General features: G+C 42.0%; 2 protein-coding genes across 3 annotated transcripts; both read right to left on the bottom strand.

The window, feature by feature from the left end:
* Positions 1-16,893: 16,893 nt before the first annotated feature.
* ERP27 (endoplasmic reticulum protein 27) lies at positions 16,894-41,708 on the bottom strand. Its single transcript, XM_019961508.2, has 7 exons — positions 40,506-41,708; positions 39,840-39,937; positions 37,477-37,614; positions 24,221-24,337; positions 19,667-19,792; positions 17,905-18,102; positions 16,894-17,013 (listed from the first exon to the last, which is right to left on the bottom strand). The coding sequence occupies exons 1-7, from the start codon at positions 40,684-40,686 to the stop codon at positions 16,966-16,968; spliced, it is 906 nt and encodes a 301-aa protein (XP_019817067.2). The 5' UTR covers positions 40,687-41,708; the 3' UTR covers positions 16,894-16,965.
* An 827-nt stretch (positions 41,709-42,535) lies between these two features.
* On the bottom strand, positions 42,536-61,549 carry ARHGDIB (Rho GDP dissociation inhibitor beta). 2 transcript variants are annotated; one of them, XM_019961505.2, is made up of 6 exons: positions 61,397-61,549; positions 50,502-50,685; positions 49,589-49,672; positions 47,579-47,655; positions 45,943-46,006; positions 42,536-43,205 (listed from the first exon to the last, which is right to left on the bottom strand). In XM_019961505.2, the coding sequence occupies exons 2-6, from the start codon at positions 50,677-50,679 to the stop codon at positions 43,006-43,008; spliced, it is 603 nt and encodes a 200-aa protein (XP_019817064.1). In that variant the 5' UTR covers positions 50,680-50,685; positions 61,397-61,549; the 3' UTR covers positions 42,536-43,005. The 2 variants fall into 2 exon arrangements, with proteins under 2 accessions (XP_019817064.1, XP_019817066.2); XM_019961507.2 differs by lacking the exon at positions 61,397-61,549 and adding an exon at positions 61,003-61,193.
* Positions 61,550-71,916: the final 10,367 nt, after the last annotated feature.

The following is a 71,916-nucleotide window of genomic DNA, read 5'->3' as shown; positions in this document are numbered from 1 at the left end:
AAACTTATTTCTTTATTTGGCTGCACTGGGTCTTAGTTGCAACATGCATGTCTTTAGTTGCAGCATGTGAGATCTAGTTCTCTGACCAGGGAATGAACCCAGGTTCCCTTCATTGGGAACACAGACTCTTCGCCACTGAACCACCAGGGAAGTCCCATAACTTCTTTGAACCTTAAAGGTATTTGAAAGCCATTGAAAAACTTTAAGAAAGAAAAGTGATATAATTAAATTGTGTTTTTAAAATGAGTCTGGCTGCAGTGAAGATAATAGATTAGAAAGAGGTAAGAGTTTATGCATGGAGATCAGTTTAGGAGGTCAGTGTAGTAGCTCATGTACAGAGTGATGGGAGCTTAAACCAAGAAAATGTTGAAATGGAACAAAGGAAGAGGGATATGAAAGTTATTTAGAAGGTAACATTGAACAAATCAATGTAGAGATAAAGGTATGTTGTCAAAGATGGAGGTCCTTGTTTTTGGTATGCACAAATTGGTGCTAATTGAGATTAGTTCATAGCTTGTGGGAGAAATGAAAATTGATATATATAGTGAGTTGAAATGCTTTCATGATATCTAGTTAGAAATATAGCGTAGGTGGTTGGGGTTCAGTGTCTCATCTGAAGTGGAAATACAAATTTGAGTGTCATCAGCTCATGCAAATAAAGTGGCTACATTTATTTTTTAAAATAAATGGAAATACACCTTTTCCTAAATGGTTTCCCATCTGTCTTCCTCCACAGAATAGATGGCTTTGTATTCAGGGATGAGGAAGGGGATGAATGAGTCCTTAGGAGTAAGTGACTGTCATTTCCTTTTGCTTACTATTTTTCAACTCTTTCACCAATAACTATAATAAACCAAATTATAATAGTAGTAATAATAAAATCAAACAATATATTGCACAATCTCAACAAAATTAAGCTATATATAGTGAATTTAAACCACTTAAGTCCACTGGAATGATTTGTTCAGAGTAGGCGATCAATACATATTTGCTGCTTGACCAAGTCACACGAAAAGTATTACTAAATCACTTTATAATGATGGCTTATAATTGAGTTTGTTGTAAGAACCATAACGATGGCCATAAATACTTTTATGTATTTGAGAAGACAAGAGAAAGCCCTTCCAAACATGAAGAAGCTGACATTGGCTACCATAGTTCAGCAACCTGGCTTAACCTCAGACCCAAAGTTTCAGGCTGTCACTTAGCCTTTGGTGGGCTGTGGGCCTTCACACCTAATATAATTTGGCAAACACAAAGTGTTTTATAAGACAGGTGATGTGGAAAATACTCGGTAATTTTGCCAGTGTTTTTAACCACTCACCGTCCCAAATGCTGCCTAAGTCAAATTAATTTACAAAGGTCTTGTATTTTCCATGTCCTTTTCCATTCCCTCTCTAGGGACCAAGGACTTGGCATGAACCCTAGCTCTAGTAGCCCCATGGGATCAGGCTGAATAGTTAGTTGTCTGGAAAGACCATAAAAAGACATGATTTAAGAGGCAAGTTCAAGGAAAGTAAGTCAAGGGTAAAGCCAGAGGGACAATATATTATACACTGGTGCCTAGGGTAGAGTTTGGGGCAATAGACAGGAAATGTGGTAAGAAATCAAGAGATCAGTGATAGGTGTCCTACCCAAATGCTAGGATACAAGAATATGGAAGAAGATCTGAATGTAGTTGTGAAGACCTTTGCAAATTAATAAATAATTAATAAAATAAAAATAAAACAAAGGTGTCAGGAGTTTCTTTTATTGGGGTTGGGCAATGGGGGCATTTAAAAGTTCAGGATCGTCTCAGACACCTGAGTTCTTTTGCAGTACAATCCTCCTTTCTTTTGGAATGTTTCCCTTTCCCTTTGCTAACTTAAATCCTTTCTGTTTTCTGCACACCAATTCAAGTCCTATATCTTGTGTAAATGTTGATATAATATTTAATAGGCCTGAGACTAGTGTGGGAAAATCCATTTCCTAATGAAAATGCCAAGTCATTATAGCGTGTTTGTTTTAGGAAGTAAATTTTGCCATCTTTGGTGTGTCTTATTGTGTCCTCTTTTCTCCAGAACTTTCAGCAAATTTTTCTCTTTTCTTTTTTTACCATTAAAATTTTATTTATTTATATATTTATTTCTTTATTTTTGACTGTGCTGGGTCTTTGTTGCTGTGTGCAGGCTTTCTCTCATTGAGGTGAATGGAGGCTACTCTCTAGGTGTGGTATGTGGGCTTCTCCTTGGGGTGGCTTCTCTGTTGCAAAGCAGAGAACTCAAGTGGCATGGGCTCAATAGTTGTGATGCACTGGCTTAATTGCCCTGTGGCACGTGGGGTCTTCCCTGGGCGAACAATCAAACTTGTGTTCCCTGCATTGGCAGGTGAATTCTTACCACTGGATCACCAGGGAAACCCCTCTCTTCTTTTGCTTTGGAAAAGTTGTCTATTTTCAGGGAATAATTACTGAGGATGTCTTAGCACATTAAATTTAATGTGTCATATACTTCATGAGGGTTTCCTAGGTGGCGCTCAGTTCAGTTCAGTCACTCAGTCATGTCCGACTCTTTGCAACCCCATGAACCACAGCACACCAGGCCTCCCTGTCCATCACCCACTCCTGGAGTCTACCCAAACTCGTGTCGATTGAGTCGGTGATGCCATCCAACCAGCTCATCCTCTGTTGTCCCCTTCTCCTCACTCCTTCAATCTTTCCCAGCATCAGGGTCTTTTCAAATGAGTCAGCTCTTCGCATCAGGTGGCCAAAGTATTGGACTTTCAGCTTCAACGTCAGTCCTTCCAATGAACATTCAGGACTTATATCCTTTAGGATGGACTGGTTGGATCTCCTTGCAGTCCAAGGGACTCTCAACAGTCTTCTCCAACAAAAGCATCAATTCTTTAGTGCTCACCTTTCTTTATAGTCCAACTGCCACATCCATGCATGACTACTGGAAAAACCATAGCCTTGACTAGATGGGCCTTTGTTGGCAAAGTAATGTCTCTGCTTTTTAATATGCTGTCTAGGTTGGTCATAACTTTCCTTCCAAGGAGTAAGTGTCTTTTAATTTCATGGCTGCAGTCACCATCTGCAGTGATTTTGAAGTCCAAAAAAAATAGTCAGCCACTGTTTCCACTGTTTCTACATCTATTTGCCATGAAGTGATGGGACTGGATGCCATTATCTTTGTTTTCTGAATGTTGAGCTTTAGCCCAACTTTTTCACTCTCTTTCACTTTCATCAAGAGGCTCTTTAGTTCTTCTTCACTTTCTGCCATAAGCGTGGTGTCATCTGCATATCTGAGGTTATTGATATTTCTTCCAGCAATCTTGATTCCAGCTTGTGCTTTCTCCAGCCCAGCATTTCTTTTATGTACTCTGCATATAAGTTAAATAAGCAGGGTGACAATATACAGCCTTGACGTACTCCTTTTCCTATTTGGAACCAGTCTGTTGTTCCATGTCCAGTTCTAACTGTTGCTTCCTGACCTGCATACAGGTTTCTCAAGAGGCATGTCAGGTGGTCTGGTATTCCCATCTCTTTCAGAATTTTCCATAGTTTATTGTGATCCACAGAGTCAAAGGCTTTGGCATAGTCAATAAAGCAGAAATAGATGTTTTTCTGGAACTCTCTTGCTTTTTCGATGATCCAGCGGATGTTGGCAATTTGACCTCTGGTTCCTCTGCCTTTTCTAAAACCAGCTTGAACATCTGGAAGTTCACAGTTCATGTATTGCTGAAGCCTGGCTTGGAGAATTTTGAGCATTACTTTACTAGCATGTGAGACGCTAGTGGTAAAGAAATTGCTGCCAATGTAGGAAATATGGTTTTGATTCCTGGGTTGGGAAGATCCCCTGGAGGAGGGTGTGGCAACCCACCCCAGTATACTTGCCTGGAGAATTCCATGGACAGAAGAGCTGGCGGGCTACAGTTTATGGGGTCACATGGAGTCTGACATGAGTGAAGCAACTTAGCCCACAGCACATAATACTTCTTGCAGGTTATGAATCATGTTTTACTTATATTGCTTTATATACTTTTGAATAATAAGGATATCTATCATTCATGAAGTCCCACATATATTCCAGATATTTCACCTTTATTATTTTTATTTTCATAAAAACTGTTCCAGATATGGATATTATTCCCATTTTGGGTTTAGCAAGGTTGTGCTTAGTCACTCAATCATGTCCAACTCTTTGCTACCCTATGGACTGTATGTAGCCCATCAGACTACTCTGTCCTTGGAATTCTCCAGGAAAGAGCACTGGAGTGGGTTGCCATACCCTCCCCCAGGGGATCTTCCCAACCCAGGGATCGAATCCAGGTCTCCTGCATTGCAGGTGGATTCTTTACCACCTGAGCCACCAGTGAAGCCCTTAGAAAGTTTAACTTGCTCAAAGATTGAACCAGTAGATGCTGGGGTTGAGATCAGAACTCAGGTTTGATCTCTCTTCTCTACACTAGGCTGTCCTGGAACATTTGTTGACTTGATTGATTTGAATTGATTTAAATTGTTGATAATTTATGTTCCCCATCTCCTAGAGTTTCTGTGATATCTCCAGAGCCAGTCTAAACAGGAGCTGATGAGAGAGAGAGAAGGAGAAAAAGAGAGAGATCTGCATTTTGTGCCTTCTGTTTCAAGTGAGAAAAGCTTCCATTTCTTCTCTTTTGGTTTTTGTCTTTCTTCTTTTATGTCTTTTCTACTTTTTGTACTTTTACTTGCTCATAAACACACTCATTTATTTTAAGAAAATTAATTTTCTTGCATATCGATCCTTCTTACCACCTCCCTGATACAATTTTCCATCAGTAAATGGCTGGTCTAATCTAAAAATTTTGCAAAAGCTCTTTAGATAATGAGTTAAATTTTAAAAAGTTAATTTATTTAACAGGGGTTGCTAATTTCTATGGCCTTCCAAAGGGGAGGGAAATATACATACAGTTTCTTAGAGGAGAAAACCAATAGATTCCAGCAAAGACATTCTTGGAGGCAGCGAAGCTAATTTTCTAAACCAAATAGATAAACTCTGTAGAGTCTCTTGATTTGTTCAGATCTGGTCCTGAGGTTTGCGGCTCTACTTACTCTGCTCCAGCCTTGTGTTCAAGAGCCTTCTATAGGCTCAGATAGCTCTGAGTCTTTTGATGGTCATGGTCATGGGCTCATACATTATCAGAGCATCATAGATGTGATGGTTGAAAGAAACTATTTAAAACAGGTTTGGAGATGTTTCCCAGAGATCAAAGCTATGTATTGTGCTCTCAGTGTGTGCTATATGCTTTGTAAAGATAGATATATATATCATGATATATAATATATCATTTAAATATATAATATATAATAAATTAATAATGGGAATAAGAGGAATGAGACCCAAGGAAAGTTCCAGAGAGACCCATTTGAGTGGGGCCCTTGATGATTGATGAGGGGCCGCCAACAAGGAAAGGTGGGGGTGGGCATTTCTAGGTAAAATGAACAGTTAATACCTTAGTACAAACCAGGCAAAGGAAAAACAAAGAAAGCTTGTGAAGTGTGTGACAACTGCCCATTTTTAAATATTTCTCAAGTAGGATAACAGATACGTGCTCTGTGCTAAGTTGTTTACTTGTGCTATTTCACTTAATCTTCACTTAGGAAGTTAGTATCAAAGAACTGATGCTTTTGAACTGTGATGTTGGAGAAGACTCTTGAGAGTCCCTTGGACTTCAAGGAGATCCAGCCAGTCCATCCTAAAGGAAGTCAGTCCTGAATATTCATTAGAAGGACTGATCCTGAAGCTGATGCTCCAATGCTTTGGCCACCTGATGCGAAGAACTGACTCATTAGAAAAGACCCTGATGCTGGGAATGATTGAAGGCAGGAAGAGAAGGGGATGACAGAGGATGAGATGGCTGGATGGCATCACTGACTCAATGGACATGAGTTTGAGTAATCTCCAGGAGTTGGTGATAGACAGGGAAGCCTGGTATGCCGCAGTTCATGAGGTTGCAAAGAATCGAACATGACTGAACGACTGAGCTGAATTGAACTGAACTGAGGAAATTAGTTCTGTTATGATTCCCATTTTACATGGTAGAAACTGAGGCACAGAGAAACCAGTAATGTTTTGAGAGTCCGTACTTTTATTACACTATTGGTAAGTAGTAGAATCAGACTGTCTGCCCCCAGAGTCTGTGTGCTAAATGCTATGTTATATCTCCTTCCACATGTTTTTTGAACTAGAAATAAATAGTAGTGTTAGTTCCTTCTGTGGGGCACTTGTGTCTTTCACTAATTGTAAACCCCTATGTATTTTTAATTAATTTTTATTGTAGTATAGTTGCTTCCCTAGTGACTCAGTGGTTAAGAATCCTCCAGCGATGTGGGAAGATCTTCCCTAGGCTGGGAAGATCCCCTGGAGAAGGGCATGGCAGCCCACTCCAATATTCTTGCCTGGGGAATCCCCATGGACAGAGGAACCTGGTGGGCTACAGTCCATGGGGTCACAAAGAGTTGGACATGACTGAGTGACTAGGTACATAGTTGTTTTACAATGTTGTATTAGTTTCTGCTGCACAGCAAAGTGAATCAGTTACATGCATATTTCCTCCTTTTTAGATTTCCTTCCCATTCAGGTCACCATAGAGCACTGAATAGAAGTCCCTGTGCTGAACAGTAGGTTCTCATTAGTTGTCTGCTTTATACATAGTGTCAATAGTGTGTATATATATCAATACCAATCTCCTAAGTTATCTCACTCCTGCTTCCCTTGGTAACCTTAAATTTGTTTTCTACATCTGTGACTCTATTTCTGCTTTGCAAATAAGTTCATCTGTATCATTTTTCTAGATTTCACATATAAGTGATATTTTAAGATATTTGTCTTTTTCTTTCTGACTTACTTCATTCTGTATGACAATCTCTAGGCTCACCACCTATGTCATTGTAAATGGCACTATTTTGTTCCTTTTTTATCACTGAGTAATATTCCATTGTATAATATACTGCATCTTTTTTTATCCATTCCTCTGTTGATGGACATCCATGTCCTGGCTGTTGTAAATAGGGCTGCAATAGCCTATAAATCCTTAAATTTTAATAGCCCTTCATAACATCTCCTGAGGAGAGAGGGAAAAAAAAGCAGACCTAAAAGGAAAAGAAAACCCTTAAAAGTAGAAGGGAGAGGGCCAAAAATAAACTCAATCCTGGGTTTAGTTATAGGTCTGAATATCATGTTGAGACAGGAAGTGATAAAGACCACCATCCTTGGTTAACACTAGAAGGGCAGTGAGAGCCCCCAAAACATGGAAGGCAAGATTCAGACAAAAATGTGTCTCATTCACTGGGATGAATGTGCCAACTTTCATCAAAGGAAGATAAAGGCTCCTGCTAGGGTTTAGGTAATCCACGTTACTGCCAGTTGCCTTTAGGAATTTCTTGTATTCTGGGCTCTATTTTTCACTGAGGTGCTTTACACAGATCTGAGGGAATAAGCACATGTTGGAGCCCTGGATTCTGAAGGCTTTGGGGGAGCAGATTTGTGAGAAAAGAGTGGGAAGGAAGCAAGGAGGAGGATGTTTATTTTTAATAAAGAGACCCTGCCCTCCCTTCCTGAACTCAAATCTGTCTAGACTTGTTTTTTCCATTTTGCACAATGTTCACAACAACAGAATAAATGTATTAAAGTCAAACAAGCTGGGGGCTGAGTTTTGGCATGGAGAGTCGGACAGGAATAGAATCAGCTGCTTTTGAGTTGAGTCGAATAATTGATTTACAAACCAGTGGTAGATTAAGGCTGTGCTGGCCTGAACTGAACCAAAGTTATTTTCATTCTGAGGAGACAATAAGGAAGCGATGTGTCTGGCCTGGCGCCCAGGACAGGAACTATCAGTCCGTTCTGCACTCTTTGTCCTTCAGTTTTCCAAAACTGACAATGTTAGTTCAAGGAGTCTTTGCAGTCACGTTTCGCATCACCTATTTTGTGTGGTGGGAACTAGGTTGCAGAGAAGTAAGATGTCTCCCTTGTTAGTGCTGGATCAAACCTTGTCTCAAACAGTACCTACAAAGGGGCAGGGGATGGCGGGGGGGTGTGGCTTCTCTGGTGGCTCAGACAGTAAAGAATCCACCTGCAATGCAGGAGACCTGGGTTTGATCCCTGGGTTGGGATGATCCCCTGGAGGTGGGCATGGCAACCCACTCCAGTATTCTTTCTGGGAGAATCTCCATGGACAGAGGAGCCTGGTGGGCTATAGTCCATGGGGTCTCAAAAAAGTCGGACATGACTAAGCACAGCATAGCGCCTACAAAGGGGGAGTTTCAGTTTTGGCTCTTCTGGGTTGAGAAATTAATGTGGAAACAATTTGGCTTGAAATACAGCTGATCATACATTCTGAGTTAACTCTTTATGAATTGATAGACTCCATGTTTGAGGATTCTCCTGTTTTGTCCCTTCTCCTTCTTAGCCATTCAAGACTGCCTTTTATAGTACATCTGGGCAAGGGTGTGTGTGTGTGTGTGTGAGTCCAGGCCAAAGTCAATGTGTATTTTTACATCTCAGAATGTTTTACATTCCTCAACTCATTTAATCTTGACTATATAAATGTGAGGAGTTAAGAAAGTTATGACAACCCTATTTTATATGCTGGGAAAATGAGACCTACAATATTCCCAAGATGACATGCTGAATTTAATGGGCAAGTCCAGATTCAAACCCAAATGTCCCCTCTCTTCATGATGAAGAGGGACTTCATCATGTCCCCCTTCTACTGTTCCCTCCTATTAATGTGAATTAGAGAAGTTGTCTACCAAAGGAAGACTGGAAGGTATGTGTGCTCCTAGGTTTAGTTTCACAAGAGATACTTCTGTTTCTTCAATATGTTGGGCTAATTTTGAAAAGCATTTGGATTCTTAAGAGTTACTTCTTTTTTGGACTCTATTATTTTAAATTTTAATTCTCCATGTCTAGTCTAAAGAGACAGATCCTTTCATATACCTCTTTGTGGACTATCCACACCCAACACTTCTAGTGGCCAATCATATTATTATGACAAATTATTAGCGGTAAGATGTCTTAATCAAACAAAACCTGTGACAGTCTCTTAAAAAGTGTTTGTTTATTTGTTCATTTGGCTGCATTGGGTCTTAGTTGCAGCATGCGAAATCTTCATTGTGTTATGCAGGATCTTTCGTTGTGTCTCACAGAGTCTCTAGTTGTGGCACGTGGGCTCAGTAGATGCACTACATGGGCTTAGTTGCTCCAGGGCAAAGATCCCTGATGAGGGACTGAGCCCATGTACTCTGCATTGCAAGGTGGAGTTTTAACCACTAGACTACTGGGGAAGTCCCCATGACCATCTTTTAAGTGCTGAACAGAGGAGTAACTCTGATGGAAGGGACAGTTGCCAGGAGAGGTGATTTTTTCCTTAAGAGATTTCCTACTCCCTTGACTCTTCTTCCTTTTCATACAACTGTGACCACTTTGCTCAGATTCTAAGGGGTCAATCCCTCATAGGAAAAAATTAAAATCTTTTATCTCGATGGATTATTGAGTATCTGTTTTTTTAAGGATAAACTGAAACATGGTCAAGAATTTGTAGAGGTGCGTGAGAAATCACCGTTGGCTTCCCAAATGAAAAAGCCTTTGCTGTGGTTTGGATTCTATTCTGTTTTTGGTGACTAAGAGTTGTATCTATTATGTGGTTTGTTCCAAATACATCCCTTTTAAGATCCCGCTTGATGGTTATCACAGTCTTTCTCATTCATTCCTTCCTTATATCGCAATAAAGTCCTTTTAAAATTTATTCTTAAAATTTCTATCTCTTCTTGGAAGTTGAGAACATTGTGGTTAAAACCAGATATTTTGAAAACTATGCGAAAAATGTGTTTTGTGACTTTTCAGACATGGCTTGTGCTAATAAGATGCTAAAATGTAATTAAAATCATGCAATTAGAAAATGGTGACTTTCTCCCTGAAGAAGTCCTGATGAACTTGAATATGCTGTAATTTAGCAAATTGGAAAATGAGACGGTGGAAGGAGAAAGAGAGGGTCATAAGTTGATGGCAATTCTAAAACTGTCACCTTTGGTAAATTGCCATTTTAACACTTGGTCTAGCTTCCATAATTATACCCAGGCTTAACCTCACTGACTACCATTCTTTTCCAAACACCGGTTGGCCCCAGCCTTGCAATAGTTCTCTGACCCGTTAGCCTGTTGCCTTACAAATCAACATCCCATCATTGGCTGCTACCATTCTTGCATTGCACCATCGTGTAAATATCTTACCACAAAACCACCTGCCTGCCCACAAACACCTCACATTTCCACTTGTTGACTGACTTAGCCTCTTCCCCTCTCCAGCCCTGGCATATTATTAGTGGTGTGAAGGGAAACGAGCAGGTGGAGTGAGCAGAATGAGTCAATGCAAGTAATTATTCCCCATTTTCATTCAGTGGCACGTCTGCCCAAGTGCAGTGGAGTGCCCATTGAGACCAGTAAGAGTCTCATGGTCACGGTGATAAAAGTGGATGGTGTGGGACAGGGCCAGGACTTTCAATATACTGTTCAACATGTACCTGCTTCCTTCCGGATACTTCTTTCCCTGAATATGACCCTTTGTGCTCAGCGCTCATATTATAACTCAACTTGTCTCAACCTCTCCCCCACGTAGTCACCTGGAGCAATATCCTAGGATAGGTAAAGATGGAGGAAGAAGTGGAGACAGAGACCATGCATTAGTGGGAAAGTAATAAAGGATGGAACTCAGGGTTGGCAATTATTAGCAAGAAAGTGAACATACAAGAAGGAATGAGGAACAGGAAGTGGAGACAGGAAGGTAAGGCACTGTTGATATTGTTAAATATCTTTTCCCACGTAAAGGGAAAAGATATTTAACAAGCAATGTGCATGCGTGCGTGCTCAGTCATGTCCAACTCTTTGAGACTCCATGGATTATAGCCCACCAGGCTCCTATGTTCATGGGATTTTCCAAGCAAGAATATTGGAGTGGGTTGCCATTTTCTCCTCCAGGGGATCTTCCTGACCCAGGGATCTCACTCTTGTCTCCAGGGGCTCCTGCTTTGGCAGGCAGATTCTTTACCACTGAGCCACCTGGGAAACATGATTTGCATCAAATGATCAGCGTCCGGGTATAAAGGCGCCTTCTCCATTCTCCAATTTGGTATGACCCTGCAAAGACATTTCAGCACTTAATAGCCCCATGGGATAATCTGAGACGTTATGTGACAATATCACATACCAGCTTTTCCTTCTGCCCAATCCAATCTTCTTCATTTCCTCATAGGTCCTAAGAACACTGCCCACCACCCTCTGCCCCGCTGCAATAAACTTCCTGTAAGGAAATTCAGTCTCAGAGTCTTCTTTCTGGGAAATAGGACCTGAAACACTACATATTTGTTAATTTTTAAATTCTTACTTCACTACAGCTGGAATTACATCAAATCTCATCTATTTTTTTCTTCCTCGAGCCTAGGCTAAAACCATGTTACCATATTAAGAATAGTGGGTCTAATGTAGACATCGAATCCTGCTATTAAGACCGAGTGCAACTGTTTGGACAATGACACATTAAAGTCTGGATTCCACACAACTTTTCAAAACCCATACATGCAGCTTAACCTCCTCATCCTTCACTCTCCCTAACCTTCTGCTCTAGTGTAACTCAGAGATTTTGCTGTGAAACTCACAGAAACAATGACCTCTGGTTGTGAAATAGAAAAGAAAGAATGACACCCTGACCTACATTAGATATGATTTGAATGCAGGTGAATCTCACACCTGTTTACAGAGGTATGATTTTAAAATTCATTTGTTTCTTTGATTTCTCAAGTATATTTTCTCCAAAGGTTTGGAATGTAAAAGAGGTTTTAAATGTTCTTCTTTTTCTGTTCTTATGTCTCTGGATGTAAAAGTGCTATAATTAGGGGCATGCGTCAGGTACCATCCCACTTCCTGTTTATTTTCCTTGCTTAGGAAACCAGATCCTTTCAGGAAGGTGAAATACATGGCGAATGTTGTTAGTCGCTCAGTTGTGTCTAGTGTCTGACTCTTTGTGAGCCCGTGGGCTGTAGCCCTCCAGGCTCCTCTGTCCGTGGGATTTTCCAGGCATGAATACTAGAATGGGTTGCCATTTCCTTCTCCAAGGATCTTCCTGACCCAGGGATGGAACCCAGGTCTCTTGCATTGCAGGCAGATTCCTTACCATCTGAACCACATAGGGCTGGTTCCAAACTCGACTGTGAAATAAAATTTGTCTGTGGTGAGCCTCTTCCCTTTTGTGGGGTACCCCTGTCACTTTGCCTTTTCTCTTCCCCTGACTCTGGGGTCTCCCCAGCCCACCGCCAGCCTCTTACCCATCTCTCCCCATAGCTCTCCCTTCCTTTTTATCCAGCTTTCCCTGCTCTACTTTTCTCTATCCATGACCCAGAATCAGTCTGATGGACTCTGTGCTGCCTGTTGTCACTACAGCTGAAACTTCCCCGTTCTGTCGTTCATCAGTCAAGGCCAACTTTCTCTCTTAGGAGGCATTTCTGCCTGACTTACTTGTAGTTGATTAGTATTTAAATAAAGGAGTGGACATATGAATAAGCGAAGTGCTCTCTCATAATGGGCCGCTTAGCACCCATCTTATCCCCACACACCCAAGGTATATGTGTATTCATAAGGGCCTGATAAAGACAGTATGCCTTCCTTTGTAGCCTGACCAAACCAGGTGAGTTGACAGAGAAACCTCATGACAGGTGAGTGGTAGAAGATTGTAGATAAACAATGAATGTTTCTGATGACTTGACATCTGGGAATTTGCTGCCCCTGGAGAGACTGCTCCTCCCAGAGCTAGCCAATCCTAGCGATAATAAACAATTCACCTGATGGAGTTTCTTTCATACGCAAACCAACAAATCCATACTTTATACCCCAACCACTTCCTTTACTGAGCTCTCACAAGACTCTCATCACGTTCTGGGACACAGTCCATTTGCTCTAATAGCACCAGGGCCAGGTTCAAGGCAACTAAGGACAGTTTCTATAGCCCAGAGTCTCTGAAATTATTTATATCAGTCCATCCAGCGTACCCTGCCTTGACTGTTCCTTCCCACAAAAGCCACAATGAAGGCCCTTGCCCACATTTCCCCCTTGGTCCTTCTGTCTCTTCACCAACCCTGGTGCTTCCCCATGTGGTTCTTTGTGACAGAGCTGTTCCTTCCTCTTGGGAACTGTGAGTAACAAGCTCTCTTTTCAGTGGCGATCATCTCCTGATCTGTTGGCTTCACCATATCTGGGTAATAATAAAGCTTACATTTTACAAGTTATAGTTATTTCAAGGGAGGACAGGCTGGAGCTCAGTGGTAGAGCACATGCATAGCAAGAATGAGGCCCTGGATTCAACTCTCAGTACCTCCATGTTTGATAAAACCAAAACTTTTAAAGTTTCAACTATTTCTCCAATCTCAGGTGTGAGGCCCCTCCCCCCATGCTAATTCTTTTAAGACCCTGAAGGAAGCCTCTCCTTTGCTATAAGTACAGATGATTAGAGAAATGATTATTACCCAGAAAAGGGAGGGTAGCATTAAATTAAAAAAATAGAAGTAATGATTGAGACCTTTCTGGCAGTCCAGTGGCTAAGACTTCACCTTCTCGTGCAGGGGGTACAGGTTTGAGCCCTGGTTGGGGGGATCCTACATGCGTTGGTGCCAAAACACCAGAACATAAAACAAAAACATTATTGTAACAAATTCAATAAAGACTTTACACAAATGGTCCACATCAGAAAAAGTCTTCAAAAAAAGTAATGACAAACCTTATTTAATATATGATATCACCTTGAGATCTCAAAAAAAAAATCCTATGAATTATTATTGTATTATCCTTGATGAGTGGAAGTTCTAAGTGGTTTTTCCAAGGTCACAGAGAGGTAAGTCTCAAATACAAACTTTCCTGGCATTCCTCTGACTCATGCTGCTCCCACTCCTTCCTTCTGTCATAGTCTTCCAAACCATCCAATAGCTTTTACAAAGTATTGTATAACATCACCACTTCCTTCATAATTTAAGGACAAAAATATGGCAGTCTTGCCAACTAGGACTAATGAATGGTTGGTTCCACGGTGAAAAATAGCTGTGACATATTAATATTTAGATATTTCAACAATAATACAGCCTTGGGGAAAGGAATATAGAGTCTTAGGAAGATAATTACACAAAGAGAGGATCTAGAGATGACAGAAGTTTCTAGTACTAAGTCTGATCTTTAGTGAATGAATGAGAACCTTTAGAAATTTCTTCTTTCTAGAGAAGTTCCATTCTTTGCTCATAAGTCCCTGGTGGCTCAGATGGTAAAGAATCTACCTGCAAAGCAGGAGACCCAGGTTCAGTCCCTGGGTTGGGAAGATCCCCTGGAGAAGGGAATGGCTACCCATTCCAGTATTCTTGCCTAGAGAGTTCCATGGACAGAGGAGTCTGGCAGGCTACAGTCTATGTGGTTGCAAAGAGTCAGACACAACTGAGCAACTAACACTTTCCCATACAAAGAACAAGATTGGCCGTGAAGGAGACAGACAAGAATATCTTTCAGTTTTGGAGAAACATAAACCTAAAAGGAATAATTAAACACTATAAGATAAAAAGAAACATACAAAGTACAAAGTATAATGAAATTGCTGTTGAAGGTCATCAACAGAAAAATACCCTGTAAAGATGTTAAGATCTGTGTAGTCAATGCTGACCATAGTTATTGGCAGGAAGACTTCAAGTAAAATAATTGAAAAATGAACCCAATATTGAACAGAATATAGCTCATGGGAATTTATGTGTTCAGTTCAGTTCAGCTCAGCTCAGTCGCTCAGTCATGTCCGACTCTTTGCGACTCCATGAATTGCAGCACACCTGGCCTTCCTGTCCATCACCAACTCACAGAGTTCACTCAAATTCATGTCGGTGATGCCATCCAGCCACCTCATCCTCTGTCGTCCCCTTCTCTTCCTGCCCCCAATCCCTCCCAGCATCAGAGTCTTTTCCAATGAGTCAACTCTTCGCATGAGGTGGCCGAAGTGCTGGAGTTTCAGCTTTAGCATCATTCCTTCCAAAGAACACCCAGGACTGATTTCCTTTAGAATGGACTGGTTGGATCTCCTATTTATGTGTTGCTGCTGCTGCTGCTAAGTCACGACCGTCGTGTCCGAGTCTGTGCGACCCCATAGACGGCAGCCCACCAGGCTCCTCTGTCTCTGGGATTCTCCAAATACCAACAAGGGTTTGGAATCCCATTCTTTTAAGCAAAAGAGAGGGAATGTTGACATAAGAGGAAAAGAGGAAATAATAAAGAAAATCAAATGACTTGGAAATTTTTTTAATTTGGATTACGACGAATATGGAGGAAAGAAGACAGGTTAGGAAGGTTTAAGAGCAATCAGCAAGGAGTTAAAAGTACTGTTTAGAGATGGTGATTGGCAGCCATTAGGAATTTCCATGCAGTATAAGTTAGAAGAAACGAGCTTGTGTGGTTAGTGGACCTCAGCAGGATATCAGGAAGAATTTCCTGATGGTAAATATCAAAAGTTCTGGTTCGCAGGATCAAAGGGCAGCTTCTGGGATGTGCCTATCCCAGGAATATTTTTCAGCCTCAAGCAGGAGACTGTTTGGGTGGTTTTCAGCAGCCCTGTGGATGGATGGGTCTGCCTCCTTGGAATCCGCTGGTCTCATGTTGCCGAGGGGCGTGCCCTCCACCGCTGCTTTCATGGACTCCCAGCCAGCAGCCAACTCCCAGCTCACAGGCCATGGAGTTTTCCCCCCAGAAAGGAACAACTAAGTCTTTCAGTGTCTGTTCCCCACTTGGACCAGCCCTTAGGTATACACTGTGGTTTTTCAGCTCTTCAGCACTTAGGCACTTTCCTTCAGAGCCAAAGGCCTCCTGGGAACAATGCAGCATTTGTGTGTTGACAGTAACAGCCTGTGGGCCAGAGACACTCAGCCAAACTCTCCCTCTGTCCCACATGGGCTGGATCACACCCCTCATCTGCAATAACCCACACTCGGTCAGCCCCAGCTTGCCCCCAGCGCCCAAGCACCCCACTTCTCTTCCCCCCTTCCCCAACTTCTTACCTAGTTCAATCCCCAGCTCCACTACCATGTTTATCCCAGTGGTCATGCAGGATGATCTCCACCAGCTCCCATCCCACCCACAGGGAACAATGACACAGAGGTGGCTCATGGCCTGACTCTGAACAGTAGGCACTGAAGAGGGAGGTCCACTCTGCTGAGCTGGGCAGGGGGTATTTACAAGAGGTTAGGTCTGCAAAGAGATGCCAGCCTTTTCCTATAAGATAGGGCTTTTAATTTATCATGTGGTTGTTGATTCACATGGGGAGTTAGGAACGCGAAACAAGCACAGAGTTGTACACGGTCTGTTTCTGCCGAGTTCAGAGACTTGGAAATACCGTTAGACTTCTGGCATGAAGACAATTCCAGACAGGTGTTTAAAACCATGTTTGTGTCCTTGGCTCTGAGTCAGAGAGGGACAAGGGCTTATGAAGAGTAGGGTTTCAACCCTTAGGCAGCTCTACAAGAGGTTGTATGTAAGTCTCGTGCAGTATGAATTCAATATTAAATGACCCATCAGAACAGTCTCCCTCTAAGAATGCTCCCCATTCCCCAACTTCCCCTGCCCTCCACTTTACAGCAAGAGCACAGTGTTTCTCTTAAAACTCCATCCAGTGTATGGGTCCCCTCAGTATGAATGTAGAAGAGAAAAATCAGATGGGTAGTAGAGAATATAGAAAATTTTAAAGAAAGGGCAAGTAGAGTAATTGAGATTTTAAGGAACAAACTGGAGTTTTGTGTGTGTGTGTGTGTGTGTGTGTGTGTGTGTGTGTGTGTGAAGCTTGGTGAGTCTGTTATTTAATGTCTCTGAGATTTGAGTCTTTTTATTGACTCCTTTTTATTCAGCATAAAGTAGTTACTTGATTGTATGCAGAAGAAACAGGGAAGCAATCAGAGTTCCACCTTTGACGTCTTCTCTTTTGCTTCATGATTTTGTCTCTGAAAAACATCATGACATGGATATTCAGCTCTGGAGCCCAATCTTGTTTTTGAACTCTGAGACTAACAAATTGAGCTATTTAATCCCTCTTGAAAACCCTAAATCCATCTTCCACTGTTATCTCATGAACTCCTCATATGAATTTGACTCGTTTCCCATCGATATTGTACACAGAATGGTAAAATCCAAAATTCAGCTCCTTTGAATATGCAAGACCTTCCCCAAAGTGCTTTTGGAGTTCTATTTTGGTTTGCTTCCCATGACTATGGGCTTCCCTGATAGCTCAGTTGGTAAAGAATCCACCTGCAGTGCAGGAGACCCCGGTTCAATTCCTGGGTCAGGAAGATCCCTGGGAGAAGCGATAGGCTACCTACTTCAGTATTCTTGGGCTTCCCTTGTAGCTTAGCTGGTAGAGAATCCACCTGCAATGCGGGAGATGTGGGTTCGATCCTTGGGTTTGGAAGATCCGCTGGAGAAGGGATAGGCTACCCACTCCAATATTGTGGCCTGGAGAATCCCATGGACTGTAGTGCATAGGGTCACAAAGAGTCTGACATGACTGAGCGACATTCACTCACTCCCATGATTACATCCTAAAAAGAGTCTCGACCCTGACCACTATATCTTCCCACTCCTTTACTTTTAATCAATTCCAGTGGAGGTCAAAGAATTTTTATTCAACAGAAAATTAAAGGGACTGAGAGGTAAAATGGATCTGATTCGATGGACATGAGTTTGAGCAAGCTCTGGGAGTTGGTGATGGACAGGGAAGCCTGGCATTCTGCAGTCCATGGAGTTTCACAGAGTCGGACATGACTGAGCAACAGAACTGAACTGAACTGAGAGGGAAAAAAAACCTCAACTTGCTTTACCTGCAGTTTCATACTTACCAATCCCTTCCCTTTCAGGAATCCATCACAAAAATTTTGCACTTGCTCTACTAAGACTTCTGTTATAGGCAATGTATCCCACTTATCATCCAGAGTCTGGTAAATTGCTAAAGCAGGCAGTTCAGCCATCTTTAGTTTGAAAAATGATATCGCCTTTTCATTTTGCTTCACTCCACTGTCCACTAGAATAAAAAGAATCTGCAGTTGGGGAAATTTGAAAGAGAAAGATCTGTCTGAGGTCCTTGGAAGAAAGAGACACTTGGTGATTGTTGCAGTTTACACTGATTGAATTCAGGGTCTGTGCCACACAATTTAAATCTTCATTGAATTAAAATGAATTTCTTCTTTTACTTTGCATTGTTTTAGGTCTATTTAATTTAATTTTAAGAACAAAGCATTGGAAGACAGTTTAATGATTAGCTAAGGGAGAAAGTATGATTTAAATGGCTAAACATGGGGAATTCTTTTTAAATGTTGCCTCTAGTACTTTCTAGCTGTCTGACTTTGGGTGCATTACTTGGCCTCTCTGAGATTCAGTGTTCTCATTGGATTTTGTTGGGGGGAGACTGAATGAGAGAATAGATAATATTTCTAATACAGTTTTTAGCATATATAGTAAGATGATGGGACGGATTGGGGGCAAAAGGAGAAGGGGACGACAGAGGATGAAATGGCTGGATGGCATCACCAACTCGATGGACATGAGTCTGAGTGCTGGGAGTTGGTAATGGACAGGGAGGCCTGGTGTGCTGCGATTCATGGGGTCGCAAAGAGTCAGACACCACTGAGCAACTGAACTGAACTGATAGTAAGTGCTTGATAGGGCTTCCCTGGTGGCTCAGATGGTAAATAATTGTTAACTATTTTATATTATTAAATCAAACCTTTTGCCCAATGAGGAAATCTCCTTGATAACAGTCTAGTTAGAGAGTTATCTATATTTAGTAACACTGAAAACTTCCAGTGTTAGGAAAACAACCACCAGAAAGATTTTTTTTTTTTACCAAACAGCCCTCATCACTGGGGTCTCTAGTTCAATGCAGTAGACTTGAAGTAGTTGAAGTTTTACTATTTCAGTGACATAAGCAGAACTGCACAAAGTGGGGAAGGGAAAGAAAAATATTTATTGCCTATCCAGTGGGTAATAGGTACAAGATATGTGTTTTATGTGAGAAATAAGCCCTGAGGTCTAAAACTTCAGAGTTTATAGTGAGGAGTAAATAAATCATGGGGCTTCCCTGGTGGCTCAGTTGTAAAGAATCTTCCAGCAATTCAGGAGACATGGGTTTGATCCCTGGGTCAGGAAGATCCCCTGGAAGAGGGCATGGCAACCCACTCCAGGATTCTTGGCTGGAAAATCCCATGGACGAGGAGCCTGGCAGGCTACCAGGCCATAGAGTCACCAGGAGTCGGACATAACTGAAGCTACTTGACACAGCATAGATATATGAAGCTATCATGACTAACAGGTGATTTTTATGTTCAGTCTCTTTGGATCTCTATTTTTTGTCCAACCATCAATGAATAAAAAAGAAATAGACTTACTGCTAATGGAAGATATGATTAAATACATCTTTAACAGTTTAAAATACATCTTACGTTTTAAGGCAGAGTAATGGGATTTATTATATTCCAGTTCTCACTTCGTTATCTCTTAACCATAATTATTTTCCACATTTCTCTCACTTCCCTAGCCCCATCTCTCTTTTTCTGGTGTCCTACAGCTGAGTATTCAAAAGAGAATCTCCCCGTCCAGACTTACCCTCCCCTGGAAGAGCTTAGCTGCCTCCTGAAATCTGTGCAAGTTTTCTTCAAACTCCGAGGAGGCCTTGTTCATAATCAGTAGAAGATGAATCGGAATCATACTATTGAATAGGCCAATTGCAGTCTGGCAAATTGAAATGTATTAAAGCAGAATGAAAGAGAAAAGGAGGGGAAAAATATTAGTGTTAACTCAGTGACTAGGCACACTGGACCATAAATGATAGCTGTCCACCCATCATACCAATGGCAATTCCTACAAGATGGCTTTGGATCAGTTTCACTCTCCTAGTTTTCATGTAATTTAGTAGACCCCTCATCCCCACACTGAACAGGGTGGAGCTGAGTAACCAAAAGGATACTGCAGTAGTGATGGAGTGTGACCTCCAAGGGTTAGGTCATAGAAGACATAGTAGCATCTGCTTTGCTCTCTCCTGTATCACTTACTCTCTTATACTGTCCGCTCAACCAGCCCTGGGAAGAGATTCACGTAGTTCCTATGAAGGAACTAAGTTCTCCTGCTAACAACCACCACTGACTTGCCAATCAGGTGACTGAATCATCTGGGAAGAAATCTTCCAGCCCCCATCAAACCTTCAGATGATTACCTCCCTGACCAATGGCTGCAACCTCACATGAGCCCCTGGGATCAGAGGCCCCCATCCCTAGCCACTCCCAAACTTGACCCACAGAAACTGTATCAGATAATCAATTATTTTTCTGTTCTAAGTTGTTACATTTTGGAGTAAACTGTTATGCATCATTAGACAACAAATATACCATGGAATATTTTAGTCACTTTTTTCAACTCCTTTTGAAATGTGGCAAGGGTACTCAGATTTTGGGAATTCCCTGGTGGTCCGGTGGTTAGGACTCCAAGCTTTCACTGTTGGAAGTGTGGGTTCATTCCCTGATTAGGGAACAAAGATCCTGCTGGCCACACAGCACAGCAAAAAACAAAGCAAAACAAATAAAAAACCAAGAGGAGCCAGATACACTTAAAATGGAATTTTGAATCCTTCTTAGTAGTGTACACTTTTGAGTGCTGATGATGTGCTGGGTAGTGTTTTCAGGTCTTTATGTATAATAACTAATTTAATCCTCAAAGTCCCAGTTTTATAAATAAAGACATTAAGGTGCAAGATCTCCTAAAGTCACATAAGTGATGAGCTGGAATTCTCAGCAGGCAGAGTGACTTAAGAGTCTGTACTTAAAGAGTACAGACTCTATACATGAGACTCTATACATGAGACTATCCATGAGACTCCTATTCAACTGATGGCAAAACCTCAACAAAATCAACTCAGCCCTAAGCACGGTTGAGTTAGTTCATTTCAGGTCAGCCATAAGATAACTGCTTCAGGAGATGGGAAGTTTGGTCCTTCTTTGCTGATTAGAGATGGTGATTTCCCCTGAGGCTGTGGATGGTCGAGACAGCTGTGAGGCAGAGGGAGGAGAGAAGGGAGACTGTAAAACTATGACTCTAGCCCCCTTCATTTCCCTTTTCAGAAAAAGCGCTACAACTGTCTCTATTTTAAACAAAATCCCATTTCTTCTTACCTCTCCCTTCTAAATACAGAGAGTATTGCTGTAAAACTAGCATGTGCACAGAGAGAGCTGTAGGTTAATGAACAAAGTCCCAGAATGATGGGAACGGGAATCACTAAATAATCCCATGGAAGGAGGAGCCTGGTAGGCTGCAGTCCATGGGGTTGCTAAGAGTTGGACATGACTGAGCGACTTCACTTTCACTTTTCACTTTCATGCATTGGAGAAGGAAATGGCAACACACTCCAGTGTTTTTGCCTTGCGAATCCCAGCGACAGGGGAGCCTGATGGGCTTCCATCTATGGGGTCACACAGAGTCGGACATGACTGAGGTGACTTAGCAGTAGCAGCAGAAGCTACATACTACCCTGTAGAGAATTTTCAGCTCTACTGGCCGACGTGTAGGCAAGGAGGATCCAATAAGTTCTTTCCAGAAACTTTCTCCCTGGAGTTTAAAACAGGGGACTCTTCCCAAGATTTATCCTCTATCTCTGTTCTAGGAAGGTAGATTGCATGCTATAAATTTAAGTAACAAAACAAGAGACAATTATTTAAATTTATAAAATGGTCTAGTGGAGGAGAAATTTTATTTCTAAAATTTAAATAATTGTCTCTTGTTTTGTTACTTAAATTTATAGCATGCAATCTACCCTCCTAGAACAGAGATAGAGGATAAATCTTGGGAAGAGTCAAGAAACCAAAGCTAAAGAGTCAAATGATATAGTGGAAGGATAGAGGAAGAGATTGAACATTGCAGAAATGATGAGTTTAATCCTAATAGACACAGTCCGATTTTCATCTTGAAGCCAAATGTTGAATGTATGCATTAACAGTGCACAGGAGGTCAACTACAGGACTGGGAATTTCTGTCCAGTTGCTACTGGTGCAAACCTCTGCACCAGAAACAGATGAGAAATAACCATAGTAGTGTGTGCAGGTCTCACAAAGAGAAAAACGCTACTTTTGGGAAATGAAAAAGTCATGATAAAACTTGGTTCTCTGGAGAAATTCTTTCCTAATTTCTTCTTGATATGAGTTGGTGTCACCTCTAATGTAGAACTTAACAAAATGTGTCATTGTTCTATAAGATGAGAGACGGCCCAATCATCAGAACTTAGGAAGGCTAGTCTTTGCCTCTGCCCTCATTCACCTGGGGAATTCCAGGACCCTGGGTCATAAACCAGGCACTGGAAGATCATCTTTTCTGGTCCCCAATGCACTCCTGGTAGCCTTATAGACAATGACCAGAATGATAATGGTCTAGGCACTTTTCAATGCCTTTTAAATTATTGCTACCAGTGACCCTGGGATGCATGTGTTTGAAATCTTAGCAGAAGTGGAAATGGGATCACCATTCTATGGAGACAAACATGGTGTGAGAGGCGGACAGGAATTTAGTCAACAGGAAAAGAAATGTTTTCTGTTGTAGGCTATGTGGGGGAATGGAAAAACCACAGGACTCAGTCAGACAGATCAGTCGTGAAAAATGCTGGGTCAAGTGGACAGGGCTGTCACTGAACTTCAAATGACAAGTTGTAGGGCTTGAGGAAGTTACTTCACTTTTCTGAACTCCCATTTCCTCTCCTATAAAATGGAAATAGACAATATGACTTCATGCATCATCAAATTTTCTGCCTTCAGTGATGTCTTTTCTACTTACTGTGTAATATTGAATGTTGCTTGGAACTTGAGAGTCCTCCTCTATAAAATGGACATAATAATCTCTCTTCTACCTCAAAAAAATATGTGAGTATTATATGAAAAAGTGACATAAAAGGGTTTTGTTAGTTCTGAAAAGCATGACGTGCATATAAAGTACTGTTATGAGAGAATATGCAGCATTTTGGAGCCGAGGTAGATCACTGGAAATCAACACTCCATCACCTAATGATGTAAGTTCGGGAAGGTAAAAGGTAGGACATATAAGGTAATTCTATAAGCTGTAGGTGTTAGAAGGCCAGAAGATTATCCGGACAGGTGGACCAACACCTTCACCCAGGTTGTAGACAGAATGCAACAACCAAGGAATACACCCAGAAAGAAACCTGAGACTCCAGGAGGGTCTAGGCAAGTGCCAATTGTACCCGACAGAACTGCTGGTCATGAGTCTGTAAGGAGGTAGACACAGAAAATGGGAATAGGTGTGTAAAAACTTTTTAGAAATTTTACATTGCTGCAACATCCAAATATGTGATCAGTGTTTTTAAACAGCTCATTTGTATTTTATAAAAATATTGGTCTCTAATGCTTTAGGAAAAAAAATTGACCTTCAGCATTTTTGCAATTGTGGCAAGCTTGCCATCTTGTTTGAGAAGCATGGTCTAGAATGCTGGTCACATCAGAGTTGCTTCACTGAACTCTCTTGCAACCAAACTCAGAAGTTTTTGATTAGTCACCTCAACTTTGCATTCTGACTCTCTTACTAGTCATGTAACATGTCATCTCACTTTTCTATTTCTTTCTTTGTTGGGTAGGAACAAGTTTATCAATCTTAAGGGTTGTAGTAGGGATGGCAATATAAACAATTTTGAGTTGATTTAATGGTGGTTACTGTTATTATGGGCTGCCCTGGTAGCTCCGTTGGTAAAGAATCCACCTGCAGTGCAGGAGACCCTGGTTTGATTCCTGGGTTGGGAAGATCCACTGGAGAAGGGATAGGCTACCCATTTCAGTATTCTTGGGCTTCCCTTGTGGCTCAGCTGGTAAAGACTCCACCTGCAATGCAGGAGACCTGGGTTCGATCCCTGGGTTGGAAAGATCCCCTGGTAAAGGAAACGGCAATCCAGTCCAGTACTCTTGCTTGGGAAATCCCATGGACAGAGGTGCCTGGTGGGCTACAGTCCATGGGGTTCCAAAAGAGTCTGACATGACTTAGTGACTAAACAACAATAACAACTGTTATTATTCATTAAAAGATCAGAATGCTTGGAGGACAAGATTTCTCCTATGAAGGCAATTACCCTCCCTGACAAAAGGACTTCTGGGTCTAGAGACAGGGGCTACTTACTATAGCGTTGTACTCTGTAACCAAGCGGAGGTTGTTGCTCTCAATGAAACGGCTTAACTTGGTGGCATCCATGCTTTCAAAGTCTTCACCCTTTAAATCCAGTTGTTTGTTATCTACCTGGATCACACAGAAAGGATAAAATTGTCACTGTTCTGTCATCAATAAATGTTTCTGAACTATTAACCTCAAGTCAGGCACTAACTCAAGCTCCAAAGACAGAAAGGTAAATGTTTCTGGCCCTCGAGGAATGCACTGTCCTGTGGGGCACAGAGAAGTAAACAGGAACATCCCACAGAAGGTGACAAGTATCATCACAGACCCGTATGTCACCTAAGGAAGAGGAGAAATGCTTCCAGGAAGAGACAGCTCCTAATCAACAGCTAAGACTTGATCAGATGAATGAGGATGGGATGGGAGTTTTAAATAACAAACAGTGTTTGCAAAAGGCAAAAAAATGATAGGCGTTCCGTTCTAGAAGCTGCAGTTAGGTTAGCTCGACTATAGCAGTGAATGTTAAGTGCAGTAGGAGAGAGACATGTACAGTGGGGTGGAAAGTGACTGCAGCTGGCCAGACTCCTCTATCTTTGTGATTTCCCAGGCAAGGATACTGGAGTGGGTTGCCATTTCCTTCTCCAGGGGATCTTCCTGACCCAGGGATCAAACCCAGGTCTTCTGCATTGCAGCAGATTCTTTAGGATCAGAGCCATCAGGGCAATGGGGTAGGCAGGGCAAATTCCCAAAGAACCTTGAGGTCAAGATAAGTAATTAAATTCTAACCTGAGGGCAAGGGGAGCCACTTAGAGGATCAGATTTATGTTTTATTTACATACATTTCTAATGTGAAATAAAACACACATTTGTGTGTGTGTGCAGAGAAAAGCACCAAATGGAAAATATAAAGCTCAGAAAATTGTCACAGAGTAAACAACTGTGGAACCACCACTCAGGGAAAGACATAGAATATTGCCAGAATGTCTGAAGCCCTCTGAGATCTTTCTATTGTTGTTTAGTAGCTAAGTTGTGTATGACTCTTTGCGACCCCATGGACTGCAGCATGCCAGGCTTCCCTGTCCTCCATGATCTCCCAGAGTTTGCTCAAGTTCATGTCCATTTTATAATCCGTTATTTTTCTGCCAACGTTCACCATTATCCTGACTTTTACAATGACGATTTTCATTCTTTATAGCTTTACTGCTTAAAAATTCACCTCACTGTTACAGGTGAGTTTCTTTTTAAAAATATTATGTAGGGACTTCCCTGGTGGTCCAGTGGTTAAGATTCCATGCTTCTAATGCAGGTGGTGTGGGTTTGGTTCTTGGCTGGGGAACTAAGATCCCACATGCAGTGGGGATGCACAAAAAAAATGATGTAAGTGGAAACAGACAATGTTTTTTTTGTGTATCTCAATTATTTTGTTTTTAAGAGTTATCCATATTATTGCATATAGCTGTAATATGTTCATTTTCCTTGCTGTAATAGTATCCCATTGTATAAATATGCAAAATCTTATTTTACTACTGATGGATATTGAGGTTGTTTCCAGTTTCTGGTTATTAAAATAATGCTGCAATGAACTCTCTTGTTCATTTCTCTTGGAACTCATGCCTCTGTATCTATTGAGCATGTATTTAGGATTGAAATTTTTAATTATAGGATATGTATATTTTTGACGTGCATTTTGATGTTTATTTGGGAGATAAGGCAAAGCTATTTTCTAAAATGAATAGTAATGTATACTTGCATCTGTACTGTTTGAGAGATCCCAATGCTTCACATCCTGGCCAGCACTTGGTATTATCTGCCTTTCTAATTTTATTCATTTTGATGAATATGTGGTAGTATTTCATTGTGGTTTAACTTCCAATTCCCCAATTAACTAGTTATATATCATCTTTTTTGAAGTTTCTGTTCAAGTCACTTGCCTATTTTTCTATTGAGTTGATCCTTTCCTTGTTGATTTGAAGATGTTTTATATATTATGGATATGAGCCCTTTATGGTTCTATATTATATATCTTTTCTCACTGAGGACTATTTTAATGGTAACTGAATATGAATAGAAGTTAATTTCAGTGTAGTCATCAACCTTTTTGTTTATAACTAGTGTGCGTTTTTGTTTTGTTTTGTTTAAAATGCTTTGACTACACCAAAGTGCTGAGATCCAGAAGTGCTGACATTTACTCAACTGGCGACTTAATCACCTTATGATTGTGGTTTTTTTTTTTTTTTTCACAACTCAAACTTATGAAATACATAAATGCCAAAGTACAGAAAATATTTGTCTTTAAAAAAAGAATCTTGAAAAAAAAATCATCGAAACTACAGGATATTTTAAAATGTGAGTTCCCTTTGCATATTTAATTGTTTTAAAATTCACACTATTTGAGAGAAAGCCTGGGAGAGAACTATGAAAGCAGGAGAAAATGTCATCCTACGTGGGGCCTCGCCCACCCTTCTCCCATCCCTCTCCTCCAGGAGAAAGAAAGTGAGCACAAAGGATTTTTAAAGCTGCATAATGCCCAGGTTGTGCTAGTGGTAAAGAATCTGGCTGCAAATGCAGGAGAGGCAGGAGATACGAGTTCAATCCCCAGGTCGGGAAGATCCCATGGAGGAGGAAATGGCAACCCACTCCAGGATTCGTGCCTGGAGAATTCCATGGACAAAGGAGCCTGGCGGGCTACAGTCCATGGGGTTGCAGAGTCAGACACGACTAAAGCGACCTAGCAATGTACGTTTCCTTCCTAAGGTTTTGCTAATTGCACAACCATCAGAATCACTACTGTAATCACAACCAGGATCCTTTTTATGTTTAACATGTCTAAATACTTTCTGGTTATTTTTCTAGAAACTTGGAAGCCTGGTGTCTACACCACAGTGGATAGAACCGTGCTCAGAGCCAGGAGCTCCTCCCTCGCTGCTCTCTTTTCCCGGCAAACCCTCGCATTTCCCAGAACAGGATGAACAGGAAATGCCAGCTACTCCAGGTGGCTCTGGACTTGAGGAATGCAGTATATGGGAGGCAGAGTTTGTGAAGTGGTGATAACATTCTCTAAGAAGCAAAGATCTTTCATAAAAGCCATCCTCCCGAAGCCTCTCCAGTTGGTCATGGCTCTTTAAATGAAGCATACCTGATTATTTCTCTATTTCTTACACCAACAAACTCTGGAGCGCTCATGTGTAGGGTTCCTGGAAATATTTAAACAGGAAACCTCCCTTCTGTAAAGGGAATTTATTTGCATAATGCCCTGGAAAGAAAATCCGACCCTGGATCCCAGAGTGGGAGAAAATATTTTTTAATATATTTTTCCAGTTTTTGGAAAGAATTTTCCTTGAAAAATCATATTATTTTTCTCCTCAAGAAAAGGGGCACCAGAAGAAAAACAGAAACAGTAAACCAGAAGGGTTGTCACCTTACAATATAATTTTGAGGTTCCCCAAGAGTATCAGATGTAGATTATTATATGAGTCAGACACTGTATCATACCAATGGATTTCATCATTCCTTTTCTGTTTGTTAGTATTTTGGCAATACTCCTTTGAATTAATTCTGGTAGATTCCTGTAATTAACAACGCAGCTTTTTGTAAAACATTAAAGTTGTTTTAGTTTGCACCAGCTACAATATTAAATATCTTGGCTACCATGGAGAAATCATTTGTTCAGTACACGCCCTCTCGCCTCTGGGGTTTGTTTTTATAAGCTAATTGGTTACCATATACTTGGTACATATATACTTTAGGATTTCTCTGGTGGTCTAAAGCTTGGGAATCTGCCTGCCAATGCAGGAGACATGGGTTCTAATCCTGGTCCAGGAAGATCCCACATGCTGCAGAGCAACAGAGCCCATGCACCATAACTACTGAGCCTGGACTCCAGGACCTGTGAGCTGAAACCACCGAGCCCACGTGCCCTCGAGCCCACAATAATGAGAAGCCCACACACCGCAACTAGAGAGTAGTCCCTGCTCACCACAACTAGAGAAAGCCGTGCACAGCAGTGAAGGCCCCGTGCAGCCAAAAATAAATACATTTATATATATATATATATATACTTTAGAAAAATATTTTAAAATTTGGCAAATCTTATTTATTGCCTTCCTTATCAGTTTATTTTTATGTACTCTGCTCTGATTCTCTGCTTGGCTAGGTGCATTTCTTATAACAGGTTTCCAGGAATAATTGTGAAAGGCGTGAAGGGATGCCTCTACTCTATTACTATCCCGTTGGGTCAAAGTTAGACTAATTCTATTTCTTCAAATAGAAGTGATGGCGAATACTCAAAATGAGGTACACATTCAAATAATATCTGAGATTCCATTTTAGGACAGGCTCACGGTTTATTCAACACAGGATTAGGGTAACAGTAAGTGTCCTATTGAGAGTAGGGGGCTGTCTATGGCCATACCACCCTGAATGCCCTGGATTTCACTTGATCTCAGAAGCTAAGCAGGGTCGGCCCTGGTTAGTGCTTGGATCGGCGAGTGGGGAGGGACTTCACACTAGTGCTAAGACAAGCTGTGTCCTCACACAGACAAGTTGTCATACACAACATTTTAATTTTTTCTCAGTCACGTTTAAATAGTTGGCCTGAACTATTTTTACAGACTGATGCATTCCATAAATATAGCAAATGCTGCACTCTTTTCTCTCCCATATAACTGTCAACTCATATTTCCACTTATTATTTCAGCTTATTTCTAAACATGTTCTTACAGTGGAAATTTGCTGTATGGGCTAATTCTGAAATTTCTTTGCCAAAATATGTCATACATGTGTGTGTGTGTGTGTGTGTGTGTCTGTGTGTGTGCTCAGTCATTCAGTCATGTCTGACTCTTTGGGATCCCATGGACTCTAGCACACCAGGCTTATTTGTCCATGGAATTTCCCAGGCAAGAATAATGGAGTAGGTTGCCATTTCCTACTCCAGCAGATCTTCCTGACCCAGGGATCCAACCCGCATCTCTTGTACCTCCCACACTGGCAGGTGAATTCTTCACTACTGCTGCTGCTAAGTTGCTTCAGTTGTGTCCGACTCTGTGTGATCCCACAGACAGCAGCCCACCAGGCTTTTCTGTCTCTGGGCAAGATTCTCCAGGCAAGAATACTGGAGCGGGTTGCCTTTTCCTTCTCACTACTGCACCAACTGGGAAAACCCAAAATATGTCATGTCTAGGTTAAATCTTGAGAAATAAGATGGGGGTTTGATTAAATAGTGCTAGGGGAGACAGAAATTGTTTAGGAAAAACATTTTTTGTTTTCTTTGGCTTTATTTAATGAGGAGCATTAGAGTAGGTAGAATATAGGAGTAAAAACAGGCTTTTTTCAGAGTTAAATACTGTAGAAAGTCACTATAATAAGGTAGAAAATGTAGCTTTGGAGTCGGCCATACTGGATATGGGCTTCCCTCTTAGTTCAGTTGGTAAAGAATCCGCGTGCAACACAGGAGAACCCGGTTCAATTCCTGGGTTGAGAAGATCTGCTGGAGAAGGGGTAGCCTACCCACTCCAGCATTCTTGGGCTTCCCTTGTGGCTCAGCTGGTAAAGAATCCGCCTGCAATGCAGGAGACCTGAGTTTGATCCCTGGGTTGGGAAGATCTCCTGGAGAAGGGAAAGGCTACCCACTCCAGTATTCTGGCCTGGAGAATGCTGGGTATGAGTTAGATGTTTGTGACTCTATAGTTCTGAAAGTCTAGACATCAGAATCAAGCTCATGGAACTTTAGTTTCTTTATTGATAATGCAGGGTCGATAATGGGCTTCCCTGGTGACTCAGACAGTAAAGAATCCCCCTGCAGTGATGGAGACCTGGGTTCGATCCCTGGGTCAGGAAGATCCCCTGGGTGAGGGCATGGCAACTCACTCCAGTATTCTTGCCTGGAAAATCCCATGGATAGAAGAGCCTGGTGGGCTTCAGTCTATGGGCTCGTAAAGAGTCAGACACGACTGAGTGACTAAGTGCACACAGGGATGATAATAATAATTTCATCAGATTCTAGTGCCTATCATAAACTAGGCACTAAAACAAACAGATGAAATTCTAGATCTTAAATAAAAGAAAGTATCAGAAATCTGCAATTGGTTCACATTTCCCAGTGTCAAGGAGAAGTCTTAACTGCAGACGTAAAAGGGCCTCCTAATGGGTCTACACAGAGCCACAGAGACCAACGGGCAGGAATCCGTGAAACCCATGTCCATTGTGTAAGTATGTCTGTTCACTCCCAGACCACCCCTACAGGACACAGGAACTGATTATCATTTCTAAACATTGGGATCCTCTTCTGAAGGGCACAGTCACATTGTATGGTATTTTTTGAGTGTATTAAAAGCCTCAGTTTGTTCAATGCCAAACTTTTAAATATACCTCAATTTAAGAAAACACTAAAAAAAAGAGGATAGTTTTGGCTGATGTTCTTTTTCTTTTTTAAAAAAATTATCCCCAAAACTTGAATAATAATCCTAGTAAAATTTGGACTGAATTTTTGAAAGTGTAGGACTCCAAAATCACTGCAGATGGTGATGGCAGCCATGAAATTAAAAGATGCTTACTCCTGGGAAGGAAAGTTATGACCATCCTAGACAGAATATTAAAAAGCACAGACATTATTTTGCCAACAAAGGTCCATCTAGTCAAGGCTATGGTTTTTCCAGTGGTCATGTGTGGATGTGAGAGTTGGAGTATAAAGAAAGCTGAATGCAGAAGAATTGATGCTTTTGAACTGTGGTGTTGGAGAAGACTGTTGAGAGTCCCTTGGACTGCAAGGAGATCCAACCAGTCCATCCTAAAGGAGATCGGTCCTGGGTGTTCATTGGAAGGACTGATGCTGACGCTGAAACTCCAATACTCTGGCCACCTGATGCGAAGAGTTGACTCATTGGAAAAGACCCTGATGCTGGGAAAGATTGAGGGCAGGAGGAGAAGGGGACGACAGAAGATGAGCTGGTTGGATGGTATCACTGACTCGATGGACATGGGTTTGGGTGGACTCTGGGAGTTGGTTGATGGACAGGGAGTCCTGGCATGCTGTGATTCATGGGGTTGCAAAGAGTCAGACACGACTGAGCCACTGAACTGAAACTGAGGAGAAAATGTTTATCTAAGAGTTGTCACCACAGACCTGCCAATGGAGCAGGGTGCTTGTTTTCGGTATGGCACATAAATAATCTTGTCCACAGAGGTTCCAAGAGTTCATTTGGAGTAGGTCTGTCACTGGTGGGAAACAACCAGCAGATTCTAAAGAAGCGTGAGCAGCTCTGGGAAGTCATCAACAGGGCTTTGTAGAGAATAAATCGTAAACAAAGTTAAAGCGTTCGTTAGAGGTCGTAAAACCTGCAGAGACACTGGAAGCAACAAGCACTTGTTTTTCTTCCCAAATGTGTCTCTTGGTGGAACTAGGACTTTTAAATCAGGCTTTCATAAGACTATAAACAACAAACTGGGAAAGAAGTACTTGTGGATCTGTAGCTAATTGGAGTTTTTTGTATGGACAGGTTGCTACAAATAGTTCAACGGTCCCAGGAAATGCATTAGTGTAACCTTCTATATCTTTCTTTAAAAAAGCATCTTTTTTTTTTTAACTGAAGTATAGTTAACTTACAATATTATGTTAGTCTCTGGTATACAGCAAAGTGATTCAATTATATATTTTATATATATAATGTATGTATATTTTCATATTCTTTTCCATTATGGTTTGTTATAGTATATTGAATATAGCTCCCTGTGAAATACACTAAGACCTTATTATTGGTCTATTTTATACACAGTTTATATCTTTCTCACCAAAACTCTTCACAGAAGGATTTGATTTAATCCTATTTTACAGTGCAAACCAGCAGCTTCTGTCCAGGTGGGGGAAGAACTGCTGAAGGGACTCAGGCATCTTCAGACAGAGTTTTGGGAATGAGTAAATTCCTCAAACACTTTCTGAATGTCTTCGAGGTACCAGAGACCTACTGTAGACCTTTGGGACACAAAGATGAATAAGTCATGGTTCCTGCCTTGCATAAGCTCATGGTCTAGTAGGGTAAAGGTGAAACAGACACAGAAATACATCACATGCACTCTAAAGTGGTCAGTTTCATGGGATTTTAGCAGAAACTCTGTCCGTGCTCAGTCGTGTCCGACTCTTTGAGACCCTATGGATTGTAGCCTGCCAGGCTCCTCTGTCCATGGGATTTTCCAGGCAAGACTACTGGACTGGGTTGCCACTTCCTACTCCAGGGGTTCCTGACCCAGGGATCAAACTTGAGTCTCCTGCATCTCCTGCATTGGCAGGCATATTCTTTACCACTGTGCGATCTGGGAAGCTTTAGAGGAGTAGTTAGGACAATTTGGAGATTCCAGGGAGCCTTTCTGAAGGATAAGCTGCTGGAACTGATTCACTGGAATATGAGGAGGAGTTGGTTGGGTGAGCCTAAGAGAAAAGGGCCTGAGCGGGGCTGGCATTCTTGGCAGAGAATTAGCCCACGTGACATGATAAAATCATGTCCTCATACTGTGTATAGTTGGGTATTGAAATGGTAGAGACTAGGGTGGGAATGTGCTAGAAAAGGGAATGGAGAAGCAGGTAGTGGCCTGGTCATAAAAACTACACATTTAAATGTCTTGATTTTGTTCTTGTAATATGGGGGAATATTGAAGAGTTTTTTAAGAAGGAGGTGTCATGGTCAAATATCTATTTTAAATCCATCATTGTCATACCAATCTAGAAAGTGAATAAGAAATAGTGAAGGGAAACCTATTAAGAAGGTACTGACAATATTTATGCCAAAGGTGCCAAGAGTCTAAGCGAGGAACAAAATGGAAAGAGCAGAGGAAAAGTCAATTTTGTGCATTACACCATCAGTACATTAATTGAATCAATAATAATACTGCAGGAGCAACAAAAGATTCAGGCAGCTATAGACACAGAAAATACTTCAATCTATTTAATAAAGATGGAAGTATTAACTGGATAATAAAACAACGTGTAATGGCCATGGCTGCGGGACTGGCTAAATCAGACCTCTATCACGGAGCCTCACCAGCGGCAACACTGAGTTTTCATTGCTGTTAAGAGACCTCCCTCATAACTTAGACAGTAAAGAATCTGCCTGCAGTGAAGGAGACCTAGGTTCAATCCCTGGGTCAGGAAGATCCCCTGAAGAAGAGAATGGATACTCACTCCAGTATTTTTGCCTGGAGAATTCCATCGACAGAGGAGCCTGGTGGGCTACAGTTCATAGGGTCCCGAAGAGTTGGACATAATTGAGCCACTAACCCTTTCCCTTACATTTATGAACTCATTATTGTTGATTACTGTCTTCCTTCAGAAGTATCACTTGTATTTTTTGTGTCTCTACAAATATTTTGATGGTGCCTGAATAAACTGATGTAATAGAAAGTAAAAAGAAGAGTGAAGGAGAACACAGGCTCCAAATACAGGGTGGGAGGTATGATCGGCAAAGACCAGAGACTGAATGAACGTAGCTATTCAGTAAAACAGTGTTTTCGTGGGAAGAACGTGACACAGCGAGGGAAGATGACAAATTCAGTTTTGACTAAGTGAAGACTGCAGTCAGTTCAGTTCAGTTCAGTTGCTCAGTCATCTCTGACTCTTTGCAACCCCATGGACTGCAGCACACCAGGCTTCCCTGTCTATCACCAACTCCTGGAGCTTGCTCAAACTCCAGGCCTGCAGTATTTATGAGGATATTCAAATAGTTATATCCAGCAAGCATCTGAATCATGGAGAGGTCCAGGCTAGAGAGAAAACATGCCAAATCCTCAACAAACACATAACTGTCAAACATAAGAAAAGATCCTGTTATTGAAGACTTACTCATTCATTCATTAATTGATTCATTCACAGGCAGAACACAGAGGAATTTAAGGGCAGTGAAAATCCTGGAATACCGTAACAATAGATTTATGCCATTACTCATTGTCCAAAGCCATATATTGTAGAACACCAAGAGTGAGCTATGATGTAAACTATAGAGTTTGGGTGGTTATGACATTTTAATGTAGCCTAATCGGCTGTGACAAATCTACCACTCTCGTGGAGATGCTGCTGATGGGGGAGGCCATGGATGAGTGTGGCAGGAGATATAAGGGGAATCTTTGCATTTTACTCTCAATTCTGCTCTGAATTTGAAACTTTTCTAAATAAATAAAGCCTTTTCCAAAAATTAAAAGAAATGATTCATTCACATATTCATTTATTCAATAAATACTTATGAGTACCTGCTACATGGCAGGCACTTTTATTTTTTATTTTGTTTTTTTAAAGATGCTTACCTAAATTTATTTTTCGTTTATTTTTGGCCACAGATTACCCCATGCAGAATCTTAGTTCTCTGATCAGGGACCAAACCCATGCCCCTGCAGTGGAATTGCAGATTATTAACCACCGGACCACCAAGGAAGTCCTGACAGATGCTGTTAAATGCTCAGTGGTTGAAGTAGTGAATAAGACAGTCTCTGCCTCCATGGATTCTATAACTTAGATTGGGAAGAGCATTGGGTCAGGCAGTAGTATGGATAGAGAAAGAGAAGAACTCAAGGAGACTAAAAGAAGAGTTGGACCGAGAGAAGCAGGTTCCTAGATCAAGGAAAGAGAGACTATTAAAGAGAAAAGAGTGGCTAACAATGTCAAATATGGCATAAATGGTCAGTAAAATAAGATCTGAACAATGTTGGTTGGGTTTGGAGATATGGAAGCCATGGTGACCTGGTTGAAAGCAGTTTTAATGGAGTGATATGCAAATTAGATAACAATGTATTAAGAGCTTAAAGAAAGCTGAAGACAATACAAAATACATTTTAAAGAGATGTGGGTGAAGAATGTAAGAGAGAGAGAAGATAAAGAGGAGAGGGAAGGACATTCAGACCAGAAATTTTGAAACTTTAATGTCTGCTCAGTTTCTTAGTTCCAGTGGACTCTGGTCATCTTCACTTTGACATTCCACCACCAACATAAACTCAACAACCAAAGAAAACATCAGAAATACCTACTTCTGTTATAACCTCACTATTCCTTAGATACTGTGACTTTCAACCTCTCCTCCTTTCCATAATTTGATACCTGATCCTTGCAGTAGTGTGGACAGAGAAAGAGAAGAACTCAAGGAGGCTAAAAGAAGAGATGGACCCAGAGAAGCAGGTGCCCAGGTCAAGGAAAGAGAGAGTATGATGCTGTTTTCTTCACTTTCTGCTGCTACCTCTTTGCTATACATCCTTAGTACACGATCTATCTAGTCAGCCTAATAAAAGTTCTCTTTATTCTTGTCTTTATGCCTAATCATCCATCTGACTCATTGCTGCCAAAATAATCTTGCGCAAACACATTTCTGTTCATGCTATTCCCCTGATCTAAAGGCTTGAGGGGCTGCCCAGAGCCAGTCAACTTAAGTGCAAACTCATTAAGCTGGTATTCAAATTTCTCGACAATATGGTTCCAATCAAATTGCTCTTTTATTCATCTGCCCAAAACATGTTCCCTGAGATCCAGTCAAGTTGGCTTGATCACTCTTTTCCAAGTTTAACTTTTTTCCCCCATTTTGTCCATAAATTCTCCTCTATGTTGTCCAAATTTTATCTGTTCTTTAAATCCCAGTTCAGTTGCCTCCTTCATAACTTATTTTGGTCAGAATTCCTACTCTGCTTTTTTTTTTAATCCATTTTTTATTCTTTTTATTAGAATATATTACCCTTAACACTGTTGATAATGGCCTTAACATTAGAAACTGTGTTGATGTCAGTACTGAGAACGTCCTTAAGAAGGGAACAAAGGAACTGTGTTCCAATAGTCACTGAAATCTTAACCCACTGTTGATTTTCTTCATTGTAAAAGAGACAGGGAAACTGTAGGGGTTTGGGAGATGGCTCAAAGGAGGAAAACAGCATGTTATATTTTGCACATTTCTGGATTAATGTGTGCAGGCAATACAGAAGGTCCAGAATATGGAATAACTCTTAAGGCCATTCAGCCAGAACTTGGATCATAGGTTACAAAGCTGATGTTTTGGGCCAAGTCATTTAGTGCTTATCCTGCTTTGACCAGTTAAACTCTTATAATGTTTCACCTGGAGAAAGAAATGGCTACCCACTCCAGTATTCTTGCCTGAAGAATTCCATGGGCAGAGGAGCCTGGAGGGCTCAAATAGGGGCCTGGAGGTCCATGGGATCTCAAATAATCGAAGACGACTGAGCAACTAACACACACACACACACACACACAATATTTTACCCATGGTAATGCTGTTTGTATTATAGATACTTGTATGTTATGTTTACAATCTCTACCATATTTTAAGAGCTATGAGAGGGGAGAATATACTCAATGTGTTTTAAGGATCATTACCTTGCATAGAGAACCCAGTAGTTGTTAACATATGTTTGATAAATGTAAGCAAACTCTCAAAGATATGAAGATATTAAAAAGCATATATATATATGGAAATATAAAAATATCTGACCCAGGGATCAAATCCAGGTCTCCCACATTGCAGGCAGATTCTTTACTGTCTGAGCCACCAGGGAAGCCCCATAAAAGCATTTATTATAGAACTTCAGTAATATAAAATATTTGAGATTATCTAATTATCTATGGAGAGCTAACCAGGAGACCTGAGTTCAATCCCTAGATTGGGAAGATCCCCTGGAGAAGGGAATGGCAACCCGCTTCAGTATTCTTGCCTAGAGAGTCCATGGGGTTGCAAAGAGTCAGACATGACTGAGGGACTAATACACACACTGAATTATCTATAAATAGGAAAGTGGCTAATTAAGCTATGCCATGTCCAAATTATGGAGCTGTATGCAGTAGTTTTTTTCTTGGTATTTTTTCTTTTTAAAATTTATTTATTTTAATTAGAGTATAATTCTTTACAATGCTGTGTTAATTTCTGCTGTAAAACATGAATCAGCTACATGTATACATATATCCCCTCCCTCCTGAGCCTCCCTCCGACTCCCCTTTTGTTTTATAGATGAAAGAATTGAAGCCAAGAAAGTGTTTTGTGACCTGCCCAAGTCACATGGCTGCTCAGTGACAAAGCGGTGCTGAAAATCTTATGTCCTGACCCTCAGTCCAGGCCTCTTCCCATTTCACGACAGCATCTGTTTAGGAAGCTTGAGTTGAGCCATCCTCCTCACATGGTCCCTGAAGCTGGCATCACTGTTGTGATTCAAGATCTAGACTCCTTTCTGGTCTCAGAAGTCTGTGTATTCACAACCCAAGGAAGAACTAGAAGGCTGGAGCTGCCCACCTGACTTACCAGACGGAAGAGGGAAATGGTGTTCCCAGTGATGTTGTAGTAAGCCAGAACCTCGGAGGCAGTGCTGATCCCAAAAGACACGTCTTGGAAATTTTGCACCACACTGTGGATTAGGGACACTGCCGGTACTTCTGAATCCTAAAGACAAGAAGGAAAAAAAAAGAAAAGAAAAAGAAAAAATCCCACAGGTTGTTTCTGGAGGAAAGAGACTAGGGAGTAGAAATATGCTCACACTTATCTAATCAAAGTGTCCAGTGAGACAACATTGACCTCTAAAAATGTAGGCTGGCTTCTCAGGGACATGGTTGAATTTTCCAGGCTGGGTGGGTTAATAGGTAACTATGGCAGAGTGGCTAAGTCTAGAACACCTATCTGGCTTTACCATAGAACTTGTAGAACTTTACATAGAACTTCACTGGTGGCTCAGCCGGTAAAGAATCTGCCTGTAATGCAGGAGACCCAGGGTCAGGAAGATTCCCCTGGAGAAGGGCATGGCTATCCACTCTAGTTTTCTTGCCTGGAGAATTCCATGGACACAGGAGCCTGGCGGACTACCATCCATGGGGTCGCAAAGAGTCAGACATGACTGAATGACTAACTTGTAGTTTGTTAGTAGCTGAGAGGGGGCTCAAAATCACAAAGACCTGAAGAGTTGGCCTCCACAGTCATTGATAAACCAAAGGAGGCAAATATTTGGGGAATAATTTGTAGAGGAAAGAAGAAACGTAAAAATCAGAAATAGGTGCTGTCAAAAGAACCAAAAAAGAGAAAATAAAAATAAGAGAAATTAAAGTGGAAGCTTAGAAGTTTTATTAACAAGACTGTGTAGGACGTTGGGGTGCTCTCTCCACTGTGTGTAAGCCATGAAGACACTGTTCAGGCGTTGCTCCAACTCTAGAACCAAGGCCTGCAAGACAGAGCAGGGAAGCCTGTTCTGAATAATGATTCCAGACCTTCTACAGCAAGCTGGCCTTATTTCCCTGCAGTCATGGGACCCTCCTCCCCAGAAGCTCTGAGCAATAAACAGCCATGAACATGTTTGTCCTTGACATTTCTCTGGCAAGAAAAGGAAATGTGCTCAGAGAAAAGATCATGGTTAGCCTTGCAGCTGGGGTCAAGTAGAGGGAGTTGGCACTTTGCTCATCCAAAAGAGCGTGTGGAGTTCATTTTAGGTTATGAACAATTGTTCTTCAAGGCTTCATCTTTTAAAAAAAAATCTGCTCCTTAGAATTGAATTGCTCTCGGAGCAAACAGCGACACCTGGTGGCCATTTGAGTTATCGCACCCTCCTCCAGTTCTACTTCCTTGGCACTCCTGCCTGAGTGTAGGCTGCTGTTTTTGTCTACAGGTCAGATCTCTCTCTCATCACTGAAAAATTTGCCCCCAGGCCTCACCCCCACTCCCCCACCCCACTCCCGTCTTCCTCCCCTACTTATATCTCATCGATTTTATTTCCAGCTGTGTACACAGAAAAGACAAGATGATGGTGATTTGGAATTAATGAATAGAAACAGACAAGGTCTGAGAGGAGAGAGTAGGGGATTAATTAGCTGTGAAATCACCAGATGTTACCTCCAGAGAAAAAGAAAAATGCTGGAATAATGTCTTCTCCTTTATGGTTGATTTTTTTAGCCAGGCAGCCGATCTGGAAGATTGGCTAAGGCCTTCAATATGCAAAACGTCATCCTTATTCAACATTTCAGAGCAAACAAACAAACAAAAAAAGTGTGTATGCATGCTCAGTTGCACAGTTGTGTCAGACTCTTTTCGACCCGGTGGACTGTAACTCACCAGGCTCCTCTGTCCATGGGATTTCCCAGGCAAGAATACTGGGGTGGGTTGCCATTTCTTACTCCAGGGGATCTTCCCAACCCAGGGATTGAACCTGTGTTTCCTTCATTGGCAGGTGGATTCTTTACCATGGAGCCACCTGGGAAGCAAAAGAAGAGCGGGGGACTCCTTACTTGGTAAAAGGTTCTAGACTGGAGGCAGCGATTCACAAATGTGTTGCCAGCTTGATACAAGCTGGTTTACTCTGGGCCCTGCCTTGGAAATTAAAATACTGACTGAAGCTTCAAAGCATATACAGATGGGGAGACCCAGACAGCAGCCTCAGAACTCTCAAAACAAATATGAGAAAGATATGATTCAGAGACTGGGAACATCTAGAAATTGTGAGATCTTGATTGGCAAGCTAAAATTAGACTCTGCCCTTTGATTTTTAATGCAGTATCATCCGGCCAGCAAGTGACTAGCATGGCTCCCTTAAGGTAGCATATTTCTAGTCACAGAGGGTCAGACACGACTGAGCGACTGAAGTGAACTTAACTGGGAGAAGGGCAGGTGGCAATATCTGAACAAACCTGGAAGAAGCCTATGACAGCCACCTCAGCAGCAGCAATGAATTCCATGGCAGCTTGGACATCTGTGAGCCGCATGGGTTCCTGGGCACCAGGACCATCTAGACAGAGATGAGGGTAGGGGTGGGAGGAAGAGAGAGAGAGAGACAGAGAGTTTGCAGGTACCAAGTGGAGAAAAAGCAACTCTAAATCACAAAGGCATTTCTATTTTTCCTCTTCATACTAAGGCCAAAGAGATTTAGGAGTGCAGTTGTCATTCCAAGGCTTTATTTCTTTACTAACTTGTGGAAGGGGGACTCCTCTCATAATAGCTCATTTTAAAATAATATTTATTTATTTATTTGGCTGCTCCAAATCTTAGTTGTGGCATGCAGAATCTTCAGTTGCAGTAGTGGGATCTAGTTCCCTGACCAGGGATCGAACCTGGGGCCCCCAGCATTGGGAGCACGAAGACTTAAGTCATGGGACCACCAGGGAAGTCCATAATAGCCTATTTCTGAAGGATGTCAGACTCTCCTCTTCTCTACTAGGCAAGGCAGATCTTTATCTAGCATTTCCTGAAAAGTTCCTAGGTTTGGGGAACAAATACCCAGAGTTCTACCAATATTCCCTTCCCTTCTCCCAATAACAGTTTCACCCCCTGGTCACTCAAGTGCTCTTTTCTTTTACCTGATGATTCCTGAACTTCTGCAACAACTTCCAGGGACAGTTTGCATGTGGAGAGAAATAACAGAAACAGGCATCTGGACGGCATGGCTTCCATTTTCCTGCTCTCGCTCCACGCCCTGGTCTTGGTGTTTGGAGCCTCTGACTCAGGGCAGCCCACTCTGCAGTTAATGGATTGTGGCATAATTTGTGCTCTGGGAACATTGCAGCTGACTCCGGGGCAGGGGGACCTTCAACTTTTGAGATAAGAGACAGGATTCGGTAACAGGGCCTCAGAACAAAACCAATCAGAAGAAAGTCAGGCTAGTTCCTTTAAATAAAACAAAACATTCTATGCCAAGTGTTGACTTAGGCACTACAGACATAGCAATAATGGTGATCTGATCACCTCTCCCAGCTTAGATTGTTAATATGAAAAATGGGCAATTAAATAGATCATTTAAATGTAAAATGGAAAGTGATTAAAAAATTGGGAAGCTCATAGGGTGCTAGGAGAAGATGAACTAAGGACATTTTGGACAATGATCGTGTCTGGTGAAAGCTTTCTTCCTGCAGGGGGTGCCCAAGCAGTGCGTGTGTGCAGACTCAGTCATGTCTGACTCCAGGGAGGAATACTGGAATCCGCTGCCATGTCCTTCTCTTTGGATCTTCCCCACACACAGATCGAACCTGCGTCTCCTGCGCTGGCAGGCGGTTTTACCACTGCACCGCCTGGGAAGCATGCCTAAGCAGAGTCCTGGGCAAATAAAACTTTTCTAGGCAATGAAGGTGGAAAGGGAGTTTCATGTAAAGAGCCAAAGCACTGAGATGCAAATGTGACGTGCAAATTACGAATAAGAGAATTATTAGTAATTGAGTATTACCAGAAAATGGAATAATAAATCTTGGCAGAAAGGCATTCTGAGGCCAGATCCCAGGGGACCTTGTATACTAAGTGTAGGAGCTTCAGCTATATTTTTCAGGTGATGGGAAGCCACTGAAGAGCTTAAGCAGAAGAGAAAAAATGCCTAATGTGGCCCAAGTGCCTATGGAAATCCAAGGGATTCTCAAAGGCAGGGGATATATAAGCCTCAAGCTTAGTAGAAACTTCTATCCATGGGTTTGCAAAGAGTCAGACACGACTGAATTGACTTAGCATGCATGCACTATATGATAATAAAATACACTGAAGGACTTCCCTGGTGGTGCAGTGGATGGGAATCTGCCTGAAGATGAAGGGAACACAGATTCCGTCTCTGGTCCAGAAAGATCCCACATGCTTTGGAGCAACTGAGCTCATGAGCCACAACTACTGACTCCGTGCTCTAGAGCCTAGGAGCTGGAACTACTGAGTCTGTACTTTAGAGCCTGTGCTCTGAAGTAAGAGAAGCAGCTCCAATGAAAAGCCTGAGCACCACAATGAAGAGTAGCCCCTGTTCACCACAACTAGAGACAGACTGTGTGCAGCAAGACCCAGCAGGGCCAAAGATAAAAAAAAAAAAATTAATTAAAAAAAAGCCTCCTTGCTTCTATTTGACCCTTGTTCAATCTCTGGTCAGGGAACTAGATCCTGCGTGCTGCAACTAATATCCACCACAGCAAGTGAAAGTCATGTCCGACTCTTCGCCATCCCCTGGACTGTAGTCTGCCAGGCTCCTCTGTCCATGGAATTCTCCAGAGAAGAATACTGGAGTGGGTTGCCATCCCCTTCTCCAGGGGATCTTCCTGACCCAGGGATCAAACCCAGGTCTCTTGCATTGCAGGCAGATTCTGTAAAGATGGTAATGTCTGAATCACCAGGGAAGCCACAGCAAAGCAAATTTAAAAAAAAAAAAGAAGAAGAAGAAGAAGAAGAATACCATGCTTATTTTAAAAAAATAAATAAATTGAGATTTTTCTAGCATTTGCACTGAAACAGGGGGCAAAACCACTCCCAGTTATGTAAAACCTCCTGTACTGAGCTCTGCCCACCTATTCTGAGGAAACGCATGAATGGGGACCTTCCAGTTTCCATATTTGCTTGAAGGGAGAATGCAGAGAAAGGAGGGTCTCAGTCAGCTCTTATAACTGCTTTATTCTTGTTCTCTTGTGCTGTTTACAGTGTCTCCCAGAAAAGAAAAACCCCAGTTGGCAGGGAACGTGATGATCGACCTTCACTGAACCAGCAGTAACCACCAGGAGAATCCAGGGGTGGGAGGGAGAGACAAGGACCTGAGACAGAAGGACTGTGCTAGTGTGCCCATTTTCTGATCTCCAGTTGCTCAAATGGGAATAAAAGAAGGAATATTAAATGATCGTCTATGGGACAGAGAACTTCGGAGATCTGGGCATGATCAGAAGGAGGGCAGGACGAAAGCCCAATTTTAAGCATCTTGTTCGGCTATCACTGGGAGACTCCGTGTGGGAAAGGGTGCAGTGCTAAGAGGGTGGAGGGTGCTGGGAAAGGGCCCCAACTGTGATCAGGGAGGAGGGACCAAGGGCTCTTCTGGATGGCAAAGATAGGCAGAGCGAAGTGCTGGGGCGCTCATTCTGTCCAGTCCTTCTTAATGGACAGGTTCCACTCCCAGGTGAGGTGGTCATGCTTATCATCATCGGTGAAGAAGGACTTGTTGTGGTAAGTGCCTCGGGCCAGCATGCCCTTGGGGGCCTCCTCAATTGGAGTCAGAAACTCATATTCCTCTGGCCGAGGCCCGTAGCTGCCCACCATGAACGTTGCTTTATCCACTGGGAAAAAAGAAAAGTTCATTAGGGTGAGAGCCTGTTAGATGGAAACACTGCATGTGACAATTTGGAGCAGAGCTCACTGTGATCAAAGCCAAGAGTAATAGTTTCCAAGCCTGGCTAAATATCAGATTTACCTGGAGCAACTTTTTTTTTTTTCCTTAAAAACATTTTTTAAAGTTGGAATCTCTTCATAATGTAGTATACTTTGACCCACTCTCAACCTATGGTTAGTACTATTGTGAGTCCCAAGAATCAGTGTCTTTAACTCTGAGATTTAGGAAAGCTGAGGAATTAGTGCCCTAAATCAATGAGGATCAAGACTCTATGAAGATATAGCAGATTATATCATAAAAAACAAACAAACAAACAAAAAGAATTCCAGGTACTCCAAAGGTACACACTTCCAGTTACAAGATAAGTAAGTCCAGGGGATCTTCTCAACCCAGGAATCGAACTTGGGTGTCCTGTATTGCAGGCAGATTCTTTACCAACTGAGCCAGGGAAGCCCTAAAGTACAGTGCGGTGACCATAGTTCACAATACTATGTTGTGTATTTGAAAGTTGCAGAGAGAGTTGATCTTAAAAGTTCTCATCACAAGAAAAAAAACTGAAACTGTGTGGTGATGGGGGTTAATTAGACTAATCACGGTAATTATTTTACAATATGTACAGGTACAGGTCATTATGTTGTATACCTAAAACTAACACTATGTTATATGCCAATTATATCTCAATTAAAAAAACCCTGAAACTAATTGAGACCAGAGTTCTGATCTCAGCCCTGCTACTATCTACGTTTCGGGGATTCAGTTTCTTTTCTATATAATACACCTTGAGGATCTTCTATCTACAAACTATCATTCTGTGGATAGTTGCAAGAGATAAGGTAACAGCTGGTGATCAGAATGAACAGAAATCATGGATGGAATAATTAGATGAAATGGGAAAACCAATAATTTTTTTTTTTTTTATAGTGGTGAACTGAAATAGATGGTAAAAATAGCCAACCAGAGTTATTAAAAGGTGAGCAACTGGGATATATATTAAGAATAATAAGGACTAGAAAGTTTAAGTAAAGGTAGGTGGGCAGGCAGGCAGGTGATGTTTAAATTGGCTGTTATTTTGAATAAGTTTGGAGGAATAGCTGCAGACATTCTTGACAACCTTTTGCCCAAGTGATACATCAGAGTCTTTACACCCAAAGGAAAATAGGAAACTGAACTATGTTTTCGTGAGACTAGGTATTGGAAGAGCAAGGACGATCTTTAAGGTTAACTATCTTCTGTGGGATTTGAGTCATTAAGTGGGTCTTTGCTGCTACTGCTAAGTCGCTTCAGTCGTGTCCGACTCTGTGTGACCCCATAGACGGCAGCCCACTAGGCTCCTCTGTCCCTGGGATTCTCCAGGCAAGAACACTGGAGTGGGTTTCCATTTCCATCTCCAATGCATGAAAGTGAAAAGTGAAAGTGAAGTCGCTTAGTCGTGCTCCATGCTAACTGATCATTGTCTTCCTTAGTCCTCTTTGATGGATTTGGTGAAACTGACCTATGCATTACTGATTCACCCCTCTAGGGGACGCTGTTTCACACCAGTAGGTTAACGAAACGTTTAAAGTGCTTTCATCCGCCTTCCACCTTTCATTTTTCTCTGCTCTTATTAACAGAACCCAACTGAACATGCACCGTTTAGGTGCAGCTTGTCAAGGAAACTGTAGATTAAATAATGTGATATTATTTGTTTTAGTTACAAAGTGAAAGTGAAGTCACTCAGTCCTGTCTGACTCTTTGCAACCCCATGGACTGTAGCCTACCAGGCTCCTCCGTCCATGGGATTTTCCAGGCAAGAGTACTGGAGTGGGGTGCCATTGCCTTCTCCAGGGGGTCTTCCTACACAGGGATCGAACCTGGGTCTCCTGCATTGTAGGCAGACGCTTCACCATCTGAGCCGCTTTTCTCAGTTCTAGAAAGAGTTCCCCCCGGCCCCCCCCTATTCTTTGGCCAGGAAATTGAGCACCGCAGCCCACCCCTCCGCTGGCACCTGCCTATCATATGCTACTAGCACCTCCCATTTGGGTAGGTCTTTCCTCTCGGATTTCTCTGACACTCAGGTTTTTTTGGAGAAGGAAATGGCAACCCACTCCAGTGTTCTTGCCTGGAGACTCCCAGGGATGGGGGAGCCTGGTGGGCTGCCGCCTATGGGGTCACACAGAGTCGGACACGACTGAAGCGACTTAGCAGCAGCAGCAGCAGCAGTTTTTTTACTTGTGAACTGCTTTTTTAAAAAATTCAAGAGTACATTTATGTACTTGAATTCAAACTTGGTTGTGTTTGCTTGCGTGCTATGTTGCTTAGGTCGTGTCCGACTCTTTGCGACCCTATGGACTGTAGCCCTCCAGGCTCCTCTGTCCATGGGATTCTCCAGCCAAGAATATTGGAGTCGGTTGCCATGCCTTCCTCCGGAGGATCTAACCGAGCCAGGTATCGAATTCTTATTCTTCCCCTTTATAAGTAATAAAATTGGATTTCCGAAGCAGAATGCTGAAGGTCGGTGGCTGACCCAGTCTTAACCAGGTTTCTGTTAACATGGAAGTAAGTAGATGCGTGGCTCTCCAAGGGTGAATGTCCACAGCTGTCATCAGATTCTTCAATGAATTTAGGACTAAACATCGCTAATAACCCGAAGTTTACGTGTCCCTGAGAAGCGGAGTTTGGTACAGTGGTAAGTGTGGATACTTTACCTTTCACCCCGGTCCGGTAGGTGTGTTGAACATACTTCAGTCCTGACACAATATCCTTGTTCACCTGTAGGTGGGAAGGAGCCATGTGATTCAGATTAAAGAGGGTCTTCAATTTTTCCTCATATTTCATGCTGATCTGACCTAACTGAGGCTTCTCTAAGGATGAAAGGACTGAAGATTTAGTTCAAAATAAGTTACTACCATCATGTAGCCTGGCGATGAGGCAGAGATTAAAGAGAGGAAGTCACAAGACTCAATGTTACCGAAGCTGGTTCCAATTGTTGAATACTATGATTTTTGGTGTGGGGGAGGAGATGGTTAATTAAAACAGTCTCAGTATTCTACATTACGTCTCTCCTTCCTCCATGGCCCAGAGAAGGGTCTTGAGCTCCTTCTCCCTGAAGACTGTCCATAAGGCCTTTCTTGTTTTTAGGTTACAAAGGCATTAATGAAAACTATTATGTAAATATCTGAAAACCCTAATCTCAGAAATGATCCACCAAACATATGAAGAACAAACAGGGAGAAAAGTCGTAATGGACAGTTGGACCTAGAAGATGATTTTGCTTGTAACATAACTGTGATTGGAGTCTAGAGATGAGATGAGTCACAGGAAAACACCCCCCTCGGATGAAAATAATGGGTGAAATCCATTTGCCTCTGGCATATAGTTTGGATGGCTGTCGTTCTCAGATGTTGTCTGGAATCTTGCCACTTTCCCAAGCCTTTCAAAGAAAATTTACTAAAGTGGAATGAAAATATAGACAGCTCGAGCACTTTATTTTTCCATGATTCATTCTACCTAGGGCTGAACCGGTCTGTTAATTTTATACCATGGTCATGTTTATACAAGCAAATTAAAGTGGGCACAACCCCATTAGCTGGATGGCTTGGTTAATTGTTCACCCATGTAAGAATGAAAGAGTATTGTTTCTCTTTGACAATAACCAGGGCTCTGTTTTTATTTTGGACAGAACAATTAGAGCAGTCTCTCAGTGATACATTTTGTTTTGTTGGCAATGGGGTAGTGTAGCCATGAATACTTCTTGCTTAGGTTTGGAACAGTCAGTCAGCAAAACCTGTAGCATAAAGCTATTGAAAGCAGACAGAAGGAAAACAGCTTCATTGAAGAAAGAGTGATAAAATGAAACCCGAACTTTCTAACTCTTCTAACTTCTGCATGTGACTCATAGATATAGGAAAAAAACCCACATCCTTCTAGAAGCCTTTAAGCTGGTCTCCTGGGCATAGTAGAAGATGTGGTCTGGTGGGTAAAAGACCAAAAAAAGACGGAAATGGTGGTGGAGTGGTAATAAGGACTTCAAAAAAGAAAAACTCCCTGTTTTTCTACTGCTCCACAGATCATCCATTTAATATAAACATGGTTGAGATGGACAAAAGGAAAGTGTGAATATTCCTTGTTATTCCCTGCCTCTGCCTGCCCACCCTTCCCGATTGTCTTCCACCCCATGAGGAAGAAGCTTTGGGAACTAAAACCGAGAGCCCAGATTTAGGGAGAAATAGAAATTAACAAACGTATGCCAATGTGATAATGTAAGAAATTTGATTTTTTTTTCTTCTTCTGATTACAGGAAGAATTGAAACTTTATACAAACATACAGGGCCATATACTTACTTTGAAGTTAATTTTGACTCTATATTCAACACCTTCCTTTAGGACAAAGGTTTCTTTTTTAAGGGCTTCCAGATCCCCTGTAGAAGTGAATTTTAAAAGAGTTAATTCTCGCTGAAAGGACATTCACAAGGAGATGAATGAAGTTGAAGCTCCTGAGCCATTTTCTGGACTCCTCAGGGCAACACGGTCCCTATGGTCCTCAGGTCAAAGAATGTTTGAGATTACTCGCTGCACAAATACACATTTGGAATTCCTGAAATCTTATAGCCGATATGAAAGAAACATGATAGAGCTTTCCCTCCAAGTTTGACTGCAACCTTAAGAATACGCAAGACTTTATGCTTAAAGACTCTGCCCCCAGTCCTCAAATATATAGGAGAAAAATATTATGTAAGAATGCCAGCTATTTGTTTTTGTAGATTTGTTAACGTGTGTTGTGTTTTCTAAGCTTTAGAAAATGTGCTTGTTTGGTTCCTTTTTATCATTCTAAAAAATATATAAAATTAAAAAATTAAAAAAATAGATTTTTGTACTTAATTTTGCTTTTGCATTTGCAATTTCATACTTTTTTTTTTTTCTTAAGGAAAAGAAAGCTTATCACTTAAGTTCTAAAGGCTTCAGGCTCCATAAAACCAGGATCTGCCCTCTAATTCCTGTACCTTGGTTAGAGAGGTGGTCTTTGTTCCTTTCCCAAAGTGATCCTGTATAATTTGACATTTGGGGTGACTGTGTGTGTGTGTTTTGCACAGTTTTGTGCAGATGCTTCATGCATATAGCTGGCACCAGCCTCCTCTGTATACATCTAGGATTCACTTCAGTAGCTTTTTTTTCGCTGATAGAAAACCAAGCTTATTTTGTTGCTGGGAAAAAGGGACAGGGACCAAGTTTTCCCTGCAGGATCGATGATTGAGCCTTTCCGAACAGAGCAGGTTTCCTTAGTACTACTTCAGACCTTATCTTGCAAAATGACAGTTGTACCTGTTAACTTTACACAATTTCTCACAGGAAGAGGTCTGAGGCCCGGTGAGAGAGAGAGAGAATTTCTTTCTGAGAGATGCTAGAACGTGGGGGTAGTTGAATGTGGGACTCTGCTCTAATGATTTCAGTTGAACAGGAAGTGTGTCTTTTCAGCCTCCAATTTCCTCCCTCTGACAAAAAGCCCATATAAGGTAAAGAGTGGTTGTCTTATGAGAGGGGAACTACCTTGCTCCTAAGCTTGCTGTTCTAGAGGCATGCTCTGTTCTGTCTCATGAGTCTATTTTATGAATCTGGTAATAATAATTATTATTATTTTTTTCACTAAAGACCTGCCTTTGATGTCCCCAACCCCTGGCTCGGTGGCCCTTTCCTCATTTCTCCCAGTGGCCTACTTTCCCCCAAATCAGCCACCTTTCCAGTCTCTCATCATCTCCTCCAGACCTAAGTTTCAGGAAAGGACTTGATCTTGGCAGCAATAAAGTGAAAGAAAATAACATGTTAAGTTGTACATCTTTAGTGAGGGAAGTTGCTTCTTTCAAAGAATCAGAGTTTTAAGCTAAAAAGGTACTGCATATTTCACAATGGAATTCCTAGCATTAATCAGGAGGTCTTAGATTTCTTCTTGCCTTCAGGTAAGTTCTGTAGCTGACACAGGATCAATATTTTCTCTGATCTTTATATTGTATGTGTGTGTGTTTGTGTATGTGTGTGTGTGCACTCAGTTATGTCTGATTCCTTGTGATTCCATGGACTGTAGCCTGCCAGACTCCTCTGTCCATGGGATTTCCCAGGCAAGAGTACTGGAGTGGGTTGCCATTTCCTTCTCCGGGGGATCTTCCCAAGCCAAAGATCAAACCCAAGTCTCCTGTGTCTCCTGCATTGGCAGGTGGATTCTTGACCACTGTGCCACTTGGGAAGCTGTTTACTTTACTAGGTTTTTTTTTTTTTGGCTGGGACAAGGGACAAAAACCATGCCCTTGTCCTCATGATGACATGAGGTCCCCACCAAACAGAAGAGCTGTGATCACTTACCAGTGAGGTCCATGGTGATTGGTCCTGGGGCACTTTCACAAACAAGGGTCAGGCGGGTGACAGTGACATTGGGGGCTGTTGGGTCTGCAGAAATTATAAGGCACTGTGAGCACAGAGAAGAGGTATATACATACAGGGTGTGTGTGTATACATTTCAAGTAGGAAAGAGAGAAGATGAAAAAGAAAAATGGATCTCTGTCTCTAGAGGAGAAATAAAGATGGAAGTGGCAGATTCACCAGGCTTGGTCTTAGTGACCTTGGACCTTCCTGTGAAGCTATTTCTGCTTCAGGTACTTGTAAGTGTGTTAGTTGCTCAGTCGTGCCCAACTCTTTGTGACCCCATGGACTGCAGCCCACTAGGCTCCTCTGTCCATGAGATTTTCCAGGCAAGGATACTGGAGGGGGGTTGCCATTTCCTTCTCCAGGGGATCTTCCCAACCCAGGGATCGAACCCAGGTACTTGTAGGCCCACCTTATTCATCAATAGCAAACATTTCCAGAGTGGCTAGGGGGAAGGTACTCTGCTGGTTGGGCAGGGTGCATCCATATATTTGGACCATGTCTGACTCTGCCATTGTGTATTGGAAATGATGGATGTTAGGTAAGGAGTGAGAAGGAGAAAAAGAGAACGTGAGAAACCATGGAGAGAATCCAATTCTGAGTAATAGTCTGAAACTCCTAAATCCTTCCTATGTGTTATTTTTGTCTATTTCAAGGCAACGTACCCTTTATCTCCAAAGAAAACTTAATCATCCATCTATAACTTGGTTTGGCACATGGAGACTGCAGCTCACTCCCTTAACCTTAGAAGCACTTGGGAAACTCTTCTTTGCACCTGCTCCTGAGTAGCTCAAATGTCTGCCTTCTCTGTGCCCCTCGACCTGCCCCACTCTGTCTCCTCACATACACATACCTGCTACCACAGGACCGTCCCCCAGGAGCGTTTTCTTGTACTTAGTTAGACTTTCATCATCTTTGTCCATCTCCTGCAGCTCCTTCAGGGACTTCTGTGGGGGGGGCTTGTAGTTGAGCTTGCCATCCAGCTCATCGTCATCCTCTTCCACGTGTGGTTCTGGGGCCTTTTCAGTCATTTTGATCTAGAGGGAGACAGAAAGAAAGACAGTGAGGATCTATTGGCCAAAAGTCCGTGGATATGAGCTATGCTTGAGGGGCTGCTCTTAGTCTTGTCGTTGTTTAGTCACTAAGTCCTGTCCCACTCTTTGCGATCCCATGGACTATAGCCTGCCAGGCTCCTCTGTCCATGGGATTTCTCAGACAAGAATACTGGAGTGGGTTGCCATTTCCTTCTCCAGGGGATCTTCCTGGCCCAGGGATTGAACCCACATCTCCTGCACTGGCAGATGGATTCTTTACCACTGAATCATCAGGAAAGCCCACTCTTAGTGCTATTTTTGCCCTAATAAACTTCTGTAATTGTCAATGATTTTCCAGAAGATTTCCCTCTGATTCAGCCTCATTCTATTTCACAAAATAAGAATATAACACATTCTAGGTTTTCCTTTGACATATCTGAATGTTTTCATACTGTGATGAATCCCTCCTATTCACTCAATGAAACTGACAGTAAGTAACTCACTTGTGAATACTATAAAACAAGTGAAGCAACACAGCACAAGCTGTCCTGAACAATGAATGAACAGCCCCAGTTCAGAGAGTTATAGAAATGATCATAGTCCTACAAATCTAGCCAGTCTTGCAGGTGTCAAAGTGCTCAGCATGTATCAATACAATCCCAGTCATAATGGTGTCAAGTACTTGGTAAAGCAAGTTAGTTTTTCCCCATTCATTGCATCTTTCCCTGAACTCCTGCAAGAGCTCAAAAGCAAGTCATGAGAAGTTTTAGCCCCTGTGATATCTGCCTGAGTGTCCTCCCCCGGCTCCCAACATTGCTAATAATTCCCCAAGGCCAGCTAGTGGGTTTTGTTTCTCTCTCACTTTAAAAATTTATTTGGCTGCCCTGGGTCTTCATTGCATTATATGGGATTTAGTTCCCCAATCAGGGATCAAACTCAGGGCCCCTGCATTGGGAGCTCAGAGTCTTAGACACTGGACCACCAAAAAGTCTCTTGAATCTCCCGAAACACTTGAATACTTGTCATTTTATAAGTGCTCATTGATTGGGTTAATAGGTTCTATATCTAACGAGCTTCTGTTCTTTTGAAATAACACAAAATAATAAAGGATTCCAACTTCTAGACAAATTGCAACTGTCTCTTTAGTACCCTTCTGTCCATCTCCACTTCTCCTTTAGTACCTCCTTCCCTTCTCCAGATCTCCTGTGACCTTATGCTCTCAGACCTTACCTGGGCATACCCTATTTTCTTCCTTCATCATCTACATTTACTTGTTTTATGTTAAAACATCAAGGGAAGATCTAATACAATTATTTACACTTAAATGTTAATGACTGATTGTAAATTTTAAAATTATTTTTCTTAAAGCAGGTATAGTCAGAGCTTTTCAGAGTTGAAATGAACCTTGGAGGTGATATAGTCCAAAAACTTGCTAGTCACTCAGTCGTGTCCAACTCTTTGTGACCCCACGGACCGTAGCCCACCAGGCTCCTCTGTCCATGGAATTCTTCAGGCTGTAATACTGGAGTGGGTAGCCATTCTCTTCCCCTTGTTTTATCACTGAGAAACTCAAAACACAGAGCTTAAGAGAATTGCCCAAGTTCATGTATCTCAATGAGATACCCTGTCCTAATAAAGAGGAAGGAATCTCTAGGAAGAATTTCAGGCCTGGGGTTGCCAGAAATGGAGCTATTTGGGGGAAACAAGGGAGATATTTAGACAAGGAGATAATTTCCTGGTTTCCTTTCATTCTGCTCCCAGGGTAACTCTTCCCTGCCTTGGGTAAAGGCTTTACTGTTCCGAAGTGGTAGAACTCTAAGACAATACTTATCACATCTCCTCTTGAGTGACCCTGCCAAGTTCTATAAGGTTCCTCTGAGAGTTTGAAGCTATCTGTGGCCAAAATCAGTTGTGGTTTCAAATTTAATGTTGCTATTATTGGCAATGGGAAGAAAAATAATTTGGAAGTGAAGCTAAACAAAAGCAATTTTAACAGGGGGAAAAAAAAAGGAAAGGAAAAAAAATGATATCTCTTGGCTCATCTATCTTCTTCCAGAAAAATAACAAGCTGAACACTATAAGCCTTGATCAACTCTGCAAACAGTATTGCATTGCCTGGGTCCACTTCCTGTGCAGGAAGGAAGCTTGTAGGCCTGTTGCTATGGCAACTCTTGCTTCTGCTGAAGAACCAGAACCACTCAGAGCTGAGTCTCTAGGGAACAGCACAATCAACAGAGTGACTAATTCAAGTCCTATTCCAAACAACACTCAGGGAAAGTGAATAAACTGGCTGGAAAAACGATGAAGGATGCAGTTGGTGGAGGTTGTAGGCTGTGGGTAGTTTAAGGACAACCATTAAGCCACAGATAAAGAACAACGCAGATGAGACTAATTAGATGAGACAGGTTCTCCTCTGGTGACACCCAGGAGCCTGACCAAATACCCAGGGTAGAGGTCACATAAAAAAACTGCAGACAGAGCATCAGCAAAGCTATCACCTTATGAGGACATCTCAGCACTGTAGAGAGGCCTTTCTGGAAAGTATTACTTGGTTCTCACAAGTCATGCGCTTAAAGTTTGACTACGAAAGGATGACACCACATCCAGGCACTAATTAGCTCAAGGTGATTTTAATAATCTGTAGGGAAATGACAACCCACTCTAGTATTCCTGCCTAGAAAAATTCCGTGGACAGAGGAACCTGGCAGGCTATAGTCCATGAGGTTGTAAAGAGTCGGACATGATTGAGTGACTGAGCGCACACACAGGGAATTGTAATTCTGTACCCTCAAATCTCAATTTTGAAAGGAGAGGGAAACAGAGACAGAGAGAAAGATCTAGTCTAGGACAGTATTTTCTAACTTTTGATAGTGTCATACTTGGCAACATAATTTATCTGTCATCTAGATCTTGATTTTTTAATTGGTAAATCAGAGACATGTCACTTTTAAATTTCCTTGATCCACTGCAAACAGATATAATAATTGCTCAATGAAAATGAGCCACACATTTATTTAAAGACATTGAAGAACAGAGAATAATGTGGGATTATGATATGAAATTGTGGCAGTCAAGAGGAGGAAAATGGGACCACATGAAAATAATTTGGTCTAATTATATAGCATAAGAAAAAGAGATATGAAGTCAGATGACTCCAAATCAGTTCACTCTGAAAAGCTGATTAGAAAAAAGAAAAAAAGATGAAAATGTCATAAAATGACAAAGAAAGGACTGGAAAGCACTTCTCAGGGAAAGCTCTTCTGAAAGCAAAATGAAGGTCACAAATATTTGATGAGCATCTAGCATTTACAAGACACTGTTCTTTAAGTTATTCTCCAAAGTGGAAAAAGTTGGGGGATGAGCAATCTATCCATACCAAAAATGCCCAGCTGGTTTGATTGGTGGTTCTTAATCTTTCTGGAGATTGCAAGTCTCTTTAAAAATCTAGTAAGAGTCATGGTCCTTATAAAAGGAGAAAAGCAAAAGCCCATGAAATTGTGCAAGCAGCACAGGGATTCGTGGAGCCCTGAAGTCCTTCATAGACTCTACTGGAGTCCATGATTAAGAACATGACCTTGAAACTATAACTTTTGGAAACAGTGAAGCAAAGCATTGAGTGTTAAGCATGGACTTCCCTGGTGGCTCAGATGGTAAAGCATCTGCCTACAATGCGGGAGACCCAGGTTTGATCCCTGGATTGGGAAAACCCTCTGGAGAAGGAAACAGCAACCCACTCCAGTACTCTTGGCTGGAAAATCCCATGGACAGAGGAACGTGGACAGACATTCCATGGGGTCGCCAAGAGTTGGACACAACTAAGTGACTTCACTTTCTTTTTCACTTTTTGCTTCTCTCTGAAGCCTGGCCCGACCAATGACACAACTCAGCCTCAAGCCAAGGATCAAGTCTGTGAACCTGAAACCCTGGACCTGCAGAGGCAGGAGGAGATACTGAGTAACGTCTGGATCTCAGGGAACATGACCATAGTCCAGCAGAAGAGCTGTGGTTTGGGAAGAGTTCTGGATCAATCTACTTGATTTTGGATAATTATCCCCTCAATGAACTAGGCCTCATCATGCATGAGTTTTCATTCTGGCTTTGCTACTGACTAGCTATGACCCTGTGAGCAAATTTTCCAACCCCTGTGATCTTCCTTTCCTCATCTTGGGAGGTGACAGGTTAGGGGAGACCATCTCTAGGTGCTTCCTTTTCTAAGGTTGCTACCTGTAGTCAGGTGTCAGCTCAGTTGTCCTTCAGTTACCTTATTTCACCTGTATAAAAGGCTATCTGCCTCTGTTTTATTATTTCATATTGTTTATTTATGTGAATTCCCCAAAGAGTATGCATTTTCAATTTTACAATTCATTTCCGGGAAATTTCAGATTCTCCTAAAGCCCCAACTGGTTAATATATCTTGACAACAGTTTCCCAAGCTGTGTATGTATAGTGAACTACAAGTATCATTTTTCTCCTTTTAAAAATAGTTTAAAACTTTTTTGTTTGTGTTGTGTGTGTGTTTTGTTTGTTTTTCTTGTTGTTTGTTTGTTTTTTGCTGCACCATGTGCCTTGCAGGATCTTAGTTTCCTGACCAGAAATTGAACCCTGGCCATGGCAGTGAAACCACAGAGTCCTAGCTACTGGACCACTGGGGAACTCCCTCATTTTTCTCTTTTTATCCTTCCATTTTGTAGGAATTTTAGGGAAATGCCAGGTTGCTCTCCAATTGCATCATCTAAAGAACAGCTTTTGTGTGTGTGTTGGAGTATAGCCAATTAACAATGTTGTGATGGTTTCAGGTGAACAGTGAAGGGACTCAGTCATACATATACATGTATCCATCCCACCCCAAACTCCACTCCCATCCAGGCTGCCACATAACATTGAGTAGAGTTCCCTGTGCTGTACAGTAGGTGTTTGTTGGTTATCCATTTTAGGAATAGCAGTGTGTACATGCCCATCCCAAACTCCTTAATTATTCCTTCCCCCCACTACCCACCACCCCCCAAACCATAAATTCATTCAGTAAGTCTGTGAAGAACATCTGGTTTTGTTATTGATAACAATAATTCTACCAGCTATCACGCGTAGCGCTAAACCCTGTCCCGAGGATTATCTCACTTAGTCCTCACCATAGCCTTAAGGATGGCTGTTATCATCATTCCCTTCTACAGATTAGGGAACCAAACTTGAAGTAAATAACTTGCCCGAGAAAGCATGCTGTGTAAGTGACAACATGAATATGAGCCCGGGGGGAGGTTTCTGACAGCAGGCTCTAAGCTCTGTCACTCCAGCTGTCTTTATTAAGAAGCAATAATGAAATTAGAGAGCTTATTGGTTATCTTGAGAATCTCCATGGGGGATGCTGCACAGGCAGAGGTGAGTGCTGCTTTGCAAAACTCTGCAGGGCAGCTTTAGCAAGTCAGGGAAGTGTCATCTAAAGAGAATTTCGGTGCAACTCTACCCCATGTCCCCTTGCGCAAGCTGCTAAACCTCTGCTCCAGTTTTGGCCTCTGCAGAGTGAAACGGTTGCCTTCAAAGATCTCTGAGGCTCCTTCATAATTCAGTGATTCTAAGGCTGTCCTTAATTTAAACAAGGTTGTAAACCAAGAAAGGGAAAGAGGAAGTGGATGTGAGGCTGGGGAGAACCCAGATCATCAGCATAGAACATTCTAGATTGGGCTGTGCTCACCTCCCTCTGGGGCTTGTACCTTGTTCCACAAAGAGCAGGGCTGTGTCGCTTGTTTTCATGCTGTGTTTGATTACAGTTCTTTACACAGTAAAAGTGAAATGAAAGTGAAAGTGAAGTCGCTCAGTCGTGTCCAACTCTTTGCAACCCCGTGGACTGTAGCCCACCAGGCTCCCCCGTCCATGGGATTCTCCAGGCAAGAATACTGGAGTGGGTTGCCATTTCCTTCTCCAGGGGATCTTCCCGATCCAGGCATCGAACCCAGGTCTCCCGCATTGCGGGCAGACGCTTTAACCTCTGAGCCGCCTGGGAAGCCCTAACGTGAAATGGGGAATTATCAATTACATATTTAATAAGGCCCCAAAGCACATACGCTTTTCTTTTCTGTTTTCATGTGCTCACCTCTCTAGTTATCTTTATTTCCTGCTTCACAGATGCCTATACAGGTGAATTTTCACAGCGAACCCTCACACCCATGTTTACTGCTCAGTGAAATAGGGTCAAGCATTAGATGGGCTGAGGCAGGAACTTAATCCTCTCAGGCTCAATTAAAATGCCAAATTAAATTAGGGTGGGTATTCATGGCATGGGTATAACAGCACAAATCAGTGTTTTTGTTTAAAAATTCAGTGAAATTTCCAAGACACTGGAAGTGACATACACCTAAGAATTTACCAGTCTCAGGATGCAGCACACTCTTCTGGTTCATAACGCAGTTCTGAATAAGTGGAAGGCAAAGACAAGGTAAAACTCTTGAATTTAGATGAAACAAACCACCTGGTTAATTCATAAAACAATGACCCTTTGTTGTGTCTCTTGGGATTTGAGCACTGAGTCAGATAGACTAGAGATTCAAAATGTGTGTCCATGATTGACGTTCCAGGATGTAAGGGTGTTATTAGCCTCACTGAGCCTGAGTTTTTTTTTACCAGTAAAGTGGGAATCATAAGCTTTTCTGATGGAGTTGAAGAGTTAGAGAAGACGTGAAAAGTTCTAGGACTATTCTGGCCAACAGTAGATGTTCAATTACCCTCTGTTCCCTTCTTCTCCTCGCTTCTTCATGATACTCTGTGTTTGCTGGTTTCAGCTTCATCGAGGTACCTGACTGCCAGACACCAAGGCTTTCTTTGGGCTCTGCCATGTTGACAAAGTCCTCTCCTTCCTCCTTAAAAATAGATTTGGTTTCTTTGAGGAGCATGGAAGAGACAAGAGGTTCTGGGAACTGCCAGGATTGTTTAGGAACTGAATCAGCCTGTAAAATGCAATCGTCACTATTCTAGTTCTTTAAAGAGCAATTTAATTTTAGATTCTATTTATTGCTCCCTTTCCTAAGTGAAGCCAGAGGTCATTCTGGGACTGATGGGAAATGATAGGAGACACAGGCACAGCAAATAGAGAGATTGTCCTTTGGCTCTTGAGGAAAGCACAGTGGAGACTTAACTCAAGCCCCGAAATTGCCTAATCACACAACCTGATGCACCGGCCAGGAGGATTAGACAGAAGAGGTAGAGTTGAGGGAGGAATAGAAAGAAATGGGGAAGTGCCAGAAGTAGGGGGTTTCCAGCAGAGAAGTACCTATGTGAGCATCAGCATTCTATGTCACCCAGTCATCTTTACTTCCTGATGTCTAGGATATGCCCACTTTCCCCAAACTGGAGGTCATTGGTCTACAGCAGGTCATGGTGAGCTGGACTGTCTCTGAAGGACCACAGACGTTTCGGAGCCAGTCAAGGAGGATTTGGGTCTGCTCTGCTGCCTGGTGATTTGGCTTCACTGGGGAATCTAACTTTAACCCCTGGGACACAGCACGCTGTCTCGGTTCTAAATTCCTTTCTGGTGTGTCACTATTCCCAAATGACCCAGAGGAATTGATGCTTCCAATTGGGAGCTGCTCTCTACTGCCTCCACCCCACCAAGAGCAACTGCAACTGCAGAGCCGGAAGACAGCAACCAATCCAGTGCCTGAGAGGACAGTGTCCTCTTACATGCATTAAACATTAAGATCAAGCCAGAGGTGGGGTACAGATTCTTAGAAGCAGAATTCTTTAGTGATTCCCTTGAAGTAATTATTTCCCAAGATATAATACGTTATTCCTCCCTGGGCATTCATAGTACGGTTGGTCCTCTCTTGATACCAAGAGCACGGGACTTGCAGCATCCATGGATTTTGGTATCAAGGAGGATGGTTGTGATCCTAGAACCAATGCCCCATGGACACCTAGATTTATATGCAAAAGGAGAGAGAACTCAGTGGATGCATTCAGCTTTTCTGAGTGTCTACTATGTAAAGTCACAGTTCTAGGTGCTTTCATGAATACTCATTTTAAATAATCTGCAAAGAAAATTGCATAAAGGCAGCCATTATTGGGCAAAAGATTACACTGCAATTAGTCCACTCACAGAGGTTTTAAATTAAACATGAAAAATTATGGCTCAGATGGTAAAGAATCCACCTGCAATACAGGAGACCAGGATTCCATCCCTGGGTTAGGAAGATTGCCTGGAGAAGGTAAGGGCAACCCACTCTAGTATTCTTGCCTGGAGAATCCCACGGACAGAGGAGCCTGGCAGGCTACAGTCCATGGGGTCACAAGGAGTCAGACACAACTGAGCAACTGACACTTTTCCAAAGACAATTTTTATAAGCACACATGGTGAATAGTAACTCTTCTAAGAAAACCCAAGCGAGACCAGAATGTGGAAACCACTAGGGAGGGACTCAGTAATTCTTTATTAAGTGGATAAGTATTGAAGTTTCAAAAGGAACACGAGACCCATCTGTGGGGGGTGCCAGTATGGACTCTAATACAAGATCTGGGGTGACAATAATACTGACCCAGAACAAAGATGCTCAGAATGGGGGCTTAAAGAACATTTCTGCCATGGTGCATTTCCTAAAATGTTCTTCTGAGGCAGCATAGCTACTGATTGTTTTTTGCATCAGTGTGTGACTTCAGTAAAGTCATTGCATACTTCTGAGCCTTCTTGTCCTCTCAGTGTCCTCATGGGATTCAGTTTTATACGTTTCTCACACCAGATCTGACACACAGAAGGCCCTCCATATAAGCTGGTTCTCTTTATCTTCTTAACTTTTATTGCCCCTCACCCCCACTCCTCAGGGTGTCTCTCTATCGGCCTGCTGAAGTTGGAATCTATTGTGCTCCCATGAATTGGCCAAGGCCCTCATGTTCCCATCAGACTGACCTAGCTATTTTGAGCTTCCACTGAAAACAGAACCTGCTCATTGCTCAGAGCATACTGCCTGAGGGACAAGCTCATGTTCTCCCAAATAACAGAGGACCATAGTCCAGTGCCTGGAGGTTGTTGGCCTTTGTTCAGCTATAACCTGCTTATTCTTCATGGGCTGTATCTGTGTAGTATGGGTGGTGAATGAACTTTTATTTCAGAATTGCACACATATCAGGAAAGAATAAAACGATCTTACTGTGCTTGTGTCATATCCAGTTATGGGAGGGGCCTTTTCTTATAAATGTAATGAAATCCAGCAATGGCGAAGATAAATGGCAACTGCCTATGACTGAACTTCCTGGATGCCAGCACAGACCTCTTGACTTCCCTTGCTTGAGCATCCAATATGCTAACTCTGAATCCAGTGTTTCTTGGTCTCTCCATGAAGATACAACCATGGGACCTCCAAGTCAAGGCATCTACCTTCCCCTACCTTGAACAGAACACCTCAGAGTTTATCTGACTTATACCACAAATTACCCTAGGTCCAGAGTTTAACCCACTCCAGTATGCTTGCCTGAGAAATGCCAGGGACAGAGGAGCCCAATGTGCTCTGAGGTCACAAAAAGAGCCCGATATGACTTAGCAACTAAACAAAAAACCAGAGTTGAAGTACAGACCATGTTTGTAACATGTGCTACCTGGAACATCCTTTAAAAGAGAAGAAAGTATTTCAGGTCACACCTAAAGCACTTCTCATGACTGCCAAAACCAGACCACAACATTTGGAAGGCCCACTGACTAGGTGTCCTAGCTGAGCCTACTTGAATTTTACTAGAATGCCTCTCTTAATAAGGGGCTTCCCTGATGGCTCAGCAGCTAAAGAATCCACACGCAATGAAGGAGACAGGAGATGCAGGGTTCAATCTGGGTTGGGAAGATCCCCTGGAAGAAGAAATGGCAACCCATTCCAGTATTCTTGCCTGAAAAACCCCTGGACAGAGAAGCCTGTCAGGCTACAGTCCATGGGATCTCAAAGAGTCAGATAGAGCATGCCAGCAAAGAGCAACCAAGCGTGCATTTCTCAATAAATTGTTGGGTGTCTTCTGGGTTTCCTTTTAGCCCTCTCAGATGTAAAGAGCTGGTCTTGGCAACGGCAGCAGTTATCTTTCTGCCCACCTCACTGGCTTTTGCTAGTGGTAGAAATGTCATCTCGGTAGACTGATGAATCAATAGCCATGCGTTCTGCTATGCTCTCCACTGGGTTGTTAAATCTCATTGGACCCCAGGGGGGGCTTTCATTATATATTTCCTTTATGTGCCCAGAAAATTCTTTCCGTGGAGAACAGTTTCATGTTTTTTTTTTTTTCCTTTTCAACCCATCTCTTTAAGTCTGCTTAAAAACAGGAAACCACACATCTCCACCCCAGCACCAACCAACTTACCATGCACCAGCTTGGTTCGTAACAGCTTGGTTCTACAGTCTTTTTGCTTCTGAGGTTGGCCAGATGCCGGCTTCGACCTTGTAGGAACCCGGCCAGGCACTGCCGGCGGGTGCCCTTGGAATCCTTCTCCAGGACATGAAGGATGGGTCTCCTGGGCAGGCGTGCACGCCCTCCCTCATAGACCAGCCTCCCCTGAGTCACTGTTGCCATTCCCTGCCCAGACTTCCCCTTCTCTGCAGCCTCCTTAATAACTTTCTTATCATGGTTTATTTTAAAGAGGAACAACCCCTCTTAAAATAAATAAACTGTACAGGCGGTAGCCAGGTTTAGAAATTTCTTGCATTTGTCTGTGCTCACCTGCAGCCTTCCCCACCCCGAAGGGATCTCAACTTACTGTCAGTGGTCCACGTCTCCGTCCTGGGTGCCTCTGCCTCTCAAGCCTGACTTCTGAGTACTGGCAGTTAGAACAGGAAGGAAGTTGTGAGAAAAAAAAAAAAAAATGTTTTAAACCTACTCAAAGAGGAAACCCTGGGCTGTCTCAAATCCTGTTCCTTCAAGCTGCGTATCTCTTGATCAGCCAACTCTGAGCAGCACTCGTGATGATTCATGGTGCAGGCTACAGCATGACCACCCAGGTGAACACACAGCTGCCTGAGGGTTCAGACAAGGGTCTGCAGCCTATCATTGTGAGTGCTGTGAATAATTGTATGGCTGCACCTAAAAATCAAGCCATTTCAGTGCATACACTTCTGAGGCAAGTTGTCTAAAACCAGTAGCAGAAAATTCGCATAGGCCTTACTTTGTATGACTAACTTCTGTTCCTTTGGGGTCTCTGCCAGCTCCCTTATCAGCCAGATATGTTGAAAGTTTGCTGGCAGTGAATACTGCTAAGGGGTGCTAAGAAATTATGAATTTTAACTACACGTATTTAGCCCTAAATCTTAACATTGGTCCTCAAATTGGTTTTTAGAGTTTTGTTGGTCAGAATTTCAAGATGTGGCTTGTATGCCAGCACAAATCATCACATGCTATGTATTGTAGTTTTCACTAATTTTTCTTTTAAAAAGTCAAAGCCTTGTTTTGATTTAACCTAAGGATTGCAGATAGCAAGATAAAACTTCATTAATTCATAGTCTTCTAAGTCAGAACTTGTTATAATTTAAAAAGTGCTAAAACTGACTTTGTACCTTATTTGAGGAAATGGCTTGTGAAGTAATTTGAATGGGAACAAGTTACAGAGGCCATATTTAAATCATTTGAGGGAAGTTTCTAAAGCACCCAAACCACATTTTCATTAGAAATCTCCACAACTGCTGCCAATAATAAATGGTTGTTATTAATATTTAAATATTCAGTATTTTGGGGCTTCCCAGGTGGTGCTAGTGGTAAAAAACCCACCTACCAATACAGGAGATGTAAGAGATGTGGGTTCGATCCTTGGGTGGAGAAGACCCCCTGGAGGAGGGCATGGCAACCCACTCCAGTATACATGCCTGGAGAATCCCTTGGATAGAAGAGTCTGATGGGCTATGGTCCATAACATCACAAATAATCAGACATGAGTGAAGTGACTTAATACACATGCATTCAGTATTTACATTGTTCCAATATGTTTAGAGCTGATTAATTATGCAAATATATTTGGAGAAACTGACATTAATTTTGTTGTCATTGAAGTGTAATGCATTTTGTTTACTTCATTTTGTATATTGATGGCACCAGCTAAATCTTATCTTTAGTCAATGGAACTAAAGTAATCAAGGAAGTGGTGATCATTTGATGGAAGAAAAGAGATTAATCTAGAAAAATATGAAAAGAAAAACAGTAAAAGTACTGAAAACAAAAAACAGATTTAGTCTATAAATTTCAGGATGATGTAGATACCAAAGAGCTTTTGAAACAAAGAGGATGACCATATTATAAATAGAAGCAAATATTAATTTACTCAGTAGACAGTAAATTTTGTAGCACAGAACTCTCAAGAGAGGACATATTTCTTCTTTCAAGAATATTTTTTGAGCACATAGTTCCTCCAGGTCCTGTTCTAGACACTGCATCTAGATACAGGGTCGGCAAATGCAAAGTATCAAGATATAGCTGCAGGCAGCAGTCACCATCTCAAAATCTCTGCTCGCTTGTGGAATTTATGATCTGGGAGAAGATAATTTCCAAATAGGTCAAGTTTTAAAACAGGAAGAGTTACCATATGATCCAGCTATCCTGCTGCTGAGCATACTTCCAGAAAAGACAAAAGCCCTAATCTGAAAAGATACACACATCCCAATATTCACAGCAGCACTGTTTACAATAGCCAAGACATGGAGGCAACCTAAATGTTCATTGATAGATGAATGGATAAAGAAGGTGTGATGTATACACACACACACACACACACACACACACACATATACGTAGATGTTATATTTATATATCTGTGCTGCTAAGTCGCTTCAGTCGTGTCCGACTCTGTGCGACCCCATAGACGGCAGCCCACCAGGCTCCCCCGTCCCTGGGATTCTCCAGGCAAGAACACTGGAGTGGGTTGCCGTTTCCTTCTCCAATGCATGAAAGTGAGGTCGCCCAGTCGCGTCCGACTCCCAGCGACCCCATGGACCGCAGCCCACCAGGCTCCTCCGTCCATGAGACCCTCCAGGCAAGAGTACCGGAGTGGGTTGCCATATATATAGATATTTCTATATCTATATACAAACGCGATAGAACATTACTCAGATATAAGGAAATGCATTGCAAGTGGATTCTTCACCATCTGAGCCACCAGGGAAGCGTTATCTTGTAATACCTGTAATGGAAAAGAATCTGAAGAAGAATCCATACAACTAAAACTAACACAACACTGTAAATCAACTATACCTCAATTAAAAAAAAAAAAACACAACATAGGTAGAATACATTATTTGGAACAAGAAGGACTTGAAGAATCTGGAATGGTAGATTCAGTGGGTGCCACTACCCATTTCTTATGCTATTAGGGAAGACATCATTAGTCAAACAGGGTGTTTTTTCCTACTAAGCTCAATGTGTCGTCAAAATTATTCCTAATGTGCTGCTTTAGGCACAGACATTAGAAGATATGGAAACCCCTAAAAGTGTCTGTGATATCAATATATATATGCAGTGTTTCTGTGCATTTACTGGAGTGGGGGGGAGGGGAGAGCATTCCTAACTTTCATCAAATTTTCAAGGAAGTCCATGACCTCAAATAGATTGAGTTGCTAATGAAGAGCCTCTTTTCTTTCTTTTTTAAAAAAGTTTTATTTATTTATTTATTTTGGCCACACTGCACACCATGCAGTGTGTGTGTTCCCAGTTCCCAGGCCAGGGATATAACCTGTGCCCCCTGTAATGAAAGTGAGGAATCCCAACCACTGGACCACCAGGTAAGCCCCTAGAGTCTCTTCTTGATGATATGATGGTGGACTTTCAGTAAGTTGGAGGACAATTTCATATTCTTCTAAAATGACTTTCAGCATCACTCTCAAGGCTGGGGTCTACCTGAAATTACCATTTCTCACTTTCTTCTGCTGTAGTTCATTTTTTAGAACCCACCTGCCTATCCAGGAGACATAAGAGATGCGGGTTCCATCCCTGGGTCTGGAAGATCCCCTGGAGGAGGATATGACTACCCACTCCAGTATTTTTGCCTTTGAAATTCCATGGACAGAGGAGCCTGGTGGGCTACAGTCTATGGGGTCCCAAGAGTCAGATACGACTTAGTGACTAAACCACCACCAGTAGAAGTATATCTAAATTAGATAGAATTGGGACCTCCCTGGTGGTCCAGTGGCTAAGATTTCGCTCTCTCAATGCAGGGCCTAATTTGATCCCTGATCCGGGATCTAGATCTTGCATGCTGTAACAATGAGTTTGCATACCTCAGCTGAGACCTGACACAGCCAAATAAATAAATAAATAAACTTAGAAATTAAATAAAATAAATGAGAGTTACCTATATGCTACCACCAATTCTATCTCTTTTCTGGGGTAAGAATATTGCTTCGGGAAAGGATGAGCATGAGAGTGGTCACGGAGACCAACCTTCCTTTTTCTTCCTGTCTTTTATATATATGACATTTTAAACTACACTATTCAGGGTTTCATAGCCTTGGCATAAAAACTCATTTCTTAAGTCAACAAACCCTTGATCATTCCCAGTCTACGCCAGGCCAGGACTTGTGCACAGGTGCAGAGATAAACCAGACACAGTCCTACATCTGTGCAGCTACTCTTAGTTGCCAAAGACGTAACGGGGGAAAACAAACAAATGGAAAACTTTTGTTAGTTTAGGAAAAGTAATATACTTGGGGTATTATGAGAGTACTAAGTTACCATATCAGAGAAGGCTTCTTGGAGGAAGTGACTACAGCTCTTAGTCTCAAAGGATAGTAGGTAGTTGACATGGGGAGGGCTGGAACAGGAAGAGAAGGCATTTGTGGAAAGGGTCACGTATATGTGCAAAGTCGCTTTAGTCGAGTCCGACTTTTTGAGACCCTATGGACTGTAGCCTGCCAGGCTGCTTAGTCCATGGCATTCTCCAGGCAAGAATACTGAAGTGGATTGCCATATCCTCCTCCAGGGGATCTCCCCTCCCCTGAGATCAAACCCGTGTCTCTTGCATTGGCAGGCAGGTTCCTTACCATTAGCGCCACCTGGGAAGCCTTAGGAGAAAAGAGGAAGCATGAGCAGAGATGTAGCATCCTTAAATAATATGATATGTGCAGGGGATTACAAGAAAGCAGCTCAAGGTGGCTGGACCTCAAAATGTGCATCACACAAGGAGAAGAAGCATGCCTGGAGGTGGGCAGGTGCAGGTACAGATCACAGTAGATGACTTATGTTGGTAAACAAGGAGCTTGGTTTTGATCCTGTCCATGGTTTAGAGTCATTGAAAGTGAAGAAAGAATATGTTTTCCTCTGTAGTTTACACTGGTAGCTGTGTGGATAAATTTGACGGGAACAAAAACTGTTTGGTGACAGTTTGCTGCTAAGTCACTTCAGTCATGTCCGACTCTGTGTGACCCCATAGACGGCAGCCCACCAGGCTCCCCCGTCCCTGGGATTCTCCAGGCAAGAACACTGGAGTGGGTTGCCATTTCCTTCTCCAATGCATGAAAGTGAAAAGTGAAAGGGAAGTTGCTCAGTCGTGTCTGACACTTAGCAACCCCATGGACTGCAGCCCTCCAGGCTCCTCCATCCATGGAATTTTCCAGGCAAGAGTACTGGAGTGGGGTGCCATCGCCTTCTCCGTGACAGTTTAGGCCTGAACTACAGCGCTCATAGTAGAGACAGAGGCAGATTTGAGAAATATATAAGTGAAATTGGCCTGGCTTGTTGGTTAATGAGACGTGAAGGATGAGGGGGAAGAGGAGTGAGGAAACAAAGATGACTTATGGATTTCTTGCTAGAATGAATGGGTCCTTGGTAGGTGTAGTAGGTAAGGGAGTTAGAGAAGGCGAGGTGCGGAAAAAGAATGAGATCAGCACTTTACAGGAACTGATCAGCTTTAATGAGGCGAGAAGGGGCAGTAGTCAGATTAGTGAGCTGCTGCACTAACCCAAGAAAAGAGTGAGTATATTTAGGCATATATGTGGAAATCTACTGTCTTAAGGGGGCCTGTTCTTCTCCAGGGTTGTTTGGAGTAGGTATCTCTTAAATGGCTGGGGCAAGGAATTCTGGAGATCGGCCAGAGGCTGACTGTCTGGGAACTGGGCATAATTGAGGAGAGAGTTCTTTGTTTTGCATAGAATGGTGGGGGAAACCCAAAGGGGAGTTTTAACTCCAGGCTATTTGAGCCATGTAATTATCCTTCAGTAGGAAAACAAGTTGAGATAGAGAACACAGAGGAAGGAACAGAGGTGTTGGGGGAGATAAAGACTTGAGTTTGAAGATGTTGAGCATCAAGTCTGAAAGACACTGGGTCATTTCTAGGAAGTGATTTCAGACTGTAAATGAGATATAGAAAACTGAATTTCAACCCTAAATTGATGATTTACACTTCATCAAGTTATACTGCTATTGCCAAGTCACTTCAGTCGTGTCCGACTCTGTGTGACCCCATAGACGGCAGCCCACCAGGCTCCCCCGTCCCTGGGATTCTCTAGGCAAGAACACTGGAGTGGGTTGCCATTTCCTTCTCCAATGCATGAAAAGTGAAAGTGAAGTCACTCAGTCGTGTCCGACCCTCAGTGACCCCATGGACTTCTATGACCCCTGCAGCCTTCCAGGCTCCTCCATCCATGGGATTTTCCAGGCAGGAGTACTGGAGTGGGGTGCCATTATACGCAGTAACTTAAACCAGGTTATCCAAAGTATGGTTTGAGGATCAGCAGATCAGCATCCAGGAATTTGTTAGAAATGGAAATCCTTAGGCCTGATTTCAGGCCTACTGTATCAGAATCTCAAGGGTTGGTGCCAGGAAGCTGTTAAAAAAAAAAAAAACAAACCCAAAAACGCTGAGGTAAATTGTAAAGTTTGAGAAACACTGGTTTAAACCATGAAAACGGATGAGATATTCCATTGCTGAACTCACTTATAAGCTTTAGGAGATTTTAAAATATAGATTTCTTAGGATTTTCTAATCATGTCATCTGTGACTAGAAACAGGCGCTTTTTTTTTTCCTCTTTGTCTCCAATCTTTGTGGTTTCTGTTATTTTATGCCTGGTTGCACTGGCCAGAGCTTTCAGTTCCATGTTGGTAAGAGTGATGAGAGCAGACATTCTTGACTTGTTCCTTATCTTAGAGAGACAGCATTCGGGCTTTCACAATTAAATGTGCTGTTTCTGTAGATGCTTTTTATTAGTTTCTCTCTATTTCTAGTTTGTTGGGAGTTTTTATCATTAATAGATGCTGGATTTTGTGAAATGCTTCCTGCATCAGTTAATATGATCATACAATTTTTCTTCTTTAGTTTGTTGATGTAGAGCCTTATGTTGACTGAGTTTTGGATATTGAACAAATCTTGCATATATAGAATAAACTCCACTAGGTCTTGATGTATTAGCATTTTTATATATTACTGTATTAGATAACGGAGAAGGCAATGGCACCCCACTCCAGTACTCTTGCCTGGAAAATCCCCTGGGCAGAGGAACCTGGTAGGCTGCAGTCCATGCGGTGGCTAAGAGGTGGACACGACTGAGCGACTTCACTTTCACTTTTCACTTTCATGCATTGGAGAAGGAAATGGCAACCCACTCCAGTGTTCTTGCCTGGAGAATCCCAGGGACGGGGGAGCCTGGTGGGCTGCTGTCTATGGGGTCACACAGAGTCGGACATGACTGAAGTGACTTAGCAGCAGTAGCAGTATTAGATAAAGTAATATTTTAAGGGTTTTTACATCTGAATTCACAGGAGATACTGGTCTGCATTTTTCCTTTTTGCTGTTTTTGTTTGATTTTGGTGTCAAAATGTTTCATGAAGATACGGGTAAAGGGGTCAACTATATGGTGATATATGGTAACTGGACCTGTGGTGGTGATCACTTTGTAGTGTATACAGATGTTAAACTATAATTCTTCCACCTGAATCTTACATAAAAATAACTTTAAAAATCCATGAGGGTAAAACTGGTCTCATAAAATGAGTTGAGAAGTGTACTCTTCTATTTTCTGAAAGGGAATATTGTATTTTTAATGAGGTTATTTTTTCAAGATTAAGAGTGTTATTTTGCATGGATAGACCTATAGAGTGTCATACTGAGTGACGTAAGTCAGACAGAGAAGGAGAAATATTGTATGATATCCCTTACACGTGGAATATAAAAAGAAATAATGCAAATGAACTAAAGGGACTCATAGACTTAGAGAACGAACTTACGGTTGCCGGGGGGAAGGATGCAGGGAAGGGATTGTTAGGGAGTTTGGGAGGGACATGTACACACTGCTGTACTTGAAATGGATAACCAACAAGGACCTACTGTGTAGCACAGGGAACTCTGCTCAATGTTATGTGGCAGCCTGGATTGGAGAGGAGTTTGGGGGAGAATGACTACATGTATATGTATGACAGAATCCCTTCACTGTTCACCAGAAACTGTCACAACATTGTTTGTTAATTGGCTATACCCCATACAAAATAAAAAGTAAAAAAAAAAAAAAGAATGTTGTTCTGAAGAATTCCTAAACATGGAAAGTGTTAAGAGAAGGAGGGACCAGCCTTGTACATTTCTCCTTCACATTTAGAATGTTCCTCTCTAGAGTCCACTGTGCATTAATAGAGGGGGAAGTTCAGTCTAGGAGGTTCAAAATGTGGAAGAGATGTGACTTTGATATGTGTCTTCCGACTCACTGGTATTTTAAGAAACACTAAAGAAAGATTAGAGATTAGCATTCGTGTAAGCAGCTTATAGGATAGCTAAAATTTTAATCACATTCTAATGACTTAGTACCTGCCCTTTAACTTTTTTCCTGTATATAATTAATAACACTTCCCCATCCACTGGAAAAGATCAAGAACCAAGGATTATAGCACTAGGGAGCAAAGATTTTTTTTAAATAGGTATTTTATGATATTTAGGTTTAAACTGGCTTTAGGAAAACTCATGTGGTATACAATTCTATAGGTTTTGACAAGTGCACAGAGTTGTATATCTACCTCTAATATCATTTCATCACCCTTGAAAAATTCCTTTCATTTCCCTTTATAGTCAGCTCCTCCTCTCAGCTCCTGGGAATCACTGATCTGTTTGCCCATGCCATAGCTTTACCTTTCCAAGAATATCATAAATAAAATCAGACAGCACAGAGCCTTTGACTTTGATTCTTTCACTTGGAAAAATGTGCTTAATATTTATCTATTAAATAATGTCATGACATCTATGTCACTTCATCTATCCATAACTTCTCTCTTTTTCTTCTCACTCAACAAGTTTCCTGCTGGCTTTGCTTCTTCTTTCTCTCTCTCTTTTAAACATTTTTAGTGTTTTTGCACTGGCTTTTTTCCTTTATTTCTTGGCTACAACATGTTGCATGTAGAATCTTAGTTCCCCGACCAGGGATCGAACCAACATCTCCTTCACTTGAAGCAGGTTGTCTTAATCACTAGAGCACCAGGGAAGCCGCTGGCTTTGTTTCTTTTGCCTATGAAATCAAGACACACTCAAACTTCTTCCAGGAAATTACTTGGCCATTGATCATCTTAAACAAGATGAAACAGCTTTAAACAAGGCTGTGTGACCCTATTACCTGATAGGTAGGATCAGAGACAGATAACTGACCAAAAATATGCCACGCTAGGCAAGGCAATGACCAGTGAAGTGACGTGGTAGGAGAACTCTGTCCAACAAAGGCAGAGCATGTTGACTGACTGACCAGCCTATTCCCATCCTCTAAGACTCAGCGGTAGCAGGAGTCATAGAGATAGTGGCAGGAAGAGCATCCACTTGGAGCAGGAAAACATGGGTGCACTTCCTGAAAGTACAAGGTGACCAGATCTTTAGAATGGCAGTGTTTTTCTTTTAATTAAACTTTTTTTTCTTTTTTTTTTTGGTTGCACCATGCAGCACAGGGAACTTCCCTGACCAGGGATGGAACTTATGCCCTCTGCAGTAAAAGTGCAGAGTTTTAACCAGGGAAATCTAGAATGTCAGTGTTTTGAACAATGTTTCATTCTCCATATAACCTTCCTGACAGTGACTGAATTCCCTGTCTTTCACACTCCACCTCAAATCCCATAATTTTTTCATCGCTGTTTCTTTTTAGATGTTCAACATTTCCTTCTGTCATTTTTTTTTTCTGTTTCAATAGCTTCCTTTATTATTCTTATGGAGTATTTGGGTGACAGATTCTTCTAATCTTCCTTTTTCTGAGGATGTCTTTATTTCTCCTTCATTCCTGAAGGATCAGTTCACTTGATAATAGAATTCAAAAGTTGACATTTTTTTTTTTCTTTTGAGATGTGAAAAATGTGCCACTTCCTTCCAGCCCCCACTGTTTTTGATGAGAAATCTCTGTCCTTCACCAAAAAATAAAAAAATAAAAAAAATGGAGATGGTGGGAGGGTTCAGCAGAGAAGTATCAAAACATCCATGGGTCTGATGGAGAGAAAGATGGGAGTAATAATGGAGACAGGGAAGGATGGGGAAGCCTGGTGTGCTGTAGTCCATGGGGTCCTGAAGAGCCGGACACAACTGAGCAACTGAACAATGATGGAGACAAAGAAGGGAGTGGAAGGACCCATCCAGAGACAAAGCACCCTGCCACCTTTGTGAGGTGCTTGCTGCCGTCAAAACTCCTCTAATGTTGGGAGCTACCAAGGGAAAGCTTACTGAAAAGAACCCTTAAGCTGGTTAGCTGCCCATGTAATCTGCTTGGATGGGCAGGTTAAGAATCTTTTCTTGCCTAGAAAGGATAAATTGACCTTCTTTCTGTATAATCTTACAGAGTACACGTTTCTTAAAAGTGACAATTTAGAGAAGCACATTGCAATTTTCCAGCAATGTGTAAGAGTGACCAGAACAAGGAATCTTGGTCCAGGTTCACTTTGTATTCATATAGTAGAAAGGTAGCTGAATATGCAAGATACTTGCAGGGTTGGGTCTTACTACTGGCTCCCCTTCTAACTTTATATGCAGCCTTTTAAAAATATTTTATTTTTTATTGATGTATAATTGACTTAAAATACCATATTGGTTTCAAGTATAGATCATCATTATTGTTCAGGTGCTCAGTCATGTCTGACTCTTTGCGACCCCATGGTCTTTACTGGTGGCTAAGTAGGTAAAGAATCTGCCTGCAATGCTGGAGACCTGGGTTCAATCCCTGGTTGGGAAGACCTCCTGAAGAAGGAAATGGCAACCCACTTCAGTATTTTTGCTTGGAGAATCCATGGACAGAGGATCCTAGTGGGCTACAGTCCATGGGTCACAAAGAGTCAGACTGCAGCACGCCAGGCTTCCC

This window comes from Bos indicus, chromosome 5, assembly GCF_029378745.1.
Source record: "Bos indicus isolate NIAB-ARS_2022 breed Sahiwal x Tharparkar chromosome 5, NIAB-ARS_B.indTharparkar_mat_pri_1.0, whole genome shotgun sequence".
Classification (NCBI taxonomy): domain Eukaryota; kingdom Metazoa; phylum Chordata; class Mammalia; order Artiodactyla; family Bovidae; genus Bos; species Bos indicus.
Note: the sequence above shows the minus strand (reverse complement) of the source record. Positions and strands in the feature narration are given on the sequence as shown.

Excerpts from the sequence above, each read along its gene's own strand:
- ERP27 (XM_019961508.2), bottom strand. The coding sequence starts at position 40,686 with ATGCCACAATCCATTAACTGCAGAGTGGGCTGCCCTGAGTCAGAGGCT. Across the intron at positions 19,793-24,220 it reads TTACAGAGTACAACGCTATA|ACTGCAATTGGCCTATTCAA; the intron begins GTAAGTAGCCCC and ends TCAATTTGCCAG. Across the intron at positions 17,014-17,904 it reads TCCTGAAAGGGAAGGGATTG|AGACAAAATCATGAAGCAAA; the intron begins GTAAGTATGAAA and ends GATGTTTTTCAG.
- ARHGDIB (XM_019961507.2), bottom strand. Across the intron at positions 46,007-47,578 it reads GAGTCAAAATTAACTTCAAA|GTGAACAAGGATATTGTGTC; the intron begins GTAAGTATATGG and ends TCCCACCTACAG. Across the intron at positions 43,206-45,942 it reads CTACCGGACCGGGGTGAAAG|TGGATAAAGCAACGTTCATG; the intron begins GTAAAGTATCCA and ends CTTTTTTCCCAG.